The 72,089-nt window shown below is 40.5% G+C and overlaps 1 protein-coding gene across 1 annotated transcript; it reads right to left on the bottom strand.

The window, feature by feature from the left end:
• Positions 1 to 14,147: 14,147 nt before the first annotated feature.
• septin9b (septin 9b) lies at positions 14,148 to 62,843 on the bottom strand. Its single transcript, XM_063883389.1, is given in 12 exon segments — positions 14,148 to 16,135; positions 16,923 to 16,974; positions 19,492 to 19,588; positions 19,876 to 19,971; positions 22,081 to 22,198; positions 25,785 to 25,922; positions 26,140 to 26,221; positions 26,364 to 26,492; positions 29,096 to 29,281; positions 54,178 to 54,730; positions 54,732 to 54,865; positions 62,651 to 62,843. Coding segments are annotated over 12 exon segments (1,869 nt in total). The 5' UTR covers positions 62,718 to 62,843; the 3' UTR covers positions 14,148 to 15,918.
• Positions 62,844 to 72,089: the final 9,246 nt, after the last annotated feature.

The raw sequence follows: 72,089 nt of genomic DNA, 5'->3' as shown, positions 1-72,089 counted from the left end.
TACTGGCTGTTAGAAATTATTAGTCATTCAACTTATTTAGAGGAGACAGAGTTGGTACAATCCAGTTTTGTCCTGACTTTAGTTTGTCAATGTACAGGACACACAATTAGCACCACTAAGTCTACAAGTGAAATTGGGACGCATATGCATCCGTCATCAATGGTAGTCTAATGAGTTGCTTATAAAATCTGAAAATTCACTCGTTATTCAGCCGTGGGACAAAAAAGATGATTTTGCATCCTGTCAATGAATAATTAAAAGATGAATGAATGTTTTTTAGTTAATGTAGGTTATTGATGTAACAGCAAAACACATGGGTGAAAGTCTAGCCAATCCTATTTCATTTTCTATATGTTATCCACTGAATAAAATCCACAGTACATTTACATCTTCAAGTATTTACAACCTCAATTTAACGAGTTACATAAAGCGGTGTGGCCAAATGATGGGGAATATGTATTTTGCCAACTAGTCCAGAATTATCACTTCCCATTACGATGTGCAGCTTTTCTGTCCTGAAGGAGCTAATTTCCCTGGACGAAAAAAACATTTTCTCAGCGTCATTAATTAAGGAGAAAGAGGGGGCTGTGTGGCCGTATGGAGATGTGAGTGTGTCATTTGCATAGCTTGATGACACGGATGGAAATCACTATGATACATATAGGCTTTCAGCACATTCATGAATATTCATCTATTCAGTACACCACCAACACAGCACATCAAAAATAGATGTGCAGGGAGGAGAATGATCTTATCAGAAAATCCGTGGTTGACATACAGCATTGAGCTGCAGTCTTCCACCATGGAGAATCTGCTCAGCGAGTTGAGCGTCCTTGAGTTCAGAGCCTTGTTGTAAGCCCATTTACACAGACATTTGATAACACAGCTTTATAAAATCATGTCAGTCCTGTGTGAAAGATACCAGGAACCCCTGCTGTAGAAACAGAAAGCTCTGAAAGACTTGGTGCACAACAACATACCACTCTGCAGGGAAAAGGAAAATGTCACTGTGGCTCTCAGACAGTACCGGACTATATCCTGCAGCGAAGTCGAAGGTGAGCAAGGTAGCTCATCCTTGAACACTAATAGGTGTTTCTTTGTGGGGAACCAGTTTTACTTATACTGTAAAGTTGCCCTCTCAAAAGAGAGAATGAGAAGAAAAGGGGAGGGGAGCAGTGAGGGAGCAAGAGAGGGAAAGAGGGAGGGTGGGAAGCAGAGGGAGGGTAGCGACGCAAAAATGGCTGCAGGGTCTAGGGAGTTTATTTAAGACTCAAATTAAAACAGCTAACAAAATTAAACCTTTAATGACAAATTAATACCCCCATATTAGCAATTCACAAATAGACGGGGTAGCTTGGGAGACCTTATGCTTGTGTGTGTGTTTGTGTATGTGTGTGTGAATAGGGGGGGTAATGTGGTTCATTCAGCTTTTTTTTCATATGCCTCACATTAACCTGAATCAAAAACAACAGAGATAAACCCTTGAAGTCAGACAGGAGTCCCCCCGATACTTGTAATAAGTCGGCAGGTTTTGCTAATCACTGACGTAGCTTAGCAAAAGATTGTTTTAAACGCTCCCTCTCCACCCTCTTTGCCTCCTCCTTCTTTTGCTGGGTTTATTTCCATACTTAATTAACATTAATTGGTTTTACTAATTGGGGTTTACTGTAATACATTTGGTTGAGTTGTATGATCTTTAGGGAACGCAGCTAGTCACCATATGTACTTCATAATGATGACGTCATTCAGAACACGTTGCAACTAATTAATTGAACATTTATCCTATGGGTTGAATATACATTTTCTTTGGTCATCCCTCAACAGGTATTAACTGAAATGTTGTGTTTGTACGAATGCGATTATGAGACTGGCATGTGTGTCAGTGCCCTCTCGCCGTTGAGCACAGTTGTGTTGACTTCAGCCGCATCCAAACAACCTGCGAGTGCCTCAAAGCACAGCGCAGAAGGGTATGAGCTGGCCAGTCAGCCAAGAAAGAGTGCCGACACAGCAAACAACACTGTGACCAGGGACAGCCGGTAATGGGATAAGTGGCGGGTTGCAAATGTGTCAACTGGAGTGTGAACGCCATGTTAGGTATGCAAATGAAGAGGAGAACCGATTGGCTTGGCATGCATGGCCCATCTATTCCACAGCAGCCTGCCACAGTGATACGAGTCCCGTCAGAGATAGCCAGGGGTGGCTGCAGCAGTTTGTGCTATAAATGAAAGGTTTATGGGTTATTGATTCCAACCTAAGGAAATTAATTCTATATATCTCTAACTGTCAGCGCTGATAACAAAAATATCCTGCTCTCTGAATGAAAACATTACTGTTGGTCCAACCCAGGCCGATGTTTTGAGAATGTTGCTGCATTAATGGCAGTAGCATGCAAGATAATAACACACTGGTTGACAGCTGTGCAACATATTATAACATACTCAAATCCCTGTTTCCATCCTTTCCCTCTCCACCCCCTACTCAATTATGGGATGAGTGTATTTGTTCTGATCCCCTTCAAAAGTCACTTGTTTCAAAAATGTATAACAATCTTTTGACCAATGACAGCTCTTAATACCACTGAAGTCAAGGCTGCCTGGGAGGCTGAGCTGGGTGTGAACTTAGAGGATCACTGGTGGGACGCTCCTCTTAGCAAAATTCATACAAGCTCAACCTGTGCTCGTTTCAAGGTGCTGTACAGGATTCATTTCTCAAAAGGCACCACTGTCACAAATGTATCCCACTGTCATTGACATCTGAGACAAATGTCAAACCTCACCCTGCAACATATCCACTATGTTCTTTTCCTGCCCATTAGTATTTTCCTTTTAGCAGAATGTTTTTGAGGATATCTCAAAAATACTTTCACTCACTGTGAAAGTATTTTTGAGATATCCTCAAAAATACTTTCACTCACTGTGGAAGTCTGTCCCCATATTGCCATATTTGGATGCCCAGAAGATTACAATAGACACAACTCGAGGCAATTGGATATTCTGGCTTTTACTTCGCTACTGGCAAGACGACTTCTTGTTCTTCACTGGAAATCCAAAAAAGCTCCTTCCAAGTGGCTCAGGGATGTTGTGTTTTTTCTGAAACTGGAGAACATTAAATATTCTTTAAGAGGCGAAACGTCAACGTTTTACACTAAGTGGCGACCCTTGTTAACCTTCTTCCAATATCTCGCATTTTTGTCTACTGATTAATGGACACTCCCCCCCCCCCCCCATCCCCTCTTTCCTCTTTATTATATATTTATTTTTTGTCTTTATTACTTATGTTTTTGTTTAGTTCTGTTAGTCGGTACATCACTCTCATTTCCGATATCTGGTCTGTTCTATTTATGAAGGTGGTTTAAATGTTATACGCCTTCTTGTGGAGATCAACTATGTATGGCTTATCAATTGTTGCACAATAGTAGAGACTACCGGTAAGCTGATCACTAGTAGCTTTGTACTGATGTGACATTTGTAACTGTGGTTCCTATTAACGTACCAAATATCTTTTCTATGTGTCTTCAATAAAAATATTGAAGAAAAAAATATATATTATAACATACTAAGGCCTAAAGTCGTTCACATTTGACTATCTACTTTGTTAAACTGCAGCTACTGAACTAGTTTATAGACATCAAATGGTGTCAACCTTTGCCAAATCTATTAAGTATTTGGCAGTTTGTCATGTCGGCATGATTATGCAGAACACAGGTCTCAGACAATTGAATCACAGTTTCGGGAATATTCACACCTGTTCCCAGCTGTCCACTAATGATTACAGCCCTTAGAATAGACTCTAGACTTCGAATTGAATAAGATCCCAGTGGTTTTTAACAATACATCACAAGCTGAGGACTACTTGTTATTACTCAACTGTTCCACCTGTCAGTGCAGCCTCTTTGGAGTTAAAGACCATCGTCAGCAGATTTAAGAAAACACACTACACTAACTTCTATCCTGTTAACCAGACTTGATCATCATTTTGAAAAAATCAGAGATGTTGGCAGCGATCCAGAGATCTGTTTTCCCCTGTTTGGATTCAATCAGCTAATCCTGTTATAGTGCTACCATGTTAGCTTATCAGAAAGTGGGTTTCTACGTGAAATGTCTGTTGTTGTGTGAAGCTGCTGGTTGGAATCACAGAACACATAACTCAGTTATTGGGCCAGTTGAAACACACAGACACACAACCCCCACCCCCCTCAACCACACTCCTTCTTCCTCTTCCAGCACCCTTATCTATCTTTTTGATTTGGCACCCCTGCAGCCAGAGTTTGTTTTTCCTCTTTCTACATAAACAAATGAGAAAAGGCCGCGGGCGGTGTTAAATGTGGAGAGGAGGGACAGATTTCATGGTGAAAGCAAAAGGCAGAAACAAAAGCAGAAAGAAAGTGACCCACAGGGGCAAACAAACGCCATGCTGCATGCCTGGAGTTCCTTTGAAGAAAAGTCGTGAGTCCTTAAGGTGCAGAAAGGAGGAAAACCTGATTTCTGTTCCTCTGCATTTTTCTTTGTCCTTTCAGTCCTCCCCCTCCTCCCTCAACCCCCCCCCCCCTTTTTTTCTAATTTTCCTCAGGACGGAGGTGCCTTCCTGCCTGGCACATGACATTGATTTCCATCAGCGCTTGGAAATAACCTCGGAGCCGTTGCCAGGGCAACCTGCATCTACCTTTTTGCATTTTGCATATTGCCGCTGAGATTTTTTTTTTCAGTCTTTTTTCTCACTGCGTCGGCCGCGGCTCGCAGAGCGACGGGATGGCAAATGCTCTCAGGTAGAGAGGCGATGGCAGGGGACGGAGAGGGGAGGGGAGGGGGGGAGGAGGGAAGGGAGAGTGATGGAAGAGGAAGAGAGAGCAGCCATCGGGTGGGTGGTGAGTTGAGGGGGGGGGGAGCATCGCACAGAGAGATGGATGGCTATGCCAGGCAAGAGCAAGCCGGGCCATGGAAACTATGGCATGTGGTATGTGTGTGTGTTGTGTGTATATGTGTGTTGTGAGGGAGGATTATTGATGTCTCTCCATTGGGGGCCAGGGGGGAGGACAATAAAACACCAAAGCACTGACACCGATGGACTCCTGCCTCCTAATTAACTACATGACGGCGGGCACAGAGATTGAGAGAGGGAGAAAGATGCATGCAGAGAGATAGAAAATGTAAGAAGAGTGAGGAGATCCAGTTTTATTTAGTGGGTCACGAGCACAGCAAGATGCTCCTCTCTTACTGACATGAAGCCTCATCTGTACACACAAGTCCCTTCACTGACAGCATGTGAGTGTGTGTGTGTGTGTGTGTGTGTGTGTGTGTGTGTGTGTGTGTGTGTGTGTGGGTGTCACAAACGGTCTCCTTGCTTTGGTCATTTACAGTTCAGTGGTGTAGGGAGGGGGGGCATCCTTGTTATTGTGTGGGTCTCTGCAAATTTGTATGTGCACAGGAGCATGGGCCGTGTGAATGGCTGCGTGGGGTTGGCTATCAAATCCCCGGAGTGTGTCATGAGAAATGTTGATGCACCTAGAAGGAAAGAGGGAGAGGCAGTGCGACCTACGACTTTCCCTCACCAAGAGTTCTCTTCCCCTTCCCCGTATCAACACCCCAGTCCAAGTGCAGCCAGGGAGAAAATTAATTTCTTATTACCTGATTATATTATTAGGTTACGCTTGGAGTGTCACTTAAATATTCCACATCAGCATTTCGAGCAGGGTATAGAGGGGCGTATTGTAAAGCAGGGCTGTGGGTTGAGCAGGGCAGCACAGCAGTGTGAGCCTGAATCGGGGGCTGTAATCGTCTGAGACGTGCCTCCCCATCCTGAGGAATAAAGACTGGCGCTGGCAATATGCTGGCAGAAAGCAATTTGCTCGAGTGCTATTCCCTCTCCGGCGTCCACTGGACCCACACACACAGACACACACCAATGCCGTGCAATACCCTGCCATTCAATTTACAATGGGTTCAGAGGTTTCACTCAGGTAAAGCACTCACCTACATACACATGTTCTGTCTAGCTCTCACTCGCACATACACACAAGCAAGATAGTTTAAAAAAATATTTTCCACATAAGCACAGGCTCACTGCATTCATCCAGCCTGCCCTCAGATTTGCCTTTCATTCCCCCTCTGCTCCAACACACAAGGGGATTTAAGGGACGTGACCAATGCCTGAGCTCACCCTGCACAACCACCTGCCCATATCTCACAAACACACAAACTGAGAAATTTAGAGGCCATCAGATGATGAAAATGAAAAATTATATTCTGAGCACAGCAGGGGCATGAAAGGTATACAATGTAAAAAAAGAAAGAAAGAAAAGGAAGTAAGATGGACGACCCAGGTGTAAATAAATCTCACGTTATATATATATCCCTAGATCAAAATCTCCTGATAAGTCTTGGAAAGGTACAGTAAACTAAATTACAAAATTCATGAGGTCCAACTTGGCTCTCTTTCCTCATGTTATTATTTTTTCCCCTCCATACCTCGCAACAAATCAGTGGCTAAGACTCGAAAAGGGCAAATTTGCATACTGTCCATAAAGGAAGAAAATCTGATCATATAAATGTAAATAAGGTGAGATTAAGTTATATTTTCCTTGAGAAAACAGTGAATTGATAACATGAGTGAGCAGCGGGCAGAGGAGGCGAGGTGATGGCGTGGAGAGGGCTCTGAGGGGGCTTGTGAATCATATGCATTAATGTCAGGAACCTGCAGTGGAAAATTAGCTTTTCTGCACATTCTGAAACAGGGCTGAAATGTTACTGCTGTGGACCAACAGCAGGAGGCAGTGGTGCAGCATCAGCAGCACGGATACAAAAACATGTTTCTTGTGCTCACAATCTGTACCCACCTTTATTTTAGGAGGTTTTTTTTATTTGAATCTGTCTCTTTGATTAGGCACATTTTCTGGAACACTTTTACATCAGTTTCGACTGCACAGCAAAACTGCGTAATTTGCACTGCAAGTCACTCAAAACAAAGAGCTCATCTCTCAGAATTAACTAAATTCCTCAAGTGCATCGCAGCAACCAACATGTCTCTGCCTTGGTGAAACAGCTGAACTGTGTCAGTATAGCAGAAGGCACTAATACTGTCTTTCTGTACTTTCTCATTCAGACGTGCATGCAGTACCAAATAATAAAGTAACATCCTCTACAACTGACTGAAAAGATGTGTCATATAAACAACAGCTTCAACAGTGTATTCTCAGTGTTGCTCTTCAACTTTCTGGGATGTCCCCTTTCAACACTTAAGTAACCATGCGAATAGTTGAGTAAAATGAAGGTCTAAAACACATTAATGTATAAATGAAAAACTAAATACTCAGTCTGCAACATCTCACTGGTCTATTCAACATTCCTCTAAGGTAACAGCATCACATTTGGTATTTTCAGAGCATACATCAAGCCCTATAGACTCTAAAAGATGGATCAAACACTCGTGCTTATATTGGCATGGTTGTGCAGAAGTGAGCAACCTTATCTTGTCTTTGGTTTTGTCCGGCTCTCTTTGGGATGTAGGCTAGTTGGAGACATGTTCTTGTCCTGTTCTGTTTGAAATAGCGTGAGTATTGTACTTGTCCTTATGTACGTCTTTGAAAACAAATATTACATTTTGTATTTTGCCTCCAAATAACCCAAAAACCATTCTCATGTCTGTCCTCACAGGCAGTGTGTTGTTTCCTCTGAGGGTGAACTCGTTTCTAATCAAAAAGACTTATCAAAAATCCTTTGTTTGTCACTAAGAGATAACTGAAACCTAAGAAACTAATAAAAATATGAAATGCACATGCAGGAAATGGATTTAAAATCATGTTGCCATAGCAGCTGAGACTGTATCTTTGTCTGATGTTCTGTTATTGTTTTCCAGAAACTCATAAAACATAAAAAACACAACTTTTGCACTTTTTGGTTGATATCAGGACTGCAGAGGTATATAGATGAACATCCTTGTCGAGTTCAACATAAGCGTTTCACTGCCCTGCTGTAATAAACACAGGCCTCCAGTCTGAATGTAATTGTGACAAAGCAAAGTTCATGGCTGAGAAGATACAAGACAAGCATTCTATTAGCCCACTCTGGGAAACGCTGCTCCACCAACAGAGAAAATAAAGGGACAAGCTCTAAGGCTGTTTGCACACAGCAGGCCTAAATCTGATTATGTTCCTGGGCAGAATCTGATCTTTTCATTTCTGCCCAAACAAACAATCAGATTTTACCCATGTTTGGATGTAAACAGTGAATCCATCAGACATATGCCACAAACCATGAGAGAAACAAAAACAAAACATACAGTTTTGAGGCTTCTTTCCTCAGAGCTGTTCAACCCACTGAGGAAGAAAATGTGATTCACATTATCATGACCTCAAAGGGGGTTTCATCGCAGTGTGACTGTGTGGATGCCAACTCGGTCAATGGTGCATGAAACTGCCTCTTTTTATTGGCATGGCATTCAATCAGTTCCTCTTGGGTATATGTCCTTGGCTTTGCAGTGGGGGCCACCCATTACAGCACTCCCTGCACCTGCCCACATCTCGCTACCCAATCCCTTTTAATGCCTTTCCCCCCTTCGCTTCCATCCCTGCATAAATACAATCAGCCTTGTCAAGAAAGGCAGAACCACTTGCTGTTCCTCGATTGTTTCTGATTGATTATGCAGAGCAACCACTGCTCCATCCTCCCTTCCCTCCCCATGTCTTTGATTTCCACTGGGGTTGGCTCGATGCCAAGAAATCCTCCCCCATCCTTCCTATTCCCACCCTCTGACCTCATGGTGCCCACCCACCTATACATCACCCTGGACCACCTCTGGTCGGGTAACTGCTACCCTACACCAGAAGCAAGAAAGATGACAAGCTGGGAAAAATACCTTTTGCCATTTACAAATACATACTTATAGAATACAAATATAACATTTGTGTTTCTGCTCGACGAGCTGTCAAACTCTTAAAAGCCGGAACACAAGGTGAAAACTTCACTATCTATTGGGAAAACATTGTTTTTACTTTACCTGGCCCACAAGCGAGGAGCCTATAGCTATCGCCCATAGAGTAAAGGAAGGCCACATGAGAAACCATTTCTCAAATTATTTCTCAGAAGCATTTCTTCCCTGTTTTTTTCTCAGCAGTAGTGGGTTTCAGCTCAGCTGCCTTGGCATGCCAAAGCACCTTGAAGGCTGATGGGGGTCTATATTTCATTGTCAATTGCTCCTGTTATCATGCAACGCACATTCACTTGCGCTCTGCAGCAGTGTGAGCTTTAACTGATGTGCCAGTCAGTCAGCCCCATTAAACCCCAAAGCATTCCCTTGGCAGCCCTTTTGTCTTCGCTATTTGTTCCCCTCAGCAGCACTAAACAGAAGCTCCCACAACATTCGCTCCAGCTAAACAACCTTCCCCTCCCAAGAGACGTATGCCTTCTTTTCTACCACCTCCACTAGTGACTTTAATGAAATATGCAGCTGTCTTTTAATCAAAACAAGGCCAATTTGCATACGGACAGGAAGGGGCGTTGGACCCTCCCTCCACCATGGCCGCGCAAGAGCTGGCAGCGATCCAGGCAGACTCCTGATGTCAGAGTGGCAGGAAGGAGATGGCAAGGTGGCATAATAGGAGGAGAGACAGGAGATGCGTGAGGGGTGGGTGGGGGGCGGGGGGAGGGAACAGTGGAGTAGGAGGGGCGGGAACATGGCTAGAAACAAGCAAAATCCAAATTAAGCAAACGAACAGATGGATGTTAAACATTAGCATACATCAACAACAGGGGCACCATGCTTCGTGTCCAGGAGAGTGAGCTGGCTTGGTTCAAGGGTAAATCAGCCAGAGGATTAGAGAATACTAGTGGTCTGTATCAGTCTCTGCGTACACACATTTGAATTTGTGTAAATAAGTTGGCAAGGCGCTGATTATCCCAGAGGGAACAGGGTGAGACAAAACACAATCGTCAGCATGCACAGTTTTAATAAATGCAAAGCCATTAACGAACGGCGATTAATTACCAAATTACCTTGCGTCGATTATTTTGGAGGAGCTGTGCAGAAAGGCAGGGAGTGTGTGAGCTGGGAAACGGGAAGCATTCTTTTGTTTTGGGTTGTCCCGACGATTCTGGACTGAGGATAGGCAGATATTACAGTTCTCTCCTGTTCTGTGTGTGTCCAAGTACCTCTGAAGGAAACACAGGCTAATGAAAGTGTGCGTGTGTGTTTAGGACTGAGAGAATCAGAAAACTAGCCAGTGGTGCCACACCAGTACAGACAGGCGTTGGCTCGCTACATGATAGGCTTACCAGGCAGATGGTGAACTGGCTGGTTGGAAGTCTATCTTGTTGGCTTGCTGGATGTCTGGCTGGCCCGGTGGCTCATTGGCTGTCTGGCTGGAAGAACTCTGCCTGGTAACGACAGAGCCAGTGAAGGAACAAGGAAGGTTGTGTTTTTCTACACTGTTGTTTTTTTCTTTTTCCTCCGACTCTCTTTCCTCTTTCCATTCCTTTCCTAATATCTGGCTCTGATCCTTCCTTTTGCATTAGGGTGTAAATGTATGCACAAATATATAGCAGCCTACTGAAGCATATATTTAATACCTAATAAACCATAATAAGTCATTACAGAGCAAGATACTGTTATATCACAGGGGTGGAAAAGGCAGAATGGTGGACATGCACTACTCCTACAAATGCAAGGTGAATCATTGTTATTCCTGCCAGAAGACACTGGTATAGTGCCGCAATCATGCATATGGTGGTGGGTGAAGTGCTATAATATATTAGGCGATATGAGCCAGCTGAGACACATCATTTACCTGCTGTTAGATTTGGCATGCATTTCAATATTTCTATTGCAGCTCTGTGTTGGAGGGAAAGGCAAGTCACCTTTTCTTTCTGAGAAATAATCATTGCAGAGGTACAACTGAGCTATTTACATCTTGTTCATCCAATTGAAAGAGCTATAACCCCTGTGCATTATTACCAAACTACATTTTTTTTTTTTTAAACGCACACTCATTCCTTGTCAATCTCCAACTACCCTGCCAATTTTGTCATCCAGCAGACACATCATCACAGAGCCCTTCGCCCTGCCAGACACCTGCAGACAGAGCGCTCGCTGTGAGGGAAAGTGATGACACATTTCACCATGCAGTCAGATTTAAAAGCTTGACACATCTACCTTGCTTGAGCTGATATAACTTCAAATCATGCCATGTAGTTAGCTGCTGACGAATAGCTAAAATATACAGACGTCCTTAGTGTTTCACAGTGTGCGGCTACATGTTGCATGGTGTTGCATCTGTCAATACTGGAGAACTCTGCCAAACATGTTTAAAGCCTCCCAGTGCCATAACGCTTTACATTTGTTAAAAATAAAAGCTTTAAAGAGGACTAAAAAAAATCATCTGATTCAGAACTGCTGAGCACCCACATGCAAGTTCTTCGAGTCAGCGTTACTGCTACTTTCAGTTGTTCAGACAATTTAAAAAGAAGTCAGTCTGAGCTACCATCCAATGCATGCTGTGATAAGTTGCAGGTCTCAGGTGGGCTGGGGGAATGAATGGATGGCCGATTGACAGACTGGAGCATAGCCTACTGACAACAGGTTTCATAGAGAGTGCAGATTCTATTATTGAGCTCCATGTGGGTCCTGTATTTCAACAAACCATGGTTCTCACTTGATAATCCTTCTTACTGAATGCTTTGAGTATAAATGTACTCTACTCACACAAAAGCCATTTTGGGCAGTAACAGGGTCACTTGCATAAGAAAGTTAATTCAGCCAAACTCGCATGTCCTTAGTAATTCTCATCTGGGAAAAAAAACAAAAACAAATCCTGCCAATGTGATGATCTCATAAATCGGAAGATAAAGGTTTGCATAGTAGGCTTCATTTAGACAATAATAGCTAGGTACCCTTTATCATATACCACTCAGGAGGCTCAGCAGCTAAACATGTAAGCTAACTAGCCTTCGGGTACCTCAGGTAGGCAGCATGCTAATGGTTTGTGCAGTTAGCATCTACTTCCCAGCTCCTAATTATATAATTCCTTATGGATTGTGTCTGAAATGAATGCTTTCTGAAAATGAAAATCCAATGCTTAAACTGTTTGGTAATTACAACCCAAATTAATGTCATTAAGTCTCTACCTCTTTTGTTTTTCAAAAGTTTTACCAAATAGCAATTGGCATTATTATGCTTATTCTAAAGAAGACAAGTTATTGCCCCTGCAAGAGCTGAAATAAGTGCAGAACAGAGCTGTCACTTTACCAGTCAGTGCTCAGACAAGAAAAGCAAATGCGTGAATGAGAGTGGGTTTATAGAGACTTACTTGATTTAACATTTTGGAGCTCAGGTCCTTGTGCAACTTTATTAAACCACATTTGACCGGTTCTTGTTTTATAATCCGTTGACGACGACTTCACTCACGTATAGCCGGATGCTGTGTTCACAATGGAAGATTTTCAAAATAAAAGTTCTAATAGAAGTTTGCTTGTGGAGAAGCTGATGTATTAGACTGCATTTGTTTTAGTATATATACCTAATTACTTGTAAGTCGTCTGCATCTTTCACATTTATATCCCAAATGACAGCATGGGCAGGTTCATTGTAATTTAAAGCAACACAAAGAATATTGTTCAAAAGTCAATAAACAGTCTTTGCATCAACATATTTGTATAAGTCTTTCTGAAGTTATTATTTTCCCACAGTTATTAGTTTTCCAAAATCTGCAACTTCAATAGAAGCTCTGAAGGCTCAGTTTGGCTCAGACAGTCTCGCTCTGTGCCATAAGGCAATCAATCTGGTTTCTGAAACAAGTCTGTCCTGGTGTCATGTTGGTAAAAAGCTGTGTATACTTTGGGTGGAGATGGGAAAATATTGGTTACACTCATATTTTTTTGGCACACTTGTCTGTCTAATATTTTTCATTTATACATTTTCATTGTGAGAAGTCAACATTTTTAAGTGACACCATGCTGTATCACTGAGAGGGTACAGATGCCATTTCATGTGCAGCACCAAATTGGTTTAGTTCGTGTGCCAGCCAGTGAAGCCGTCATAGCACTGTCAAAGTTGTCATTATCACTCACCTTCATGCCTGAGGAAGTCTGCCTAGGAAGTAGAAGTATCCACAGTAGGTGAGTGTTCAATATTTTTATGGAACTTTCATTGTCTGTCACCTTCACATCTGTCATTTGTCACCCTAGCTGAGTAATCGTCAGCACAGCAGAGTTTCAAACGGATGAACTCAACACAGAGATAGTAAGAAAAGCCACAGCAGGAGATCCAATGTGTGAAAGGGTGACAATGACCTCCCACAAACAACACTGCTAACACATTACAATCAGCAGGATAGTTGAGAAACAGTGTGACAGGAAGTGTAAATGAGAATCCCCATTAAAGCAATGCAGTGGGAATGTGGTGTTATCCTACTATGAAGCTGCAAATTCCTGTTTTCTCTCAGTTTTTGTTGTGTAGTGTGTACTAGATGTTTTATTTTAATATTAAGGCAAACTATACTGAATTGAGCTCAGGAAAAGTGAGCCACCCTCCTCAGTAAATTAGCATATCTCATTACATGAAATAATTTCATCAAATACGTTTCCAGATAAGCATATTGTTGACACAGTCGGACAAAGTCTTGTAATTTAAAAGACTACATGAGCCAATCTGAAATATGGCATTTTCATCTACGGATTTCTCGGTCCACATGTTTGACAATGTTTAGCAACTTTAACCTTTAACGTTTTTTCTTTTTCTTTTTTAGGAAACTTGTCAAATATTTGCCCCTGATTCTTTTCACACAATGCCATTAGTGTTGTTGTTATATGAAAATGAAAAGCAATAATAATGTAGATATTTAAATACAGAATAGCTAAGAGGTATTCACCATAGATGTTCTTAATGTACTGAAGTAAGCGATATGATTAGTGGCTTATTTCTCAATCATCTTTTATGTACAGATTTGTTTGAGTTAACCAACTATTGATAAAAACATGATGCACCATCATTCAAATCTAACGCAAAACCTAAAACATGAATTGAAAAGAATATACAGTATTAATTGAACACTGTTATTTTCAAAATTTGAGAAAAATTGCATTAATAGTCAACAGCATAGAAGCAGTAGCTCGAAGCTGTCCTTCACTGAATTGTTTTGACAATCAAGACAATCAAATCTCAACAATAAAAATATCAATCTTTATTATTTGAGATAGCATATCAAAGATAAAACCTTAGTCTATTATACTGTAACAAATAACACAAAAACTATACAACAGTAAACAACGTGTCACATATTAACTTTCTTTAAAGACAATAATTCTTGGTTTTCAAAAGTATTTTCTCTTCTTTATGTTTGTATGCAAATTTTCGGGTTGTAAATTAGTCATAAAACACACTTTCGGCTTTTTTTGTAAGGAAAATAAAATGTATAAGATGTGTCTTATAAGATATCCTTTGAGTTTGTATTAATGCAAACATTTTTCAAAAATATTATAAAAACTAAATGTTGGGTTTTGTTTAAGGTTTTTTGGCACAATGTGTGTCTCTGAAAAAAAGCTTTTTATTGGCAGAACTGGTTTTGATTATTAATTATGAATGTACAAACATAAACAACTTTTGTACGTCAGCGCTAGTTATAGTGCAGCCTAGCCAACATGGTACAGCATATTGTATGAATGCAAGCTACTAACCACAAAAACTAAAGCTAAAAGATCACATCATTTATGAAGACCTGCAAAAACCTCTGGATACCAACATTGTTGAAAGTTGAACTGATTACACTTAACATACACATAAATACCTATTCATAAAACAACTTTATATACTGTATGTGCTTCTCTTTAGAACAAAAAACGTTTATTTGGTCAGGAAAGAATGGACAAAACGGCTGCATGGGACAACAGTTGCACAGATTCCTCCACACCTCCCATTGTATACAATAATATTAGAACATGAAAAACAGCAATACAAATACAATAGTAAATGAGCAATGTAAAATGCAAGATACGATTATTACACAACATTGGCATTATATAGAAAGAGACAGGGTGGTTTGGCAAAAAGGGGTTTTATAAAACATCATAACACAACGGAAAAATGACCAAAGGAAAAGGTTTTCTGAAAGCTGCCCCACACTGCCACGGCTTTTGTTTTATCTTAAAAAAGTATTATTTTGCAGTGCGGAGGTGTCAACAATATCTTTACTTTCTCTGTGGTAGTCTTAAACTAATCTAAATCTCCCTAACCCTATTATCGCTACAAAACTATACACCACAACACAAAGTGGACCAGGCCAGTGGCACAACAGTTACTACTAGTTTTGAAGATAACGTAGTTTGAATTATGCCATTTCATTTCATCTGAACAGCAATGCAAGGCTAAACCCCCTGTCAACCCAAGATCCTGCAAATGTATAATCTGTACAAAACTGATTTTTGGGTGTTTTTTTTCCATTATACTCTGTGACTTTTATCAAACTGGTATACATTGTATTTTTTATGATTTACTTTCATGGCGTATGCACTTCACTGCACAGTCAGGGTAATGTAGAGTTTGGTTTATCATTACCTGAAATCGTTAATGGTTTATTGCGAAAATCTTGAATTTAGATTCTATTATGCAGACAGTTATATTCGTTGCCAATAAAAACAGGTTCTGTACGGTATGTTTTGTTGCAGGGAAGAACATAATTTGCTCAGAATTGTAACAGTATGATGGGAAAACAATTAGGAAATGGCCCACAAAAAAAACCTGTGTGGATTTACTCTGACTCATGTGTCTTGGAAATTCCTCTTGTTAGTTTTGGGCCAAAGGGTCCTTCTAGAAAACACAAATGAGCTTCACAGCTTGAGTGTGTGCTTGTGTGCATGTGGGATTGCTCATGTAAACAGAATGAATGTGAGAGTGTATGTTTTGTGTCTGGCTCTGTCCTGATATCATATATTCACTTTACATCTCGTGGGACATGACTTCGTGCTTAGCAGCCACTCCGTTGGCCTGCGGAGCGCTGGGCATCACCTCGGGCTGACCGTTGGCCTTAGGCTGAGCAGCAGGATGGTCAGATGGTTGTGACTTGAAGTGAGCGTTGGATTCATTTAACCGGCGGACACGATATGTCTCATAGTGGATGCTGCCTGTGATGTCCTTGATGTTCTGCATGTGTGTCCTGCAAGACAAAATACCATATAACAACACCACTGAGTGTTGTCCAAAGCAAAGTATAGCAAATGTTTACATGCATAATAAGTGTTTTATTGGGATTTTTTTATGATGTTTCGGCCGAGTGGTTCCCAAAGTAGTTGTCACTGCACGGGACAAGGCTAAAGCAATATTTATTTTCATTTTATTGCGGTAAATGTTGACTACACTGGGCTTACTGGCTAAAGGTTTATTTTTGTTTTAAGGTAAAGCTATTTTAGAACGTTAAATGAATTTAACTTTGAAAATAAACAAAGACATTGCATTATTTAGCATGCTTCTTAATATTAATTTTCAATTAAATAAGGCAGCCATATCAATATAACAGGAGATCTTTTTCTGAGTCTGAGAAAGGCCTTAATTATTTAATGTGACATTGATCTCAATTTATATATTACATCAATTTATATTTTAAAATGTTGCATATTTAAAAAGCTTTGGAACCATCGTTTTAGCCTTAAGAGGTATAGATGAGATAAGACAAGCAACTCAAATGCTTTACATTTGATGGAGCAGCTTTGTAAAAATTGCCGTTGTAACACCATTTAGGGAAGCACTCAACCCATCTAAAAGGATTTCATTAGTATTGATTTCAGTGGAGAAGTGAAGCTTCATAGTGTCTCAGTGCTGTTTCCAATTCATTATAACAGATAAAGCGAGTTGCTTCTAAATTTAGCAGGAGGCTCGGTCCAAAACAGGTATTCTATATCAGTTCTTACACATCGTAAACATTCAAAAACTCTATGGACGCTCACCTGATGAGGAGGTCTCGCAGGTAAGCAAACTCACAGTGTCCAATATTCTCAACTGTAGAGAGGGAAAGTAAGAATCATTAGTGGAATTACATCATTTGAGAACTTACAAAATAATCTTGGTTCGTTATTCAGCATGAAGTTTAGGGCTTTACATCCAGAGTGAAAGATATGCCCAATGTATGAAACGACAAAACTATTACTTCTTCTGTGCCATATAACTTGCCATTCCTTAAAGCACCACCACATGGCAGTGTTGCTCACAATTCAGCTGAAGGACATCCTCTGACATGACATCGGCAGCAATTGTCTTAAGCCAAGATAACACACTCCTCCATTTTTAGAGTAAATTAATACATCTTGGCTCTCTTCATATTTGAGAACTTTAAGTGAGACATTCTAACAAACTCCCCGTGACAAGCTGCTAGTGCCTCCAGTAGGGCTAACACATGTTTGAATTATAGATTATGTCAAGGGTGTAAATGAAAAAAAGGAAGGTGCTATTTATGTAAAGCTTTGAAATCCATGGGCAGGAAATTAAATTCTCTTTGAAAGTAGGAGAGTGGAGTAACTGCCGGGCCTGTGAGGGCTGATTAGTGGCGTTGAAGGAAGGCGTTATTAACTTGCAACAAGCTGCACTTCTGATATCGCCACTCTATTTCCCTTTTACTCAGTTCAACATGTACATTTAATTCATAACTTACTCTACTTCGTTTTTTCCTTCCATGTCTAAGTGTTCCCTAACCCCTGGAAAATAAGCACTTTCTTCTCCGCTTGTGATAAATAGTCTTCTCTGTTTGAGGCCTAAATTATGAAGTCGGTGCCGACAAGTCCAGCAGCGCAGCAGCTTCATCTCTCCACCTTTTTCTTGTTCCCTGTCTCCCTTGCCTGGCTTTTCTAAATTGCAGCCATTGTTCTTTTAGCCAGACAAGGCGGCATTTGTCCCACAGTCCGTGTACTTTACCTCTCTCTGCCCTGCTGCCCTGTGGAGTTAATTTCATAAAGCCTGCTGAGAAAGTAGTAGTCACCTTCAAGTTCTTAAAACGAAAAGGGTTCATGGTACTACCTCGTAAATGTCATCTTCTCAGGCGGTACAACTGCCTGGTTTTAGCTTAAACTCAAAGCATTTGTGAGATTTAAGTAGGATCAAAGTAATTATTCAATACAAGTCAAATAACAAAGCCATACAGAGTTGCAACAGCAATCCTAAATAGACCTTTTCAAGATCACTTGCCAACATAGTCTTGTGATAGTGACTGCTGTTTAAATAAATGTTCAACAGTATTTGGAAAAGTAACACCTTTAACAAAACAACAATGTCAAAAAATACTGCATTGCAACTAAAAGTTCATAACTGTTGACAGCAAATACACTTAACATTTAAGAGAAAAACTGTAGCTCCTGGGACTGATAAATTATCTCTACATTATGAGATTGATTATATTATTGCATTCATGCGAAAGCATACAACTCACAAATAAACTTCTAAAACCTGACAAATGCAGGTAGCAGGTCACAGCTTTTGCAGGTGTCTCGAAATTGCGCTGAACTACCTTTACGTGTTTATTTTTAGTGAGATATTTATGTTTATTGATGCATGTATATCACCTCTAATAAAACTACAGTTCAGTATGAATTCTGTATGCTGAAATGCATCCTGGGAAGGAGACAACAGTTATATACAGTGTCAGTCCCTTGTCCAGACCCCCTTCAGCTGTCTTCTTGAACCTCAAATTATTTGTTCCCTCCCCACTCCAGGCAGATGTCCTCTCTTTCCCTTTCTATGTCTGACACACACACACACACACACACACACACACACACACACACACACACACACACACACACACACACACACACACACACACACACACACACACACACACACACACACACACACACACACACACACACACACACACACACACACACACACACACACACACACGGGTAAAATGAGGACATTGCTTGCTATGAACCTCCTTGGCAGTGTGAGCATGCATCGCAAGCCAACCAATTTTAACTCTATCACATTTGCTGTGCGCAAGTGTGTATGAGGCAGTGTGTCCATCCCAAAGGACACAGAACATCCTTGTAAATCTCTTCCTCCTGTCTCCTACATGTCCCTAGTTACAAACTCACATAGACGTATGTAAACAAACGCACTGGTAGTCAAACAACAGATGGTTAAACCAGCTGGCCAGATTTTAAAGCTGCAGTTCGTACATTTCAACATGTTCAAATAACACTAAAATTGAGAACCTGTTGTTTTTTGTGCAAAGCTGTTCCCCGTGTCGTTGATGCTATTGTGTGAATGGTATAAATGGGGCCTGGTGGCATGCATGTGATTATGTTATCTATCAGAATAATCAAGTTAAATGGCTTCAGCATTGTCAAATGAATAGATGTGACTCAGGTGTTAGTACGGTAAATTACATACTTTAGTGTTCTAATTTCTCCATTCAGATGAACATTATGATAGATTATTATTATAATACCCATCTGTAATGGCAGGAAAAATGACCGGCTGTGCAATTGCTTATGTCAGTATCGAAGGGGTCATGTGCATTACCTTCTATGGTGCCCCATTTTGTTTTCCTTCCCAGAATCCTTTTTCCGTTCACCTGGTACTCCTGGTCACTGCCCACGACAGCAAAAGGGATCATTTCCTGTTGAGTGCACACATGCAAACACACACACGCATAAATGCACACACTCAATGAAGCACTACCACTGATTTGTTTTCAGGTCATGCGTTTTGTTGTCCACCTTTGCTAGAACAACATTCTGTAATTGAGTAGATTTTTGTGACAATCGTGATTTTTTTTAGAGACAAAAATAACAAGGATTAACATTTGGCCAAGGCTTGAGTTTAAATCTGAGTTCACATGTTTGATAGCTATTTAAGGTGCTTGAGCTAAAGCAGGATACCTTCTTGTTAACTGACTGAACTTACCCTGATTTTGTCATTGATCATCCTGTCATCGGCATCCTCGTCAAACTCTTTCTGAGGGTAAACATCGATTCCATTGGCTCGCAGCTCTTCCCTAATCTGCACAGAGCAAAGCACAATGACACGGAGACATTTAATCAATTAAGCTTAATACACATTGTAACGACAACCACACTTATCTTAAATAGTATATCATTGTCCAACTAATTCAGTTGGATAATAGTTTTTTGTCCACTCAAAAGTAAAGTCAAAAGTAAAAGTAAAAGTCTTGGTAATCAAATCATTACATAAAGGTTTTGGGAGTGATAGCTAAAACAGACACTTTAAAAAAAAGAGAGTCTGATTGGAAGACAAAAACATTGGAATCAATCAGTCACCATCACATGCAAACTCTACATGGTGTTTGGATTGAATCCTGTCTACATACAGGTATTTAAGTCCAGGTCAGAGGCTTAAATGGAAGCTGCAAGAGGACTTAAATAAACACTTGAGTCTGAAATACTTGCTGGTGTTGACATTAAATGGTTCCTAATATACTTGACACCCACAGATTAACATGGAGGTTAACCATTCGAAGGTAAAAACAACTACATCCAGACGTATGAGTTATACAATGGTTTCCCCTGTAAGTGTATGTCTTTATAATGACTACAACTTGGGCACTGGCACAGGAAAAACAGACCGACTAGCTTCTTGAAGAAATGTCCTTTTAATGAATGACTGTTCACTCCCACAATTACTACTCTGACAATTTCCACTTGGTCTTTGATCCAACATTTCATTGTTTATCCTCGGCAGCTTTCTCAGGCTTTCATTATAGGATGCAAACCGAGACAAATTCTACGAAAAGCCACATCAACTGTCGGCTGGAGAAATGCAAAAAGACACTTACAGCTGGACACATGGAGGCTGAACATTTAATAGAAAACCCTCGTTGCTTTAAGCGTTTGCAAGTTGCTGCAGAGACCTGAAAAAACATTTGGCACGAGAGACTTTTAGTCAATAATCTTCAGGGTCATACAAAGCATGTGCAGCCAACCAAAACAATCCAGCCACTAGCCCTGCAGCTCCCATCCTATGCCAGGGCCTGGTCCAATCCCTGCTTTGTTCACGTTGGAATCAGGGAGGAAACGGTAGCCAACACACCCATCGTGCTTCTCTTAAATGAATAAAGGTTTTTAGGTAAGTCCGTTGTCTTAGACACAGGGATATTAGATAAGGGAAATTATGGAGAATTGCAGGTGGCTGTCTGCCTCCTGCGGATTGAGAATTATCCAACAGAAACATACTGAGGAGGGGATGTAGTGGAAAAACGTTTAAGACTCAAGCACTCAAGACTCGTAGCAGGTAAAGCCATGATGAGGAATAATATATTACTTGACAACTGCTGTAATATATTTCCAATGCTAAGTCAGTATGTATTTACCTTTTTTGACCATGAAGTTGTGTTATTGTTTGTGCAATTTAAAATTGTACAGCTACAGCTGTACAGTTTTCAAAATATGCAGTAGGTCTCGGATAGTCTAGTCTGGACCTAAAGCCTGCTAGCAAGGTTGAAAAAAGTATAAAGAGCTGTATCAATAAACAGGAAATCAACTTACCATGTAAAAAGTGATGAATATTCATTGGCTGCCTTATTGCTACTTTGTACAGTTATGGCGATGAAGAAAGGTCATGTTTTTCCTCTACCACACAGTGGAGAGCTCTTTTGAACTTGCTGACTTGTACAATCACCCAGTTATTTATGGGTAATGAAGGGCCAGCTTGCTCAGCCGGCAACTGGGCAGAGGTTTCCCATCTAAAATAAGGAGTTGTGAAACGCCGCTCAGTAAATAAATGCTTCAAATGAAGAGTTCTTAAATGTTCCCTTCTGTACTGAGCATTACTTTCGAAGTGTTACTGTTATAGAGATGATACGGTATTCCCCAGGATAAGTACAATGTTTGCCCAGATGGCTTTTGTTTGTGGTGCCTGGCAGCTCCTCATGTCCTACCAACCTGTGGTTGTGGATAAGCATACACATGTGTTTGTGAGGGGAATCAAACAACCTTTATTTAAAGCTTAAATACCTGCTACAGGTTATTGCAGGTGTGATGGGAGGATGAGAATAACCACAGTCACATGTGAAAACCAACATCACACACAAAATATTTTTAGACACTCATAAAGCCTGTCACTCTGTGGCCTGAACACACAGACTGCTCTCACCGTTTGTTTAAAGAAGTCCCTCTCTTCCAGGGTGAGTGTGTCAGCCTTGGCGATGACTGGGACGATGTTGACCACCTTACTGAGACGCCTCATGAACTCAACATCCAGAGGCCTCAGACTGAGGAAGATAGAGAAGACAGTACAAATTAATTGTGTGCATAAATGTCTTTAACTATGTGTGTTTGTTGTCCTGGGCTGTTACAAGACAGGGAAAACATGCTCATGCTACGGTATGAGTTTTTAGGTATTTTCTTTGCTTTAATCTGCATGTGTACAATGCAATACTCCTATCAATATTCTTCTATTATTGTATGTCCATTGGAAGCATCTCACAACATTGATCACTAGACCATCAATTATTATAATCTTTTCCCCCCATCGCAAAAAAGAAAATACATTTAAAAACGTTCAGCATATGAATTACTGAAAAATGTGTGTATTGAAACCAAGATACCAGCAGAGGGCATTCATGGTCTCTTACACGACATTAAGTCCAACCAAATATCTCATGTTAACACTCATTCTGCATTAACATATGCTGCCAACTTTTAATGTTCTCCTTCTGAGTGTTTTCTACTGGCTCAACATTGCCCCCAGTTGCTCTTCAAGACAGAGTCCACCCATGCTGTATGCTCTGCCCTCCAATTAGCCCCAGCCAAGCAAGGCCAACCTAGTTCAAAGGCCCGGGGGCAGCAGAAGGAAAAGCCCTGGCCTGCTTTTCACGGTGACTGACAGGCATGTCACCATGAACATGGAGGAAACACTGGGGAGCATGTGTGACATGGAGCGAGACAGCGGAAAAGGGGAATACAGAGCTGCACAAAGGTAAAGAGAGATGAAACAGTAAACGATGCATTCAACCAGACTTCACCACGTTTCTATGCAACTTTCCTGCAGAGGGGACTACTGGCATGTATCAAATGCAAGCACAGATTGTATAGCAAGACAGTAAAAAGGACATCAAATGACAGGGAGATATATATATATCTGTTTGAATATTGAACCTACATTTCTTAACCAGATATAAACAATCTGTCAATGTACAGATACAGGAACACACAAATTGGCATGTGAGCAGCCTCATATGCATGACTGAGCATACATGCACACTTTCATTTGTACACACGTATCTTTATACATGAACATAATGGCAAATACTGTATGTGCAAGAATGCATGCATGCCTGCACAGATGTCCTCTAAATGCCAGGTAGGATGGAAAATCCTTCTTTTTGTATTGTTAAAAAAATAAAATAGCAGTCATATTTAAATCAATTGAGAACGACAGGCTCCGCTGTTTAATGAGAAGTGGAGATAACAGTAACCACAGCATAGAGCTGCACCTTCCTTCCTTCTTTCTTTTATATACAGTAACAGATCAGGAACCAGCTCTGAGTTAAAGAGAGTCAAAGTGCAGCCTTCTTTTTCTCAGGAAGACATGTTAAACGAGGTAACAACGAGATTGCCCAGAGGGGGAACAGCATGGCTGACTGCCATTATCAGAAATGGCTTCTGATGCCACGAGTGTCAGCTTCATTGAGCACCGTTCATCTGTCTGAAACCACAGCAGCAGCTAAAAAGCCATTTGCTAACACGAAAAGTTAGATTAACGCTTCGATCAAAACAAACTGCTGTTTAAAACGCCTCAGACAAAAAAATGGTACAAATAAGCATATCTCCAAGGAGTCTTATGAGAGCTACCAGGGAATTTCTGTCATGATTTTCCTGACTATCATTCTTGGACTGCGGTCACATGGCAAAGGCGTCCAGAGGCTTTTGGCGCTGTGTCTATGTAATTGTTTACAGACCCTAATTTAAAACTTGAACTGTTATTTTGTGGAATCAAAAAGTGAAAATAAGCAAAAGTAGGATTTCAGAATCTGTAAGGGGACAAGAGAGCTTGTGCATCACACATACAACCATTATTATGCTGCTTATATAAGGTTCAGATACACTATACAGTATTGTGCATAGAAAATGTGTGCTAATATGTCCTGTTTGTATGTATTCATGTTTTCATATGTATGTATTCATTCACTCTCAAATAACATACTCTATGCATACATGCACATACATCCAATCTATATGCCCAGTCAACAACAGTAGCCCCAACAGATGTCTCCTTTGTTCGCGGCCTCAAACTGTCTGGTTGGATGTGAGGAAGACACCACTTCCTGACAGATGTTTCCATCTTTTTTTTTTTAATGAGTTACATTTCACAAATTCATTACCATATTACAGTAAAGTGTGCATGTTTGGGATGTTATGTTTGTACGGGTGGTACAAGTTTTTAAATGTAAGCTTAGAAACAACACTCCAAGAGAAGATCATAATGAAAATTTGGGGGATAAGCGGTTTGTTGAACTGCCTGAACTGAGCAGCTGTAAGTTGTGAATGGCACACAAATAAGTCCAGTGCATCAACAAATGTCTAGTTATACAAGTGTTAGCATGCCTACTGCCCACTTGAGTCCAAAGCACGCACTGTCTTTCATTAACAGAGATACACACAAACACACACATTCTCTGAAGCTGCAGCTGTGGCGATTTGAGCAGATGATGAGGGGGTCTGTCAAACAGCGGGACACACAGACACACACATGTCATCCCCCTCTCATACAGAGTGTTAAGTGGACAACTGTTGAGATACCAGAGGACCGAACCGTCACAGAGATATGCGCTCAGATGGGTGCGTGTTTACAGTTGGTGTGCATGGGTGTTTAGTGTGCTTTATCTGCTTGTTCACAATACAATACTCCTTTCAAGATTCCACTATGAATTATAAATTAAATGTGTGTGCACTGAGTCCTGCTGTGTGTCCTTTTTATACTTTAGTCCACATGAGAACATACTAATCGTCACAGTCAAATAAAACTAATTACAGAGTCACCTTGAAAAAAAAAGACCCTAATCATTGACAAAGCAGCAGGGGAAATGTGGTTAAGTGTGCAGTAAAGTGTGTCAACACAAACCATGTAGGTAAAGCAGTCAGCTGCCACCTGGTTCTTTTAAAGCCACGTGTGCTCTGCCAAGCCACTGTAAGGACACTTTAGACCATTTTTTATTTCTGATCCGTGAACCACTTCCAGTTCCCATGTGTCTGTTTAACAACATTTTCCAGCTAAATAAAGGAGGACATAGACCAGATCTCTGATGCAGCCCTTTCAAAATGTAAGTGATACTTTCACAGTGATTTACAAGTTAAGGAGGTTGGCAAATAGAGGAAAAAGCAGATATGTTAATGCCATCCAATTAAAATAATTATATTGGTAGATGCATTCATCAACAAGCCTATAATTAACATGCTCAGTGTAAAGGTTTTATGCTTCGACCACTACAATTTCTCCTACTCGAGAGATGCCCCTCTTTGGTAATTGTTTCCCTGTCTCTCTCCCTCTCTTAAGTATGAGATCTGTAGAGTCTAGTTTCATGGTGAAATCCGACTCTACGAGTGATATTCAGGGTCTCTGACGAGAGAATGAGTTCCGTGTGTCACGAAAGAGAGAGATGATTAAAAAAAAAAAGCTGCAGAAGGATGTGGTTAAAGAGTTGTGGACAGACAATGGGTTCAGGGCATGGGGGGGGGGGGGAGATTCCCAGGAGGCCTGATTAGTATCTGCAGCTGTGGGAGAAATTTGTGGGATGAGGAGCAAAAACTTGGGGCACTTAGTCACAGAGGGTAAGTGTCTTTAATATGTGATCTCACCAGTGGCCTGTGGGAGGTATGAAGTATATGCAGCAGTGCACCCTGGAGTCTGGGATCCTCTTCTTCCTGTTGATGTTGATCTCTTCCTGCAGGTAGGCTTCATACTGGTCATTGATGAACTTCATAATAGGCTGCCAGCTGAGAAGGGAAACGGGAACAATTAGCTTGTTCTGTACCAGCCCATGGAAGAAACATGCTGCTTACAGCGAATACATCTACGGCAGTAAATTAAGAATTATAGTGACCCACATACAGATAACTTATTGCCAGGAAAAGACTTTGAATTGCTAAGCAATGACGGAAATTATGTTACGAACAACAACTGAAGCCTTCAGATAAAGTAACCTGAGCTTACCAATTCTCATTGTTGATCTGATCCCCGAAGCCTGGAGTGTCAATTACCGTCAGCTTCATCCTCACTCCTTTCTCCTCAATATCTAGACAAAGAAAATAGTATTCAATTAATATTTGTTTTGGAGAGGCAAACAGAGAAAGAAACAGGTTGGTAGTACGATAGAGCAGCAGAAAACATGTATTCATAGTTCAGCTGTTTGCTTCTAAAAATGAAGATTGGCAAACCGTGACTGATGGACTTGATCTCGATGGTCTTGGGGATCCGCTCCTCCGGGTTGGGCTGCACTGATTTGCGGCTCACCTTGGATTTGAACAGTGTGTTCATCAGAGTGGACTTTCCCAGGCCACTTTGACCTGATCAGGAAAACACACACCAAGACAAAAACATCAGTAACAGAAACACCCCCTCCTTCAACCCCCAAACAAACGTTTTTTCACAAGCTTTTTTCCTCACTAAACCAGTGAGATTGAATATGCACATGACATCATCTCTAATGTCAATAGACCATGAGCATAGCTGGACAGCTGCGGGGTCAGACAGGCAAGCTGAGGAGGCCAAGAGGACAGATGTATTGTAGAGACCACACACATGCAAACTCGAAAATGACTACCATCCTGAAAAAAGGGCATTTTTAGTTATATTAAAAATATTTACAACTGTACTGTCAAACAAGTAAGATGGTCAACAGGGTAAACAATACCGAAATGTACTTCATGCATTCACAACATTTCTTGTTTGTTTAGTCCTTAAACATTTAGGCGCATATGTTTCATATTTGCTTACATGTTTTTAACAACTAACACAAAGAGGGATAGGGTCGCCTGAAATGGTCAAATCATATTGGTTATAAAATCTTTATTTAATACTTTTGTTTAACATTCAACAATGTTATTTTGAGTCATTTCTCTCCATATTTCTCTATCACCCTTTGTTCACAGCCCCTATGGGCATCCATTGTGGCATGTGGAGTGTTGCCAAGCTGCCAGGCCCCCTGTGACACCCAGGGCGACCTTTTCCACCACTCTCTCTCGCCCTTTCTCTCTGTCACACACTCTGCATTCACTCACACATTTTCTCTCTAACACACACACTGAGACACCCTGGTTGCCCTTTCTGTTGCGTGGTGGAAATCAAAAGGTCCGATGGCTGAGGGCAGAGTTTAGGGAAATAGATTTCATAGAGGGGACCACAATGGACACGAACAAGACCACAGCGGCTCCAACCTTTCATGTCCTCACTTGACGCCTAAGAGACAACTCTGCTCGGCCAAAGCAAACTTTTTTAGAACCACAAAAAAAGTTGTTATATTTCTGTTCTGTGTTCCTGGCATTGTTCATGAAGCTTGTTCACATGAGCAAGCAGGAACCTAACAAAGATTCATCAAAACTACAGTAAAAAAAAGTTGGTATCTTTACAGTCGCATTGTGCAAGAAATGAGCACCTCCACAATCCAACCCAACCTAGTGTCAGATTTATGGAAAAAAAGTAATACATGGAAGGGATTGAGACATATTTCCCAGGATTTCATGGATCAAATGCACAAGGCGGGTCAATACTGGCCTAACAGTAAGAGATACAACTCTGATGAGGAGTAAGGCAACAATCTGTCAACACTTTCCAGAGAAGAACTTGATATGTTGCTACTGACTGTAAACTAAAACTCCCTCTGGACTATCAAAGTCACTCAAAGCAGGTTAAACCGCACTATGGTTCTTTTCTATTGTAAAGTTGTATTGTTTACCACTTCGGTGGGCAAAGTGTGAGAGTATAATTTCACAACACACTATTAGTATATCATCTCACGGCACAAATGTTATTTATCATCGAGGTGACAGAGCACTACAAGTGCCTACATGTTGGTGCTATAGAGAGTAAGACAGAGCATTCACATAAATCAATTTTGATCATTTTAATACACAGAATCAGACCTTATGGAGATGTGCCGACATGTTTTCTCAGACTTGGTGGTGGATACAAAAGAAACAGGCATTGTGTAGCTGCTCACTAAAAAGTGTGAGCTTCAGCTTTTCAAAGTAATTGCTGTCATTGTGACACTTTCCCAGCATGACAGCCTCCTTTTGTCCACTCAAGTGTGTTTACATCATTGACACAAAGAAAAGAGCTTGTTGAGCAGGCACCATGCTGGCTTACTCTTTATTAAACAGCTGATCAACAACCACGCTTGACTGCATCCAAGGGCAAGAAGCTTTATGGTAAATGTAATAAAAAATAATAACAAAAAAGGTATTTTCCATTTTAGAAAAACTGCAAATGCTTATGCTTTGGTTTTGACATCCTGTTTTCTGCGTTGTTCTGCATTTTGTACTGCTGCTGCTGCCTTGAAAATGTTAACCTTCTGATCTTTTTGCTGAATTCATTACCAAGCCAATAACTGTAAAACATTTGGAAGCGATTACAGCCTCAAGTCTTCTCAGATACATCTGTGTCAGTTTAGATGTTGATGGGTGGTATCCACATCTAACATGAACATCAAGCTCAAGGTCAGCCTGCATGAGAACACTTAAGGTAATGTTTACATCATACCACAGATTTCAAGTGGTAATCATACAGTAAGGTGACCTTTCCATAAAAAAATGTTTAAAAAGTATGGGGAATTTTTTGGAATTAGCAAGACATGATTTCTATATTTAACATGCTACCCCCAATACCTATGTGAACTAAAACGTAATTGAGTGACGGTAAATTGCGTATTAGCTGCATATCAACATAATTTGAGGGAGACATGGTCAACGTAACAACCCCAAATAATACTATAAAGGCAAAAACCAGTGAATGGATGAACACATTTACTGAAAAGAACCAAAAATGTTAGCAAAATTTGGTGAAAGCAAAAAAAGTAAGTGAATTAATTGTGGCCATGCAGTTATTGTACCGGATGTTTTTTTTGGATGTTGTCCAATAAATGTGAAACTAAATGTGTAAACGTCAGCCTCACCAACAACCATGATGTTGAGCTCGAAGCCCTGCTTCATGGCCTTCCTCCTCATCTGCTCCAGGATGGCATCGATGCCCACGTAGCTGAAGTCGCTGCCATGGGTCTTCTCCCCCTTACCCTGTGGGTTTGGGTGGTGGGGCTTTGCGGACTCCGACATGTTGCTGTGGCTCAGACTGACCTCTGACCCTGAGGGAGGCAGATTATAGAAAAACAGACAGTCTTAATTTTGGTATCTTATATACAAGCATAACCCACATGTTTTAAGCAGTGAAATGTAAAAAGGGTTATAAAAATGTCTGCGTTGACTTTGCTCAGTACACAAATGCACTTGAAATGATATTGAGTGCAGAATACACCAAGTTCATCTGAGAAGTTCATTTCCTGTGTGAAACAAGATATACCCGACTTCATATTCAGAGAGATCCTGCCTTGTAACAGTACATTCAAAAGGTGATAATCTCTCATATACTCTGTTTGCCAAAAACCCAACTTTTTCAGCATGGAAACACATGTGCCCACATTTGTAAACATGAATGCACACATAAAATAGGTCAAACTTTCCTTTTACTGTTTCCCAGTCGTCTTTGGACTCAAATCTAAAACGTATTAGTAAATCCTTATGGGAAAAGGAACACATCTGCTTTTGTTAGCATCCACCTCCTGTCTGCAGCATATCCAACAAGAAGAATTAGGACTTTCCAGCACTAAATGACGTGGCAGTGGTAACCAAAGTGAAACAAAACATCTGTAAACTAGAGGTGAAGTTTAACCCTTCACCTAAAGGGAAAAGACAGACAAATGAACAGACCTTGTTCGGATAAAGCATTGCCAACTACAAATCAGGGCTTACCTCGCTTTAGGGAGGATCAATTGTTATGTGGAAGACAAAGGCTCTGTGCCAAGGCCCTGCTGCAGCACAGCTCGACTCTGCCCAATGTGCTAGAATGTGCTTGCAGCAGCAACGACTCACACTGTTCTTAGTGTAGGAGGAGACAACATTTCCTGTGCTGTGACAGAAACCTGTGGTATTGTCTGTGTGAGGTTTGCAGTCAGACAACACAAACCACAGACACATATACCTGAAGCTGAGTAGAGTCAGCCATCTTGGCTATAGGTACACTATACTGTGTTTTACTACTTTTTTGGGTTGATTTTCATTCTCAAAACACAGAGAAATAAGAGTTCAAGGCAAAAACATCTGTGCGCTTTTCGCAGAAATACACCAAAAGCTTTGTCTTTTGATTCTTTGATCAGACGTGACACAGCAATAGCCAGTCTGTAGCATGTTATTCAAAAAATACTGTATAAATGCAGCTACAGTATCTAAACTTCCTGCTCATAGTTGTGCCTTTCTGGGCCCTCAGATAAGACTGAAAGTGTGAGATCGAAGTAAAGCAGACAGTAGGATGTTGTGAGAGGCATATAATCTCGCTAAGAGTAACACTTTTACTGCAACTCTGTACTTCAGAATTTCTGTGACTTTGTCCTGGGAAAAGTGCTGCTAATAACCACTTTGCTACCCTTGTAGCACTGTGGTGCTTTTAATTTAAGGGCAAAACAGGGACCTGTCTCACAGGAAACAGAAACCCAAAAGTACACAGAGGGGGGTTGAAAGATTTAGTAAAACCTAGTGAATGATGTGGATTTACACCAAACATGATTTTTTAGATTTAATGCAATGTCCCCCTCAACAGGATTACACATCTTATAAGTCAGAAGTTATGGGAGTATTTATGAGTTGGTTGAAAATATTTATAAACGCACTACAAATGTCTTCACCTCAGTTAAGCTACAAATGTGGATCCTGATAAGGATACCACACCTTCAACAGTCTAGTATCAACTGTCTGTAAATGAACAAGATTTAGTTTGTGGACAACCAACATCAGGAAATGTCCCGTTATGGTAGGAATATGCAGCAGTACGATTTGATCCATGCTGTAACATGAATCTCCTGTTAGTACCTCATCAAGAATAGCTAAAGCTGACTTAGCGCTGCATTGCTGTCCTTAAGAAACCCAAGACAGAAATGCAGCGTCTCTGAAATGATACAATAATCCTGGGGTATTTAGATTGAGTTATCTACAGCCTGTGAGATGGGTTTCAAATGTTTGCATAGTGTCTTTTAGCCAAGCTTGCACTGAACTTCATTAAATTGAGCCCAGATTGCATCAGTAGCCTCTTGAATGACAGAATGCAGATTAGCTCTAATGACATATTCCAGGTCTGCAGCCAAACTGCCTCCTGGGCACAGTGACAATGCCAGCCCTGGGCCATCTGCCGGGCACATGGCTGCTCTCTAAGAATAGACAATCACACTGTAGAATAGGCAAGCACGAATTGCGTAGTAACAAGATCAGGAGGACGTCAGACACACATGGACACAGAAAAATGGAGGAACTAGACTTTAGTGCCATGAGAGATGAATGTTGAAAACCACCCTGCTGATTTAGTAGTCACTTTTCTTTTAGGTTTAGAGCAACTAAGCACTTTCATTTCCTCACTACAGTGCTTCCTAATGAATCCATTTTAAAGCTATGGATGAGATGGCCGTAAGCAATTCTATTATACTGACTTTTTACATCATTATGTGTGTGCCTTATGTATCAGAGTGACAGTTCTGCCATTTACATCCACAACAAAGTGTTTTTTCATGAGTCAGATCTGCATTCAAGCGTTAGGATGTTCCAAGTAGAAAGCGTCGATAACCTTTGCCAAGGCAAACTGCATTTCTAGATGAGTAACCTCATTACAGTACAGTATGACTCAGATCACGACTCAGTTGCCTTGGCTGTTGAATCTTAACTGTTCTCAAATGAGATGGACCTAACGGGTGCATCCCATTAGCACAATGTATAAGACATGTGAACATTTACCGGAAGAAAATTCCTTCCCAGAGCTGCGTTTCATTTACCTGAAGCCAGAAAAGCCAGTGAGTCAGTAGGATACACAGTTCAATAAAACTAATGATATCAGAACTGGGACTTGTGCAAACATTTAAACAGTTGCAATAAGGAACCTAAACTGACGGTATAATGAGAAAACTATTTGGCCTACTTCTTTTTATCAATACAAATTCTCCAAGAAAAACACTTTAATAAACTACAGATGTTATATGTTAATATTGCGCTTTTGCCTCGTGACATGGAAACGCGGTATTTAAGGATTACCTGATTTTAGAGCTTTGTTTAATGAATGAAGGCGAGTTCAGGCTTTTCTTTGCATGAGTTGATAGATCCCACCAAAGACAGGAGTCCTCTCTTTCATCTTCAAATAAGGGCCGTTAAACATGAATGGGCTATTTAAAGTTTCATCCTGACAGTGTATAACTGGTGTTTTCTTATTAGTCAGAAGTACCTTTATCTCGCCGATAGAATACATGGCTGTTTTTTATGTGCATTATGGTAGTTGTTTGGTTTCCTGTCTGTCACTAAGGCCCTTACAGCAGACAAAACCATATATTTTGCACTAAAACAAATATTGCATCTTAAAGGGATAATTTGAACACATGAATGTAAAGGAGTGCGGTTCAGCTGGTGAAAGCAGAAGGTGGATGTTTTTCTGTGGCTGTGAATGTGGATGTCAATAGTAGGATTAGTGTATTTTTGGTCATGACCAACACTGTTAACTTATAGTCAGGATATCTCTACTACTTCTTTTGAGAATTCTTCAAACCTGTTTCTCAGACAGCTCAAATCCTGTGACAATAAATAACCTAGTTGTTACCATTGCGTTGTGAAAATAAAAAACGCCAAATTCTTTGTTCACAAACTACTTTCAGGAAGCATTCTTGTCAGGCCTCAGCATTCACAGAAAAGTAACACATCATGGTAATAATTCAAGAAGTATGCAACATCTAAATATTTAGTAGACTGATATCAATAACCACTATTGAACAAATCAAACGCACTTCCATAAACTGACCAGTACTGTAAATCTCCTGAAAAACCAAACTCCCCTTCGATCTGATACAATTTTATTTTTTTTGTAACAGAGAATCCCCATCCCACTCACGCATAACTCAACGCTCCCCTCTCAAGCCTTTCATTAAAATCTCATCAGGCACGTCACATCCAATTCTACTTTTAATATTCACTGAGTGGAACTTCAACGTGCCAATGCCAGGAACAAAACCTCCATTGTTTCCTTGAGAAACCAAAGAAATGCAGTTTCCCTCCATCCACAAGCGCCACCAATCTTCCACCCTTCTTGAAATTATGAGAAAGTATGTTTTTGTTCATTTTACTCAAGCCCAGGCCCTGACAATATCAGTGTAGCAGATATAAAGCAGAGAGAAAGATAAAATGGGGTGAAGGACACAAAAATAAATCAATAAAATGATTTATGGCATGCACAACATGTAATTAGTGCAGATGAGCCAAACTGTTTAAATGAGTGTGGTTGATGACTGACGCTCTACATGAGGAACTCGTCTACAGGAAGATTTTATAGTTGACCATAATTTGTTTTCAGTTATAAATTCAAACCGTTAAACTCACCAATTGTACTTAATGTGCATGCTTTACCCATGCTGATGTATTCCTCCTATACTTCTTTGATGAATTGCTTGGAAAATCTCGTAGTCCAGGATACAGATGAAATGAGACCTCAACAATAACTGACTTCTATCGTGTGTGTAATTGAAATTTGAAGAAGGGAAACACCCCAAAAAATCTAAATCAGCTATTAGTTTATCAAATTGAACCTGATTGTGTGAGATAATATACCCTCTTCACATTTTGTCTAAGTTGTATTCCCGTAAGTCTCCCCTGAAAGGTATTTTTCCATCAAGTGGTTCATTATTAAGGTTGCTTAATGCACAACAATACTACTCTTTGATAAAAAGGTTTTTCTGGACACACAATGCTTTACACTTACATAAATATTGTACTTAAAAGTACATTTTTGTTGCAGTGCTTACCAAACAATGTTTACTTTAGGTTTCTCACTGCCTTCAGTTTAAGCATATGTTCAAAAGCTGGCCAGGAATTCCTTAGGGTGCTGTGCTTCGGGAAAAAAAGGTATCAAGTCTGTTATTTGAATAACTGTCTGCTACTCAAAAGCTCAGTTTGTTAAATGTATTAAAGCATGGCTCCCATGAGGTGAATCCCCCGAACATCTGACCCGATGCAGTTCTGTTGAATGTCATTCCTCTCATAAGTGTGTCTATGCAAGTTTTTGCTCCCCTTTTTCAAACCGGAGATGAAGTTCCCGGTTACCCTTTGATGGCTCTCTCTGAAGAGGAAGACATCGTTAGTTTTTTTACATGCTGAAGTCTGCATGAAATTGATTGAGGTCCCAGAAAGAGGAATGACTAACAGGATTAACATTCACCCAATTTAAGGTTGTATTATAACCATTTTATGGGAGTAGTTTTATGAATACTTTCAGTTGAAGAATTAGTCTCAAATCACAAATAAATAATGTCTCATATTGGGACACAAGGACAAGAAACACACTCATCTCAATTTCAATGTGGATCACTACCTTTTTTAAATTTCTACTTCTACTTTATTTAGCTGATAATGAGTATTAACCGTTATAGGAGGAATTTACCTCAATGTGTGACACAAATACACACAATCTGTTACGCAGAACCTATTGATGGTTTAAAGGCAGAGCATGTGTAAGTGCAGTTCAGGTGTGACCTGATTTACCCTGCTTAACTACAAACACTGGTACCCAGTTGACCCATATTGGGTTGGTTTCTGCTAATAGGTTGACTGCCAATTAGCAGCATTTGTTACTCTAGCTGTATTAAGAGGCAGAAAACACCCCTTGGTATGAAGGTCACAAGCTAAACGTTCAAACTGATCAACATACGATACTACAATATGAAAGTAGTTACAGTCATGATTCACTGCGTTGGCTTAAGATCTACTTTTTCTTACAAATTCCTTTTCCAAGAGGTGTAAATATTATGTTGTCTGTACCCTGTTAGGGTGTGATACTGGGCCAGCTACAATTCCAAAGTGCCAAAGTGTTAAATCTCTATAATTGTATTCAGCCGTTTTTTGCTCCTTGTGGTTTTAAAAAAGAGCACAAGCCTCTAGCTTAAATCTACACCCAGTTCTGACTGAGGGAGATAACATGATGGTGTGTTTACAGAAGGTAGTGACAGTGTGAGGTCGACAGAATGGAGCCTGGACGATAGAGGAGGGTTTTCACTGAGCTGTCATCTGCATCCATCCATCCAATCTGTCCAACTCAATGTCCCACCCGTACTTTGATAGGAAAGGAATGAAAATGTGGAGGGTCAAACATTCTGTTTCTCAATCATTACAATTCCCTAGGGTGAAAGACGATGAGGTTCAGGGAGATTAATGAGGGCTACAGCCGACTGAAACAGACATCGGCACTTCAGAAGAGGTCGGAAGAATGCTACCGACCCACATCATCTTTCAGTCTAGTCACTTGTGCCGGCCCACTGAGAATGCGACCCCTGGCCTAACGTGGAGCAAAGCAGATGGCATTTGCTTGGTGTTGAAATACAACTCTCTACACCAAAATCTATGCTGGTGTAGATAATTACCTCCCAAAAACAGAAGTGTCAGTGCGGTAAACTGCATGATCTTGATCTGAGATAAATGCTCCAATAACAGTGAAAGGTTGAAAAACATAACATGGATGAGTATGGTTTAAATTGAGGGCTGTAAGCAAAGACTTTGAACAATGAGAAATTAAAGCCTAACACAGCAGGGTGGTCATTGTGGTGCCGAGTACAATTGTAACAGCCTGCAGTTCTGGGCAGCTCTCAGGCAAACTGACCACAGGCATAACCCAAAACCTAAACATTTCTGAGAAACATAGATGTGGAACTAAGTAGAACAACAGCATCTAAAGACCCATCAGCAGCTAAAAAAGTTGAACAGTACAGGGTAAAGTACACTCCCACAGAGCAGTATATCACACAACCGCCAACTACGATGTGGGTAAGGGGCGGGCTGGTTTGAATATTTCAGCGGTGGTATATGCTATGTATCGCTTATTGAGAGGAAATGAAAAGCATCCTGCTGGTAGAGATGACTCTGCACATGAAGTTGGTTCCTTTTTCTCCTATTCGCTCCAATACGTTTTCCATTGAATGTACTGGCTATTAGTTGTCTGTATTAGTTTATTAGTTAACATTTTAACCAAGTGTATGAATAAAAGAGAAACAGAGGATACAAGAATAAGCTGCATAAACCGTAAGTGAACTGCAGCGGGTCTACACGTCTTAAGTTCTTTGATAAGCCAAAGGGAAATGTGTACAATTAAATCTAAAAACAAACAAACAATAGGTTTCTGTCTATAAAATGACAAGTTTTACTTGTTCTTTTCTGAAATAAGAGCTGCAAATTGATTGGAATGTGAATAACCATTTGGTGTTTGTACAAGTCAGGGACACAATTCTTTAAATTGCCATCACCATCCTAGTATCAGGGCACTGTGATGGATGACCCATAATGCCTTGCCTGAGGCATAAAATTGTCACAGCGTTGTAGTTGATAACTACACAGACTACCCTCCACTTCCCCAGATATTGCCCACAACCCAACACTTCTAACAGGATATGACATGTCTGACTTCTTCCCTTGTCTGACATACATCTTGCACAGAAAACATCCTCCTACTGTGGGAAGCAAAATTATACAGTGCCAGAAGTGCTTGTACCAATGCGTTTTCTTTTTACACACCGTTTTACAAAAAGACACCATCATTTTCTACTTCAATGTGCTGGTGAACCCTAAAAAAGATTAACATACATAATACTTACATTCTTTAGTCGCTGATGGAACAGGAAAAGAAGACCACATGAGATTAAATACACATGGCTACAATTAGCTAGAGGACCATGAAGACAAACTAATGTGGGAAAGAATATTTTCAGACAAACAGTCTGGTTGTTTAATGAAAATTAGTTCACGCCTCTCTTCCTCTCATCTCTGGTGCCTTCAGGGCAAATTCTTTAGTGAAAAACATGGGACAAAAGTGTGCTGAACGACAGGTTGCTTCTACAGAGGGTTGGGTTTCCCTTTAAAGAATAAGGTTTGAAATCTTGCAGCACAAACTCTATCTAGCATGAAATGGCCTAAGTATTACATGAAAGCAAGAAAGCATTTCTGTGTTAATTCATTTCATGCCGCTCGTACCAAACAATCCTAATGAAGTGTTGTTTATCTGTGCTGGGTGAATTACATATTATCTGGAAGCTAATCTGATTAGCACCATGCAAACGATGGCTGAGTGGCTTTAACAGGCGCCTTTCGTGAAGCATATGCAATAATGCTTTATGTAAATCAGATATCAGGTAGCATTATGAATTAGCTGGTATCAAATGTATTGTGTGCTGAAATCCAGCACAATGATTCAGCTGGCTGACTACTGTGAGAAATAAATCTACATTCATTTCTTAATTCAATGATGCTCTTTTGGATGCCGTTACGTTGACATTATTGAAACACCCAAATGTGTTATATTCGTGCAGTTTAATCTCAATGTGCAAGGTCATTTTGTCAAATGTGGCTAGCACATGCAAAGCAAGGACATCAATAACATCTCTGATAACTTTAGCTAACACTTCACTGGGTTTATGGGTGCAGCTTTCAACAAAGCAACTATTCAGACTCCCCACTGTAAACTGGTTAAAAGTAGACCATGTGATGCACTAAAAACATGGGAGATAGATAGCTGATACTTCACATGTCTTTTTTCAACCTCCAGGGCACAAAATGAAAGCTAAGTGACTAACCACAAGCTGTTTTTCTTCCCACCAGAAGCAACTGACAAGAGTTAGAGGAAGAGAGGAGTTCTTACAAGTCCCTGTGGAAGAGAAAAACTCAACCTCAAAATATGACCTGTTCAACTCTTCAACTCTCCTTGAACTTGGAAAAAAAAACTCTCAGAAGAGCAGACAAGGGATTGTCAAAATTAAAACACGTCAAAACAGCTTTGCTCCATCACTGCCTGGCAAATTCACTGCACTGGATCAAAGTGAGACCAAAATCCTGGCCTAATGTGACGCTGAAGGAGAAAACATGACTAGAGAGAGAGCCCTGGAGACCTTGAAGAGTAATGGTGGGCTATTCTGATTGGTCAACAGGCTGTCCCATTATAGCAGATCTATTATTCCTGCATGCTCAAGAGCTGAAGACACAGTGGGGGAAGAGAGAACTTAAGGGAGAGGGTAGGAGGTGAGTGTGTGAGGAGAAGGGGGGGATAAGGGTAGAGCTGACCCCCCAACTCTCCCCGATGGCTGAACAATGGGAATGGGATTGAGGGGGAAAAAAAGAAAGAATGAGAAAGTCCGAGGCCTGCACGATAAATATGGGCTTTCTAACAGATCTAATGCCAAAATCACGATTCACTACACACACACACACCTGCCTAACTAACTTTGATACCAACAGCCTCAGAGCAACAATCATTTCTCCACACTTCTGTCTTCTTTACTCTTATTCCCCCTATTTCTTCCAAAATCCTTCAGACTTGTACTTTTCAGGCAAAAAAAATCACACCGCAAACATTTTAAAAAATCAACTCACCCAACCCTTTCCTCTCCTTCTCTTCTCACTCTTCCTCTCCTACACTCTCTCACTCACAGCTCCAGCTGGGGAGGCTCCTGCTGCTCCTCCAGGCCACGCCCACAACCAGTCAGATGACCGCCCTCCCATGTGGCTGGGAAGGCATTCAGCAGCCACACCCCTCATTCAGAGAAAGTGAATGGAGAACATTGTGGATCAAGCTAGTTCTATAGAACCACGTGTGATAAAGTAAACTCTCCAGAGTTAAAATCAGTGTGTGTTTTGTGTTTGCATTTTAATTTAAATGAGAAACAGTGGGAAAATGTTAAAATACAGGAACATGTATTTTCTTAGAGAGAGAGAGAGAGAGACAGTGTGTGTGTGTGTGTGTGTGTGTGTGTGTGTGTGTGTGTGTGTGTGTGTGTGTGTGTGTGTGTGTGTGTGTGTGTGTGTGTGTGTGTGTGTGCGCGCGCGCGCGCGCGCACAGGACAAGAGGTAATTTCCTTCTTACGTCCCTGTGCTTGTATGTGTCCATCTGCTCTCTCCCTCCCACTGCTTTGTCCACAGAGGAGTAGAGTATTGGATTATGTGTGTGTGTGTGTGTGTGTGTGTGTGTGTGTGTGTGTGTGTGTGTGTGTGTGTGTGTGTGTGTGTGTGTGTGTGTGTGTGTGTGTGTGTGTGTGTGTGTGTGTGTGTGTGTGTGTGTGTGTGTGTGTGAGACTGTGTTTGTATTAAAAGTATTTGGTCATCCCCCTACTTCATCCTCCAGGGTGCTCTCACTCTGACAAACAGACTCAAAACATCCTCCTTAAAACTGTGGTTAACTTATGACTAAAGTCATGACTAAAACAGAACATCTCCAACTTTAGAAAACAAAAGACCAAACATATTTAAAAGGCAGAAAACAGTTTCTGTTAACAAGCCAAACAGATACATCCCATCACTAGTTTTAAATGCTCTCTGTTGTGCTTTCTCTATTTTACTTTGTTGGTGATCTGCTACCATTCAGCTCACAGGAATATCAAAAACTCACAACAATTTGAGAGGATCAACTTGCAATGAAGTAAATATTGGCTCCAGAGTAGATGTAAAGTAGATCCAAATGTTTTCTGGAAATACGGATTGTTTCTGTGTCACAGTGATCCCACAACAGAGAGATTTTTATTTATCATTGCCAACCCGCTGACTGCAACACACTAACGCAGTCCACATGTTAGAAAATGTTGTCTAAAAATAGTTTCCTGATTAAGGAAAGGCTCTGGTTAACATTGATCTGATCTTGACTGACTGGCAGGAGAGAGAAATGAATCAGATGCTTTTTTTGCTATGGCTCACCGTTTCCATCAGCATAAAGACAGAAGGCCTCAGAGAGACTTTCATAACAATCAGCAGAAAAACACTTCCTTCCTGTCAAAGCTGTAACTGAATCCCACACTTGGCTGTGGTTTTGTTTGGATTGTCACAAAAACATGAATGCATTTGTCTAAGTGTTTATTTCAGGTGATCATTTGGAACATATTATTTCCATATAAGTCCTACACATGTTCAAGTGAGAACGTGTTGTTCTATTAAACAATCCTGAAGCTGACTTGACTCAGTCCTGCTCGAGATTAACTATATGTCAGTCTCTAATAAATACTTTAATTTCTCTTGTAGACAGTATATGGCAAATGCAATCAACAATACTTTGGATTCGTATTTTAAACATTTTGATGGGCCTTGGTTCAGTTTTTATGTCTTTTCCAGTTTTCAATATGTAATCAGCTAGTGGAGCTATTGATGGATTGACTACTTTTTTTGCATCGTATCATACATCTTCCATCTTCAGTCAAACAGGACATTAATCACACGTTATACTGTCCTAGAAGCCGGAAGATAAGTCTTTTTAGGGTTCTGGGTAAAAAAAATCGGACACATTCCCGATGTATATCTCTGTTTAGTAAAGTAAACATTTTCTACTGTAGCTCTCACTAAATAATAAACAATGTTGTCAGTGAAATGCATGACCCACCAGTGACTGAATTTACCATTTCCTCCTGTGGGAACCAAACATTAAAAGAGAGGTTTGCTCTGTGTCCCAAAGTTATTTTATTAGTTTTCCTGAAAGCCTCAAAAGCGTCTTTGAGTAAAATATTCATTGCAAATGAATTCAATTAGAATCCAAGCTTGGTGGTTAACTGTGTAAGGCAGCGGACACGCACTCTGTGTGTTTGTGCATGCTTTTCATCAAGACTCATTTCAAAATAAGTATCAAGTATACTGTCAAGCTCCCTGTTTACATTATTTACTCAAAAACTGAAGTTAAGTACAATTTAAATTGACTTTTTATGCTTCTTTATACTTCCAACAAATCAATTTAGGAAAAAAAAAATGTATTTGTTTTACCCCTCTTCATAACTTTGGTTACTTTACATATTCAATAATAATTGTAATCCAGTGAATCTACATATTATTCTGAGATTAGATATTCTGTACTTTACTAGTAAAGCCAATGACTTCATTCTGCTTTGCAAATTCATGCTAGAAGATTGATGTTGTGTTTCATCCTTCTTTCTTTTGAAGCACAGTGGCCGCTTTCCATGACAACACTCATCAAATCATGTGTAACTGAACACTAATATGCGGTGATGACTGGCATGCAGTGAGGCCCGTTGACTAGCTCTGTGATTGGCCAGGAGGTCAGGGCTGATTGCTGAAGGCCACTAAATCAGGGCAGAGCACACATGTAGCTGATTAAAATAGTCACCTCCATGACTCAGCTGACCGAGTGACTCAGTGACACATCCTCCCCGAGAGGAGGGGGGGGTCGTAGGAAGGGCAGAAAATAAGAAGCAGAGAGGAAGTAACAGAAAGAGGAGGCAAAAAATAGAGATAGACGGGGTGGGTGGGGGCTGGTTGGAAAAGGGACAGGGGAAAGAAGAAGAACATCTGGCTTGGCCTGGATGTCTACAGGAAAGATAGCTGGGTCTGTTGGAGACTTCCTGTTGTGTTTTATGCTGTGGTTGCTCTGGTGTGCAAATGGAGACAGCATGTGTGTGATGAGTGACGGTTTATCTCAACACCCTAAAGTGGCCTCCAAAACTCAACCTTCCCCCTCTCACTGCATCTGTACACGTACATTAACAGTACAGATTCATTAATCTGTGTATGCAGTATATCTCAAGCTACTTCACATGTTGACATTAAAATACTTCACTAAGTTTATTCCTTCAAATACCCCAGCGTGACAGACCACATTATACCTCAAGGTTACAATAACTCAGGCCTGTGTTTGCTTTTTCATCAGCGCTTTACCATACTAACAGAGTTAAATCTCTGTGCTGTTTGCATAACGCTGACCGCTAAGAGAACTGGACGGATTTTGTGGTCCAATCTTTGTTTACAGGGAAGTGTTTGGCTATAGTCTCTTTTGTGTCTTTTAAGCCAACAAAGCTTTTCCAGCTGGCCTGCCTAATACAGAGAGCTGGCTTCAAGGACTTTGAAAAGACAAAGAGAACATCCGTATTGCTTTAACTTCAATCAAAGTATTTTTCTTCAACTGAATGAAGAAAGGATTTTGAGAGGAAGTGTAAAATAGGGTCCAGTAAGCAGATTTGGGTTAACTAAACAATACGGTTCGCAATAATATACAAATAAAGAAAGGGGTAAAATGTTAAAACAGCATCTTGGGAGGATTTTTCTTCGGATGCATTTCCTACAATCCCCATCTGAAGAGGATACAGCATGCCTTGACTTGATCAGCCTTAATAGAAACCAGTTGTCCCTCTTTCCAGCACAAAGTCTAAAACAGTTGTGCTCCCCCACAGACACAAAAGACCAGCAAACAGATACTTACAAGGAGTTTCCATCTCATGTTGGTTGTATATCTCACTGCAAGGAGAAGTCATCTCTTCAGTCAGCCCCTTTCTTTCTTTTTCCCTTTCTTGTTTTGAGTATTTAACCAGAAAACATTTTAAAAACTCTCAAAAGACAAAAAACTCTCAGAATATTTCCCAGGCTGTGGCAGATGCTGTGAAGTTCTTCACTATTGTGTGCATGAACAAGAACTCATGTTACAAACTACGCTTCCCGATATACACACACCAACATGTACTCTCTATTTCTGTTGATGTTCCAGAAGCTTTCCCTGATGAACAACAAACACAAACTCCAAGGGATTGGCCTTCTGGGGAAACCCTGGCCCCTGGCTGCAGCAGCATCTGCGGGAGCGAGGGACAGGGATGACTCAACTCTAAAAACGAAGAGAAGCCTGGAGGAGCTCTGTGATTAAACTCTTTGTGCGGCTGCGGCACGTCCTCCAGAAACATTTAGCTGCGTTATGATGCTAATTATCTATAATAGAAACCTTCCATGTGCAGAGAGAGAAAAGCAAGCTTGTAGAGATCACAAGACATTATTTGTTGCATTGGTTTAACATTCAGAATGTGATTGCCAGGACAGGAAATCAAGTACAACTTTAACTAAATATTGAATTTCAGTTTGCCAGTGCATAAAAAAAAGTCACTTATCCGAGGGAAATTCCCCCAATCTTAAATTGTGGCTTTGTTTTCTCCATCTGTGACCGCTTTCACTGAATGATGTTGATGTTTGCAGTCTGCTGTGCAGCATCACAAAGCACTTCACGCCATCAAAGCTTGAGGTAAAAGTTTGCCCAAAGCTCCTTCAGGCTTCAGTGCCAGGGCTTTTTCTCAACAGATGACAGCTTTCTTCAAATAAACTAATGGCCTGTAAACCACAAAGCTTGAGATATATTCTCTAAATCCCTAAATTAACACCACACACATTAGTTATGACATACGATCCAGTCTGTTTTTGAGTGCCTTAAAAGTCTGCCTGTACACTTCCCATTACCAATCAGTCAGTTGAGCAGAACGCCTTCACAAGGTTTACACATCTAATCTAAAACATGAATCTGTGGGGTGAAAAAGGTGAGGGGACTTGAGCGCAAAAGAGGCAATAAGGATTATATCCAGGAAAGGTATGTCTGACTTCCCTTCTTCCTAAACCTATGTGTATCTTTGCACAGTGCTGCCTGTGATCTGAGAGCTTCCCGGCTGAAATAGAGATGAGAGCTTGCACAGTTGGATTTCACAGAGCTGACAGCCTGGAAACTGGAGTAGATGTCACTGAAACTACTCTTCACTCTTCAGCAGCACTTCATCACAGCCCAGTGGACCATGGTGTTTTAATAATAACTTGGTCCCACCGGAGTAAAGTTGTGATTTTAACTGTATTTATGTCACTTCAAAATGTTTTAAGACTCACGCATCTGTGGTCTCAGGTTTTTTTTGTTGTTGTATTAATGGGGAATAGACTGACTAAATGCATGTGAATTAAGTTACCCGGAGCTTTGTATGTCAGCCTTGCACATTTAGTAATCTTTTGTAGTTCTATTTTATAGAGAAAATCTCCTACACTCAGTCGCAGACCAGCCTCTTTTCATGGGTTATACAACAAGAGAAACTCCACCAACTTTACACAGGAAAGTCTGTGTACATGTGTTGGGTAAAATAGTTGTAAATAGTTTTCTGTGGCTCCAGTGCGAATTGCATGAAATCAGAGTGATTGCTTTAATGATATCACCTGAGTCAGCATCGTTTGCACTGTCCGTATCTTCGATCTGCATTGTGGGAAATGTAGGCACACTTCTATTTGTGTGGCGTTCTCTTTAAAGCCAGCAAGTTCTGCAAACCAAAAGAAATTGCTTTTATAGCGAATCTCAGACATGCTAAGATAATCCATCTTCATTAGCTTTTGGGTGCATGAAGCCTGAAAAATAATCAAAACAATTGAGAGAATATTTGTGAAAGTCCACAAACCAGTGAGAGTTAGCTTTAACATGAAGTTAATGGTAAAAAAGCTGCTAGATCAGGGGTATTCAAGAAAACTATGAGAAGGTCCAGTTCAAATACATTTCCTCAAGCAGAGGTCCGGAACATCATATGTCTATTTGCAGTATGACGATATCGGAATAAATTGTGTTTAAAAAAATAATAATACAAGTTAAAATCATTTCAAAGAAGTTTATTAGCACTGAAACACAGGATAACCTTGTGAGGCTGCAGTTTAAATAAAAATTAACTAAATTATGTATTCAAAAATAAAGAAAGTGCGTAAGAAAAAATAGCAGCTTCAGTTTCCTTTTGATAGAACAATCTCAATATTTCTCCTGAACAAAACATTCTCAAAACATGTTAACTATTTTATGTATTCAAAAATAAAGAAAGTGCTTAAGAAAAAATAGCAGCTTCAGTTTCCTTTTGATTGAACAATCTCAATATTTCTCCTCAACAAAACATTCTCAAAACACCTTAACTATTTCTCTTACAGATTTCTCTCACATCTGTCTTCCCCCCTATCATTTCCCCTGCTCAGTGTGAGAATTGAGCTTTGGCTTGCCCTGCCAACATTTTAAATCTGGGCTTGAAGGAGGTCAAGGCCATTCTCATGCACATGTGCAGATGCTCATTGGTGAGCGTGGAACGATATTTTGTTTTTATTATGTTCATTGTAGAGAACGCTGCCTCACAGCTATATGTGGAGCCGAACGTGGTCAAGATAAACAGGGCCACTTTTTTCAGATCTGGGAAAGCTGTCTCAGAAACCATCTGGAGCCAGAAGGTGGTACATTCGGTTCTTGCAAACTGCTCTTTCAGGGCCACGTCTGCCTGGAGGTCAATCATTTGCATCTGGAGAGGCCCAGAGTTTGCCCACTTGAAGTGATGTGCGACATCATTTGAGAATGCTCTGACATCAGTGATGAGAAATGGATTCTGTATGAAGAGGGTGAGCTCCTCTCCAATACTGAAGCTATCAAAGCGTTTGCTGAAGTTTTCAATCAACTTGTCAACAAAGTCAACAAAAGAGGAGACATCTCTATGGCCCTGCACCTGTTCTTTCACTTTTGGTGTGTGTAGTCTCCTTGCAGATCTTCTTTGAACAGCTGAAGTTTTCGTTGAAATGAGCGGACAGCTGTCATCAGATCACAAATGGAATTGTTCTTTCCCTGCAGCTGCAAATTAAGCCCATTCAGGTGTGACATGATATCAGCCAAAAAAGCTATGATATCCACGTTTTTCTCATCATTTAGAAAGACAGAAAAGTTTGCTGCTTTCTGACTTTCCAGTTGTTCCAAGAAAGCTGTTACTTCACGTCTAATTGACCAAAATTGCTCTAGCACCCTGCCTTTGCTGAGCCATCTCACATTGTTGTGGAGCAAAAGATCATCAGAGTTTGCATTAACCTCTTTGAGAAATTCCCTGAGCATGCGATGCTGACAAGAAGAAGATGCCCTGAGAAAGTTTATGATTTTCATCATTGTCTTCATCACCTCAGCATACTCATCTGACAGGGAGGAGCAAAGGACAGCCTTATGAATAATGCAGTGGTAAGAGATGAGGTCAGCGTTGTCTTGTTTCAACCTTGCCACAGCTCCCTTTTCTCTCCCTATCATGGCAGGGGCTCCATCAGTAGTTATTGATATGACTTGTTTTGGCTCTATTCCTCGCTTTGATAGCATTTCCTTAATGGCCAGGTAGATGTCTTCTCCTTTGGTAGTGGTCTGCAGGGGAGTCAGTCCTAAGAGGTCTTCACAGAACTCATTTTTCTCCCTGTTTAAGAATCTTATGTTAACTAACAGCTGAGCATTGTCAGACACATCAGTAGATTCATCCACAGCCAAGCCTACACACGGTGCCTTAGAAATAGCATCTTCCAGCTGGGACAGTGTATCTTGAGCTAGTATCTCACTTCTCCTTGTGGCTGTGTAGGCTGACAGGGGTATTTTCTCTATTTTGTCACAGAGGTCATCTTTTTCTTTACCATCAAGTAACGCCTCTGTTATTTCAGTCATGCACTCTTTGACAACACTTGCATCTGTAAAGGGCTTTTTGTGTTTTCCTAAAACCCAAGCAACACGGAAGGAACATTCATTTGCACGCTGTTGTGCGCTGAAAGCACGGCTTAATACCCTGGTGGACTGATCATATTGGGCAGTGAGACTTCGAATTTTCTGCGCCCGGAGTTCGTCTGATTGGTCAAATGCTTTGTGCCTAGTCTCATAGTGACGCTTGACATTGGCACTTTTAATAACTGCCACGGTTTCGGAGCATATGAGGCACACTGGTTTCGTGTTCGCAGGCGGAAGAATGAACATGTATGCATCAGTCCATTCCGTGTTGAACGCTCTATTTTCGGCGTCTACTTTTCTCTTTTTTGAAAGCGCCATAGTGTTTGCACCTCTTCTGACTATAACTCACGCCCTGTATTCCTGTATCATCTCCCTGCGTTTCTCGCTTCAATCGCTTTTCGCTTGCCTTTCACCTTCTCTTCCTTATCACACTGCGTGTATGTCTGTGCCTGGCTGACTGGCTACAAACCTCGGCTTCGGTTTGCTCATACAACTCGCGCTGAGTTCAAGCTGGCGATTTGATTGGCTAGTTGAACCATGTGGTTAGTATGACTCGCACGCAATTGGTTTGTAGCTTCCAATCCTTGCTCAGTGTAGTGCTGGTAAAATCACTGTTGTGTCAGATAGGGGGAAAAGTAACGCTCCGGTTTAAAATGAATTCTCCCGTCAAAATTAAAAATATTTTAACAATTTATTCCGGGTCCGGATGGGATTGCATTTGGGTCCGTATCCGGACCGCGGTCCGTTGGTTGCGGACCACTGTGCTAGATCATCGCCGAGTAGGACACACTCTGAAGTCTTTATGCAGCTGGTGTAACATAAGGGGCAAGAATGCACCCTCTTATTTTTCATTTTCCACACAAGCTCACTTCAGACCAACTCACACTCTTGCAGAATGATCCCTCTGCTCCTTGTCTACTTTCATCTAGTCATTTCAGCAGATGGCAGGACTGTGGCACAAATGGCCATCTGCCTGTCACACACACAGAGTTATTGTTATTCTAGCATGTCCTCTATCCCCCAACAAGAGGGCAAAACTTCATTATGAGTAAAAACATGAACCTTTCTTCCTCATTGGAACAACTTTTCGGCCTTTTTAATTTCCTTTATTCCTCTATTTTTCCAACTATGCTTGCATGTTTTTTTAGACTCCACTTTAAGACCAACATTACAGCATGACTCTTGCTTTATTTTTTCATTTCCACTGCCAAGATAAGGGACATCCTTTTCCCAGTGGAGTCGTATCTGGATAAACAAGAGGGAGGATTCACCAGGAGGATAAAGATAACATTAACTGAGTATCTGTCATCTTGGTCTGCTTCATCAACGTCTGATGGCCCACATCCTACTATTTGTCTTTTATCTTAAGGTGATGAAAAGGGTTGATTAAGGGGCTTTAAGTGATTATGCGAGCATATACAACGTTAAGCCTTGGAAGACAAAGTGGGATCATTCTGCCAAAAGCCATGTGCGATGAGAGGGAGAGGTTAGTGCTTAACAATGTGTGTGCTTTTCTTGTACATGTAAACATGATACGTGTGAATGTGTTGGATTCACAGCATGCAGAGCAGAGTCAATGAAAAAAGGGGCGTTTACTACAGTTGTTGGATTTGGCTAGATGACTAAAGAGGACAAAGGTCTTTCTGCAGTGGTGGGAAACTTCTTTAACCCTTGACTTCCCCCAGATGCTCAATGTAAACTTCAACTTCCGAAAGCCTTATCTGGGGGAGAGGGGAAGTGTGTGTGTGTGTGTGTGTGTGTGTGTGTGTGTGTGTGTGTGTGTGTGTGTGTGTGTGTGTGTGTGTGTGTGTGTGTGTGTGTGTCATTTATGTATCTGAGTCTGTAGAGCCAATCCTTTCCCATTTCTCTCAGCTCAATCCTCCAATAGAAAAACGGAATATCTTTTACGTCACGTTTTTTTCTTGCGCTCCATGTAAAAGCTTCAAGAGAATTTTGTCAATACGTGTCTATCTTTGTGAAGTATCAGAGAGTTTAAAACCTGAACAGAAAAAGGCTGACATGTGTTGGATGAGTTTCTGCAACACTACCTCAGTGTGGTTTTAAACTTATGACTCTGAAGTACTTTAGGAAAGCTTTATCGAGCTCAATGCTGTAAGAGAAAGGATATAAATACTTAATTGCTTTAGAGTTTCCTTTGTAAATAAAACTGCCTTTAAAAAAGATATAACACAGATAAATATTACCTGCGAACCAGGTTCACTGTCTACACAGATTTCACCTGTCACACACTGCCTCCTGGTGGCTTGTTAAGGAAGCACATCAACAGTGAAAGTCACTTTTAAGATAATGAGAAGTGACACTTATCACCCTGGGTCTTTTCTGAACTGATATGACAGACGATACAGTTTGGAGGCGCACTGAGTTCAAAACAGCAAAACTGATCCCTGTTTAGAAGCTTAGTCGAAGACTAGTCAGAGACAATCTGTGCCTCAGTGACCATCTCAAGGAACAAAACAAATATATAAAATAACATATCCAGCTCAAAATTTCATTAAACTAATCAGCTCTTTTTGGAACAGGAAGAATGAAATCTTTCAACTTCCCTTTTTTAAATGATTGTCATGTTTCCAACCTATGCAATGTAGGCCTACTGATCTCACCACTTGTACAATGTACAAATACGCATAAATAAGTTCAGATTCTGAAATACATGCACTTTGCACATTTGAGGAGAGAAGACAAGGGGCCTATTAGTTTGCAGATATATAAATGTAACATTCAATTTATCAAATTGTCATTGACCAAGCAAATTCCTACATGATCAGTGCTATTTTGCTTGATGTAAACTATGATTAACATTTAAAAAGAGGAAAGACATGTCATGCATAGCAAAACTTGGTGATATGCTTGAAAATTCATTATTTTACTATTATGTACATGCACGGTATGTTCATTAAACCAATCGCTTAACATGGGGAAAAAGAGCTTTATATGATGAGATTTAATCGTAAACCACTGCAGATTTTCAGAATTATGCAACAAAATATGTCAACATGAAACCACATATGCAGCATGTTATTTTCAGTCACCAACAGTTCCCTATTACAAAAACATAGGCAAAAATCTCTTTATTTTTCTCTTCCTCTCTGTCCACTTTTTTCTTGGTAATTATCCGACAGGTCACATGGTCTGGGATCAGAACAGGGCAATTACACTGGGAGAAGATTGACCTCGGATATGCTTTCGCCTCAGGGTGCCTGTACGTCTGTGTGTGCTAGTGTAGGTGTGTCGTTGAGAGACAACAAAAGTTAGACAACATTTGAGATGAAGGAAGTGTGTGTGTGTGTGTGTGTGTGTGTGTGTGTGTGTGTGTGTGTGTGTGTGTGTGTGTGTGTGTGTGTGTGTGTGTGTGTGTGTGTGTGTGTGTGTGGGTGTGTGTGTGTGGGTGCCCTTTCCTGACCTATGGACAGGCTGAGACAAATCGCCCACAGCCCTCTGCTGTCCCCTCCTCATTTTCAGAAGGGCAATTCAAATACAAGACAAATGGTTTCACTTGCTCTTTATTCCATAATTACACCTCTACAATACAGCACACCTAAATTAGGGAAACAAATTCCAGTTCAGCCTACATAACTTAGCTAGGTTGAAATAAAGTCTTTCGTTCTTTACCATCACAACAAGAAGAGAGGACTCAATGCCACATGAAAAGACACTGAGAGTAGAACTATTTTTACTGTGGCTTTGTTTTCCTTTCATCTCCCTTTAGTGCTGTAACAGTAATTCAGTTTAGATATCTTTCGCAACTTTAAATATCCCAATAAATAACTAAAGGAGTCGTTAAATGAGGTATCTGTTCAGACCCCAATGATAACCTATCAATCTATTCCCGGTGATAACTATACTATCTATAGTAATCGACTGACAGCAAGCATTTGTCAGAAGTGCCCCATTATTGTGTCTAAATCCATTCCCAATAGGAATTGCCAAATATTTTTGAGGAACCATTAATCATTTTAGTACTTTTTTAATCGAAAAATGTCAATCATTCACTGGTTGGAGCTTGATTGGTTGAATGAAACAACAATTTTGAATATTCCACCTTGACCTGATAGAAATGAACAACATTTAGAAAAACAGGAATAATTAAGAGAATAATTATCAGATTAATCAAAAATAAAGGCTGTCCTATAATAATTGTTGTCCTAAAGTGAGTATAGGTTTCATATGAAGACCAAACCAAAGTCTGCAGGTTCAACAAAGTTACTCAAATGTCAAAGCACGTCTGAAACTTGATAAGAAATGTTTCATTTTGGACCACAGGTGGCCTACACTCAGATGTTAGATAGAGTTCTCTGTGCTGTGTTTGATAGATTGATGAACAGCAGGCCCTGCTGTCGAGATAAGCGTCCCTGTCTGGCTGAACGCAGCTGAGCAGACCAGATCCTAATCACAGTGACTCTAGTGTCTGTGGCCTGGAGTTAACCTGATGGCTACGGTTCTCTTTGTCATTTTCCTTTGAAACATCCACCATCACTCATCACAGCAATTTGATGTCATGACATAGATTCTGTATGAATTCCGTCCTGCACTTGAAGCACTTATATTAAATATATATTAGGATTCACATTATACCAATTTGTTATCATTGTATACACATTTCTCTGCAGGTACATGAATAGACAACTTATAATAATACATTTATCTGAATCCTTGGTATCTCAACCCAAATCAAAATACTTTGGCAAATACCGTCTATACAACTTTGCTATAACATACTATTTACAATAAAGTAGCCACCATGTTAGCAGAACAACCATTAGATTAAAGGGTTTAATAAACTGTAGGACTGTGACGTAAGATTATTTAAAATTAGGCTGGCAAATAATTTCATAATTTAATAGATTTTTCTTTTGGTTTACAGAAATAAAAAAGCTAAGAATTCCCAACACATCCAAAGATACATCTTCAAAATGTGTTGTTTTGTCAACAGTACACTTTTTTACAGTAAAAAATCCAAATATCTAGCTGCCAAAACAAGAAAGTAGCCAATCAATAATCACAGGGAGCAGGATCGAGCACATACATGTCTTTGTGTATGTTTTTGAGCATGAGCTTCCCTGACTTTGTAAAGACACAGCCAATGACATATTTGGTCCTCAGTGATCTTCCAACAACTGCAGTACACTCTCATTATGTGTGTTATGTGTCCACAACTCCTTTCATGCTGACCTTTTGCATAACACAAAGTGTGTCTTCCTCTCTGATGCTTTGATCAAAGCACACAGGGATATTTGCCGGGAAGCTGACTGGCTTAGATCACATGACCCCTGAGCGAGGAAGTGCACTGCAGTGAGGTCACGCAGCGGGGGAAACAATCACACTGACAGAACACGGAAGGAAGCAGGATAAAATACTCGGTGTGCTTTTGCGTGTGTGTTTGTGTGAGCCAAATGATGTGTGATGTCATTTCCTCGTGGACTGAATGGGCAGGAAATCAGCTTATCTAATAAAGTCCCAAAGACACAGTTGATAGCCAAAAGCATTATTTTTAAAACTATGCCTAATAAACTTGTGGAGTTGCCAAAAGCTCTTCTAGGTGGACAATTTTTCAAAACAGCTCTAAAAACCATGTGAAAGCACTTACAACTGGACCAAATACAACATGGGCAAATAAACCATGTGTATTCCTGCCTTTGATATTACTTTGGCCAAAGGGTTTATAGTTAATATAACATGTACATTTGATAATATATTTAATATTTGAAATACATACGTGACAGCAGTGCTATTATAAGTGTGCAATGTTTTTGTTTAAGCTGTCTTGATAATGTCTAAAGTAAAGCAGGGTGGGCCTCAGTCAGAGCCACCGGAGCCCTCCAGGCAGGTCACCCTCCATTTAGACCCCTATTAGTGCCTCTCTCTGTGGACAAATAAATGGAGACCACCCCCATAATCTACAAGAGAAGCATGTCAAACGTTCAGCACAGAAACAAACTAAAATGTAGTAATAATAGAGACATTATGAAAACACTCAAACACAGACACGGTAAATATGCTGTTGGAAATCTGCATACAAATCCCTTTATACAGTCAAAATAAACAAGAAAGCGCCATCATTATATTTAATCAAGAGCTAATTGTAAAGTGATGGTGAGGTACCAAGTGATTTGGGTTAACTGATTAATCCAATTAGCTCCCGTCTGCTTTCCAGCTCTTTATGACTTTATGTATGTCGGCTCATTGTGCAGCTTTCCTGTCTACAACTGTTTTCAGTTCCGCTCGTAACACTCTCAAGGACGCAGCAAGCACGGGTTCAGTGAAAAAGCTCTTAAGATCAACTTTACACTACCTGCTCAGGCCCGGGCAGCAGACTGACCCTGACCCTGATCCTAGACACATTTAATGACTAGTATGTCAACATAACGGAGGAATTAGCATCTAAATCGAACGGATATTTCCCTTAAGTAGAAACATTAGAAAACGAATGATATAGTTGCTCCTTATCTGTTAATATATGCAATTGTTTGCTAACAAGTTTATCAAATCAGCTTGGTGGTGATATGTCAATGTTTGGGGTGTGTTACCAATTTATGTCTGTTTTGGAAGGTTTAAATTTGATACAATGTCCTTAAATGTTATGTGAAATATCAGTATAGAGTGAACATTATATCATATGCATCCTTTTCTGTTGCATATTTTTACTGCAGCACTACTAACCATACTTCCTGACTACCATGTGCCTGTGCTACTGTTGCCAAGACTAGGATTTCATCACAATATAAAACCAAGTCGGCCCCAATACTGCATTAGCAGACATAGATTACCACAAATACAGACACACAGTCTGCTGTTTCTCCTGACAGACAGGGCAAAACGGTCACATGCAGACATCAGACTAATGAAAAAGCTGCTCCGGTTACTGACTTTTTTTCTCAGAGAGAGATTTGATACTGCCGTTAGTCTGCTATGTCAGTGTGTGTGGAGAAGGAGCAGTAGGTTATGAGGTCAGAAGAAAAACCCAAATGAATCCAAGGTCCAAGTGAAATGTAATCTGGAAAATTAGACTGTTTTATCCAGTGGGGTTTGAATGTAAAATAACTTACAGCCAAGAGGGAAAAGTTTCCCTTTCCTTCACACATAATTAGGTATAATTGGTTTTATTTGACTTTAAGATAACCCATTTCAATTACTTTTATCTCTTTTCCACTGATGACAGTGTCTCTCCAAACTGGTATGTCTTTGCTAAAGCAATCACACAGGATAGTGAGCTAAATCTGCACCAAAGCACTGCTACGCTAAAACTGGCAGTCCCTGATTAACCTCTTAAACAACTGGCCAACAACATCATTAGATTCTATATGAGAAACCAAAAGAAATTATGTGATAAAAGACAAAGAAGCTCAACACATGAAAACCATGTTAGCAGTCTGTCAGATAGAACTTAAACAAACACCAGCTAATTCATTATCAAGAAGAAGGAAATGGAAATATATAACTATTTTGATTTGAAGGTTGTGCAGTCTTAACCTATGATTAACCCTACTTGGTGGACATAAGTGCTTGTAACATCCCTCTTAACATCACTTCTGCATCAGTGAAGTAAGGTGAGAATATAAAAACACTGAAGCTCCACATACACAAGAATTAAGTTAATCTTTAAATCCTACAATTTGTTGCTCTAAAAAAGATGCTATGATTAAACAAACTTACTGTCAGTGTTTGGAGATTTTCGTCCATGACTAGGCGAGGAGCAGCGGAAAGTGGTGACGATGGTGTTGTGGTGAGGGTTGGGGTGGTGAGGGTGGTGCACTGGTTGGTGGTGGCCGTTGTTTTCTGGAGGCGCTCTGGTGATGCTGATTTCAGGTTTACGGAAATCTCCGGGATTAGGAGGCTCAAACTTGCGAGCGTGATTCTGCTCAGGGGCCCTGCTGATGCCATTGTTGTTATTGTTGCCTTCATTGCGGCGTATCACTGGGGAATCTGTAGGATGCTTAGCAAAAGTGACCTCCCTCTTCTGGCTCATCTCAGGGGTCTTGGTGTGGCCCAGGACTTCAGGGCGTTTCAGGGCGCTGCTGGTTGCAAAGCGTGTGGAAGAAGGGCTGGTGATGTTATCCAAATGCTTGCTGGAGGAAGAGGAGATGTCAATGGAGAGTTCGGAGCGGCGAGACACCGGCTCAGGGGTCTTGGAGCCTCCTCCACCCATGATGGACCGGGGTTGGGTAAAGTTGAGGTTGTTGTTGTTGGTAGCCGGGGCAGGGGGCGGGCGTGCCCAGGTCACGGTAGTAGATGCTGGTGGGAGACATGGCGTTACGGTGAGGGGAGCTGGTTGTTCGACGGGAGCCAGGGGACAAGTGAGAGGAGGTGTCGACATCCTCCACCTCAAAGGACCTCTTCAGAGCTGAATGTGATGGACAAACACAACACACATTAACTTATAGGGTCACTGACTGCCGACACTATTAGTTGATTTACTTTTGAGTTGAAAGAAAATCAGTGTACATCAAGTATGCAGTTAAGCCATTTATCATGCAAGTCATTTTGAAAACAGAAACTCCAACATTTCTCTTAGGCTTGATTTTCTGGTGGAAGAAGTTTCTGCTTTTCTCTGTTTGTTTTTTGTTTTTTTGGGGGGGGGGATTTAATATTCTTTGGTTTCATTTGGACTTATAAATCGAAAAAGTAATAGCTAATAAAAAGTACGTTTAACCTCTCTGTGACTAAACATAGCTGAGATTTAACAAAGTAATACACCATAACTAGGTTAAAGGCTGTTGAATAAAAGGTTGTGTTGTAAAAAATGTCAATATCAATAACTGAAATCCACCAGCGACTACAACAGGATAAATATATTGAAAGCACTATGACTGTGAACCAAACTAAACTCATCATTCTTCTATACTGTCCAACATTTATGGTTCAATATTGCTTTTTTATTGGTGTGGGAACGATCCCACAAAATATTCAACACAAAGGTCATGCCAATTAACTGAGCCGTAAAAAATAAATAAATCTGAAACACTTTATGAACAGTATCCAAGCAGTAAAGCGCCTGAGGTTTGAGGGTGGGGTAGTTGTAGAAACAGTTTTGGGTGGCAACACAAAGGAAACAGTATGCCAAAGCCAGTAAGCCATACTCATCTAATTTCATTGCATCCCCATCACAGGCAGCAGATTTTTAACTATACTGTATGACATGTTTAATTTGATTCTTGTGTCGTTTAGTCATGACTTGGAGGCTTTGTGTGCGGTGGGTGCACAACAAAATAAAATTTGAGGGTTTTACACGGAGCCATTTGAAGTGTTTCACGACATGTTATAATGCACACAATCAGCCAAGCATTGCTGCCTTCCAAGCATTGAGGCAAAAAGTCCCAAGACTCCCCGTTAATGAGCAACATGAGCACAGAGATATAGAGATATAGAGGCACATCCTTCCTCTTGGTTAGTTGTGACGTGAGAAAATAGCTGTCCAAGACGAAGACACTGCGGGATAGGATCACCCCCTAGAAGTATGCACTGGCTCAAAGTCAACTTTAATTTGACTCCCATCATGGAGTTGTTGTGCCAAGCTAATGGCCAGGAGCTGGTATCATAATGACACACTAGTAAGACCAGGCCGCTCACGCACACCCTAAAGAACATCTCCCATTTCCTGCAATCCAAAACGCAGTGCCGATTATTTGATCTGCTTGTGGCGGGTCTGCATGTGCACGTGTCTTTATGTAACTATATGTAGTTTTGTTCAAAGTGCTTGTAAAAAAACAAGAAAGTGTGTGTTACAGGAATGTATACGTGTTTATTTTTAAGCGACTACACCCACAGGGAGGGGACGGTGCCCCAGCCCCACAGCGCTCTGTGTAAAGCCTAAACTCTGTCAGGGGATGCAAGGCTTAACAAAATCACATCAAAGTCGTCTCCACACACATATCAGCCAGCAGCGCTAATCTAATTTACGGCTATAAGCTGCGTCATTCCAGCATGGTGGACATTTGATACAATTTACCTCTGACAAAAAGTCAGGCCAGAGCCAAAGTATTATTCTGTTTTCATTTTAGTCGGAGACACCAAGGACGTTCTTGTTAACCATGGGAATAAACGGATCTTCACTCACGTCTTGGAGTTTAAGGTGATTTGTGTAACAAATCTCCTCCACTATTCCCTGTGCACCCTTTATCTAGACCTTAAAGTGTGAGTATCTTTCATATGTGGCAGTAAAGGAGACTGTTATTAAGGCTGTAAGGCTAGCTTTACATGTGCTTATTTCCTGTGCTAAAGTTCTGATGAGACCATAGAGTTCGTTAACCATTCAGGCAACATAATACAGATTTTAAAATCCATCCTCTGAAAGATAGAACCAGTAAAGAATTATATACAACAAAATTGCAATTTGTATGTTGGTCTCCAAACCAATATTGCCACTGGACTGTGTCCTTCTTACTGCAGCTTTCTTCACTTGTGTTTTATGATTGCTGAGAGGGAGTCCAAGGCTGTAGCTACTTTCAACTCTGGCCAGAGAATAAGCTGGTCTGCCAAAATTGGTCTACAGTTTTCATAAGAAGCTGACTGGTTGTGATGCACCCTTTAAGACTGTATTGTGTAACGAGCGAGGCACCCAAACTAGGCTCCTCAAAGAGCTCCAACACTTTCCGGAGAGCATGCAGACTCTAACAACTCTTGACACTTGCTGTAGACTTTGGTTATATTTTAGAAGGGCTAAAGCTAAACAAGGGAGGGGGATATCAGGATACATACTATTCCCAAGTTTTATCCAAATAAGAGAGCAGAACTGAGACATTGTTTGGCCGGTGACCTGTACGGTGATCTTAGATTAGTATTTCTGTTCTTGGGTGCTTTGTGATTATATGCCCACAAGCAGGAGACCAAAGCAGAGGTCTTGAGTGCTTTCCTCTCGGGCCGTTTGTTTGTATTTAGAGACTGTGCAGTGAAGTGAACATGATTTAAGAGCAGAGATGAATTTAAATCCCTGTGTGCTTTAATGTTGTCTGGGAATATAGAAAATGGTAAAAACGCATTTAGGGCATCTCTCACTTAGATGATCACTCAACTTCCAAGTTTTTAAGGATTGCATCTTCCCACAGACTCCTGGGTCTTTCTTGTTCAGCTGAAACAAAAGGGGAAATATATAGTTTTACTTTCATCCAGGATATACTCTGCATGAATATAGTGAGTATAGGATCGCAGAGCTATAGGAAGGTAAAGTAACGAGTGCGGGACTGACAGATGGATGAAGAAGTATTGTTCCCAGTGAAACAGCATTCCCAGACTATGAGCTGGAAAAACGAGGTCGAGTCCACCTCAGAGGAACCTCATTAACAGGAGCCAGGATTCTCGTCTCCCAGCGTCCCACCACTACCTATCACCGCCCAGTGTCCGGTATCTCATGCTGTCTCATGTGGGAAGATAATGCAGCACAGACAATATCATAAAGGATTATTTGGCGTAACAAAAACATAGATGGTGGCAGCTGTATTCTCAGTCCGGTTCAGGGTCATTTGTCCTAACACAGCCCAGGTGTTCGGCTGACTGCCTCTCTATCATCTGTGTCATCACCTTTTTCTCAAGGACGTCCCAAAAAATGAACACAAACATTCAGTATCATCTCAGGCCAGATGCACTAATAGGAGATAGTCAAGAGTCAGAGGGAGTAAAACAAACAAAGAGAGAGGAGGGAGAAGAGCAAAAGGAGACATGATATAGAGAGGCGAAGGGGTTGCATAGAGGTTGGTGAGAAAGTTTAAACGGGTCATGACAAAGTTTTCACTTATTGTATTCTCTACCACTGGTATGAGTTGACAGCAGCCAACAAGATTAGCTATAGTAACATTCCACGTCATGTTACAATTGAAACGATGTCCTTTTACAGTGTACCCTAAAGGATTTCTTACTGAAAATCTTGCTATCACTACATAATCTCAGTAGTATAACATATAATTTAGGTTTGACTCTGAGCGTATCAAGTCTTTGAGGATGGAAAGCATCAGTAATGTGAACCGTGGAAAGTGAGGCTCAGAACATTTATGTCAAATTAAGACCTTATTATACTACACTTTGATTGCAAAATGTGTAATCCCACATGATTTCTAGAAGGCCCAGTATAGTGAGTAATTAATTCTGATGTGTAATGTTAAGCTGCTAGTAATTTCTCTCCACACTTCCGATGGATGTATCACAATAAAAGCGTCACAGGAAATTGACTTGCCACTGAACTGCTGGAAGCTTTTAATGTAAACCAGATGCACAAAGTGTCGACTTTGCATTAACAGCAGCATGTCAGAACATATAATTGTTTATAACTTTAATATATAAAAACAGAGAAAGTAAAAAAGATCAAGGCGTCTCTCTCAAATGAATTAACCTGGCTACACTTTGCACCTTTCACAAATAATTAAACTGTTAAGAAAACCTTGTACAGTTTTAATAGGTTGAATAAGAACTCTGTACATAAATACAGTAATTCAGTAAAGTAAAAACAACAAACCTGCTGAACCAGTATTTTAAATAATGAAATAGACTGTACCGTACCCAGCCTTGAACTGCTCATTGGTCTCGTAATTCAAGCCCCAGGCAATAAGTCAAGTGATCAAGACCGTAACTGTGTCAACTAACTCTGTCAAACACGAGTTATATAAAACCAGTGTATGCAGTGTGGAATTAATCTGACATCAGTAGCAGCAGAATACAAGTCCATGTGATAAAATCTGTAAAAACATTTGACAAGACAAGGCCAAACAACCAACGATACAATTTCACACTACGTTTTCTTTGCTTGGTCAGACAAAATCTTAATGCTACGCTGTCAAACGCATATTTCCTTTTGCTATCCACTGATGGTGTTTGGTTTAGTAATGCTGAGCAGCAGCAGTATCGCGCACCGTGTCAGATTTACTGTGTGGTTCTTTGCTGGTCTGGCCAACACCCTGTGTCCGGCACATAGGAATTCTGGGAGAGTTAGAGGTGTCTTGTAAAGAGGGAAGACGTGTGATAGAAGAGGTAATTTAGTGCATGCTTGGGTCAAAATCTTCAATTTTGTTCAGAATGTTAAAGTGCCAGCTGTTTAAAAGGAGGATATGAATCGTAATCAGAACCAAGAGGCAATTTCACCCCTGGTTGAAGATTGGTGCACACGCACGCTGACAAAGACAGTCAGGCAGCTGTTGGATAGCTGGCCCGTTGCTTAGCTTCAGGCTCTCTAAGCCTCAACCTTTGACAGGTAAAGCTTTGTTCTCTTCCTTTGATCAAGCACTGGTTAACTATCCACTCCATGAACAGATTGATTTACATCAGTGACCGGCAAAGGAATAAACAAAGTCGCTGCATTCCATTTTAACACCTGTGAACTCAGTGTCTGGAGTTCAACAAAGCTCTGATAAACAGCAAGTGTGGAGGAAAGATTGTGTTTGGCACCCCAGACTGATGCAGAAAGTATTAATCATTTGATTAATTAGAGCTCAGTGACCTCACAGCAGATATAACATATATTCAGGCCGAGCTTATTTGAGTGGCCTCAACCTACGTCCAAATCACAAACATACTTATTTTGACCCAAACCATATATTTTCTTCAACCTAACCAAGTAGCAATACTTCCTGAAGTACATTAACCACTTGTTGAAGTCTATCTGACATTGAATACCCTGCGAGAAGGAAACACCCAGTGTGTTAAAAAGCGACTACAAGGTCTGTATGTGACCAGTTGGGACTGAGAACTTGCAGTAACTGAAAACTTACATAGCATTAGGCAAATGCTCTGTAGAAAAACAACTTGCAATTGGTAAAAGTAATACTGAAACATGGCTTTACATGATTTTTCTGCAAACCTGGTTTAATTGACATTTGAGAACAAACAGTTCCATAGAGAACAGTAAAGAAAGTGTTGTTTTTTACGAATATTATCCAATCAAACCAACTCTATGACACACAAATTGTACCACCCACATGCAAGCTCTCCATTTCAATATTAATTTCCTCTCTGTAGCCACGTGCCACACTGGAGCAACAAAATGCCACCTCTGGGCAGATAAACAGTACTAAATATCTTCGATTGGGCTCAAAACTCAGTTTAGATTGGCAGACAAAAAAAGAGCTCATGAACGACTCTACAAAGTCTCTGTGGATATACAAGTAAGGGTTCATTCTGGGCTTATTTTCTGGTGACTCATACGTTTAAATTCAGCAGAGACCCTTTCTATCTTTTATAAAATCCTAATATTGTTTCAGTGTGTAGTTGTTATGGTGATTTCTATCATCCTTTTACCATAATAGTCTCACACACACAAGTTGATCCAAGAGGCATTATTACATCTTTAATGTGCTCTGCAATTACGTCGCCTTTCCCTCTCTGTGCCTTTTCCCCCTTCAGTGTGAGATACAGTGCAGTGCAATGTACTGGAAAACACAATGATCTGGGATCAAATAAGGATTTACTCAGTCAAGTGTTTGCCATGAATCTCTCTCTATAGCCGTTTCTGTCCTGCATGGACACACTAGAATGGTTCATGATGACCAGTATAATGTACTGGTGGGGGTACATTATGGTGGTCACTATTAGGTAGTGGTTACAGCAGGTGCTTTCTGTAGTACTGAATGCTATTTTTGGTAATACATTACAAAAGCACATACAGCAAAGAGATGAACCTGGAATTGTCCTAGCTCTCACCTCATTTGGCTTTATTGCCTTTAACTTCTATTCGAATAAACCAATAACAAGAACTCCATCCACCTGTAATATCCGATTAACACCAAAAAAGGTCTGCCAGCATATGGAAGGCTTGGCCCCCACAAAGTTATTATTACTGTATTCAATGTTATAATCGGGATGAAAAGAAGAATAATGTTCCGAGTTGAAAATAAACCAGTAAATGTTGTGGTTTGCTTAAGATGAAGTAGTTACTGTGGCGTGTTCTGCGACCAAGACTGAAGGCAGAAATGAGTACAGTTGTTCCCCACGGCTACACTCAAAGGCAGGGCTAAAAGTGGACCATCATAGGGATAGGCAAGGCGCTGCAATCGTTCAAATTAGGATAACCAAAAAATGTCAATAGTTCACAGTATCAGTAAAAACATTATGTTGGAATAGTAAGTCAAGTGTACCATTCCACAGATGTTTTTTCTAATGACTTTAACAAGGTCAAACCAGATTATCTCAGTACCCACATCAACGCAGGGTTCCTCTGTTCGGTGCAGTCACTGAGCAGAATTGACTCTAAAGCCAGTTTAGGAAAAACTACACCTATTAAAACTGTAACATAAACACTTAAGTCTGATCACTGCTGTCTGATTATCACAATCAAATGAGAGGGTACAGTATCCAACATGTACTATCGACTTTACACCCCGTTTTTATCATTATGTTTTTTTCAGTTTTGTAGCATTTTAAAAACCCAGACAGATTTTCCAAACTTGAATCCGATGTCAGAGAATTTAGCCATGTAGATGAATCAACAGAAATTGAAAGCGATTATTAAATGTATCAATGTAAATCAAGTTATTTGAAAATAGTTGTGCTACCTGAACTGATAAAACACTACTAGAAATATGTTGTTTAGACTCTGGAGTAATTCCAGTAATCAGGGTACCAATGAGGATTGATACTGCACTCAGCATCAGTCCATTACATCACACAGTGAGCATCAGGCAAAGGACCAGCTGGAGGGATGCAATCTGACCGGAGGAGGAACAGGAAAGAAGTGGGGAAGGAAGACAGACAGAATGGAAGAGGAAGAGGTGGACAAAGAACTATTTCCAGCTCCACACTGTTTTAGCAAACAAAGGAAAGACAATGTTGTGAATGGAGTATGAGGAGGTTAGACAGATGTTGGCTCTTAGTGCTGAGGTTTCCACTGTCTCCCTCTCAGTGCTTTCAGCTGAAGGCTTTCCGGTGTTGGATGTGTGGTGTCAGTGCTTTGTTTATTTTTATTATTGACGTAACTTGGGTATAATCAATAACAGACCATAGGCTACAGGCACATGGCTAGCAAATGCTCACCACCCTGTTTTTACACACAGTAACAAGCAGATGCAAACACATGCAGTATTACTATGCAACAAATACACAAAGATGTTGAATACTATTCATAAACATCCTAATTCTGACAGATGTTGCTGCTTACCATAAACTGTCATTAGATTAAAAGTGAAAAGAAAGTAGAAGAGAAATGACAAACCTTCAAAATCTGAAATAATTCCCTCCAAGTGTGGATTGACTCCAGAATCTGACATGTTTTCAATCATGAAAATTCTCTTTTTACTTCCCAACTTTCAGGTGGTTTGCTGCTAATTCTGAACAAATTCCAAAATATGATAAAAAAAAAAAAATCCAAGTCCAGAACTTTCTCAAAAAGAGCAACTTATTTTCTCTGACTTCCCACCAACTTCTCTATATCGCTGAATTGTGACTTCAGAGTGCAAAAAGGCAAGCCTCTTCCCTTCTCCTCCCCTCCCTGCAGCTAAAAACAAACTCCCCCTTCTTACTCATGTCCTGTGTATGTGTATTTCCCCTGCCCCCCACACCAACACACATGCACGCGCAAGTGGTTCTCAGGTCTGATTTCCTGATTCTTGAACAGTGGACAACATGTCACACAGTCAATTTAACAAAGGTATCCTGCAATTAGACAAGACTGGTGTTACAGCTCTGGCTTCTCATAAGGGAGGCCAGTTTTACTCTGTCACAGCTACAAAAGGGACTACAGTTTAAAGTAAGAGTTTGAGGCTTAAGCTCTGAGTAAACAAGCACTAAAAAGTGTCTGACTTGTTAATTAAAGTGCAGTCACTGCAGTAGGAGCTGCTTTTCCTGTGACAGAAAACATAACAGACTTTGTGGAAAAAGTTGACATTAGGGATATATGACAGCGCCTCAGGGCAATCAGAGGGGGATTCGTGCAGCAACCCGCGTTCTGTGACACCAAATTAGCAGGAAGAAGATGGGAATTTCAGCTTGATGGACACAGCCGACCAGGTTATCTGGCACCGCTGCACTTCTTTTGTGGGCCATGCCGACGACAAGCAAGCTTTTGATGATTGGGGTAGGGTTGCACTTCTTGTCCCTGAAGCTGCTGTGGACTGTTCTTTGGGGGGTGGGTGTTAATAAATGTGATGAAATATCAAGTCGGCTTTGCCTTCATTTAACTGCATCCACTGTGGGACTTCTTTGGGTATTCCCTATCAATGAATCTTCCACAGAAACAAAGAGCTGATGCTATCATGGTGATTACTGATTAGTCATGAGTGAACTGCTATTCACAACTTCCTGTTTGGAGCCAGACGTGTTTGCATATAAGATTTGTGATACATTTTCTTTGATACTAGGAGAGTTTTGAAAATGTCCACAATAATGGTGTCAGGTCATAGCAGTAAATGTAGAAGCTGGATTTAAACTACAACTCAAAAGAAACCTAAAGCTACGGCAAGGGCAAAAGGAAGCTGGCATTTCCACTTTCAGATAGTGAAAAACGAGCTCACATCAAATGTCCACCTATGACATCAAATGTTTCACCCTTTGTGAACGCAACAAGGTACAGCACACTGCCTGGCACTTTAATAGCCTATAATTATTCAGGAAAATCCTTTTTGAATGAAAAGCCCCATTATAAAAGGTGCACTAATAAGATGCCAAGCCCACCCAGTGGCCCTTAACCCTAACACCTGAGAGGTCGATGCTAACACAGAATAACATTGTGTTTATGGTGCAGTCTGGGTATTTCATACAACTGCTGCAAAGGTGTCTTAGGATACAGAACAGAGTATGACACACAGTGGTGTGTACAATTGGCAATTACTCCATCCTTAATCCATCAATCATAGAACTTTACTGGGTAGGTGGATTGTCCTCTGAGACGCGTGTTGCCATATGAAGTGCCATTAAGCTTTAGGTCAATGTTGTAAGTGCCCATTATATGCATCATACATCCTGACAGCTGTGTGGGCATGTATAGTCAATGTGTTTGTGCAAGCATGCATGTTTATGGATATTGTGCACCTCAACGAGCATGTGAAAATGCATCTTTATGTGCATGTGAATTAGGGTAACATATTGTATGCATGCATGGTAGAACTATACAGTAGAAATTATATACAAGTACTGTACTATATGCAACAAAGTGTGTGGCCCCTCAGAGCCTATGCAGGCCCAAGAGGGCTGCACTGTAAACCATATGCCACAAGCCTCTGTAGTATTCAATTAAACCAAAACACACGGTGTGAGAAACTCAAACCTCCCCCAGCCAGTGTGTATTTATCTAAACATGGATACACACTCTGGGCAGGCTGCAAGGCAAATCTGAGCGACAGAATCCGGGATGCTCCAAAATAACATCTGGAGAAGCGTGTGTTTGTGTGCGCTGTGAGTAACATTATGCGAACATGTGCCTATGCATGCATGTGCACATGTGGTTACTTGACTGCGACTGTGAACGCGGGTGTGTTTGTGTCTCGGTGCCCCTGAAATAGAATTGTAAACACAGAGGCATTTGCACATAATAGGAGAATAAGAGTGGTGCTAGTTTGTACCTTGTTAATAGCAACAATTATAGGTGTTAGGGTGTTTCATCTATTCATAAATACAAAGTGTTGTTTCCCAAGTCGTTTTATGTTTTCATTAGCAGATCTTGCAATTCATGCTGAATAAATCTTTGTGGCACTCCACCAAGGTGGTTGTTTTCCATATGTGTGTGTGTGTGTGTGTGTTTGTGGATAAGTGAATCATGGTCCAAAGGACAATACAATGTTGTAGTAAATACACAAATTACTTTGCAAATAGGACATGGCTCTGACAGAGGAGTTCTCTTTTTAGCTTGTAATGATTCACCTTCTTTACAGATTTTTTAAATTTTGTATCTGCACTTGCTATTTCTTTAATACAGTTGAGGTCTTTCAAATAAGCAACAATGTTTGTCAGTAAATGTGCAGTATAGCCACAAATAAGCAGTTTTGGTGTACTAGGACATTAGCATGTATCTCATTTTCTAGACTTTGTTGCTTAGTCAGTCTAACCACAAACATTTATTGGCAGGAAGTTGCAAACCCAAAGTTTCTATTTGAGTCTTACTTATGGTTGTCCAAATAAGCTCATGTATGTGTGTTTAGCATTTATTTAAATGACACCTTTTATAGATGATCAGTCTGTCCTAAAAGAAGGCAAAATTACAATTCCAAATGTCAGTGGAATAAACTCACTTAGCGGTAGCAGAGACTTAATAGCACACCACTACTGCAGGAAAATTGTGCAATTAAACAGGGTAGTGGAACTGTTGCACAAATCCAAATAGAGTATCAGAAGGAAAATACAAGCAATAAATAGTTTCATTAACAGTGAGACTGATTCAATTCAAGCTGGATTATTTGGAAAACTTTTATCCTTGACTCTTTCAAGGTATACGTTTTAAATTGACCTAAGAGCTGTGTGGAGGATTCATGATGGCAGCAATATTGATACTGTGGTTTAAAAACTGGCTGTGGATTGTCATACTGAGCCTAAATATCTTTTGTATCAGGGGTCTTCAGAGTCTGTCATATCTTGGTACAGACAATCACCTCTGTATCACATGAAATCTGTAGAGAACTTGCACACCTACAGAGGTGATGTCACTGAAGATGTACACACATTTGGCTTCCTGTCTGTTTCAAGGGCGAGGGGGATGGGATAAATGAATCTCTTCATACATCTTTGTTTATCTGTATCACAATTATATGAATGCTATTGATGTTTTCTTAATTCATTTTTAAGCATTTGTGACATACATTTTAGGAAAGGTCAATTACCAGTCGAATATACCAAATATCTTTATAAAACTAAATATTTTGAATTTCTTAATACAATTACATTATTTTTAGACATGTCCGTTAGATATGGTGTGTTACATGCATGCTTTTAACATCAAATCAAACATTAAAATATGTACAAAACAAGATATATTTATCAAAAGTTTCTAAGATAATAAAACTTTAATTATGGACAGAAATGTATCTTGTGGCATGAGACCAACACTCATCGTTTCATTTTGACAACAACTGACTCCCTCTTTTAAACTTGCTGTTCACAAAAACATCTGCCTGTAAACAATCGCCTGAATGAGCTTTCACTGAGAATCTGTTTCTGTTACATCACCCCTGTCTTGACCATGTGTTTCCGTCACGTTGAATAATTTCACCTGTCAGAACTCAGACTGAAGGTGGGGCTTCCCACTCAGTTTCCTGAACTCCCTGTTCTTTGTTTTCTTGTTCTCTTTCACTTATCATTACTAAATAATAATCTGAGAAACAATATGAGGTGAGATAGTGTGAGGACGACTGAGGGGCGTTCACTCATTGAGGATATCCTGTAAGCTTATTTTATGGAACATGGTGAACTGGGTGATTTCCTTGAGTTCCTTTAACTCCAGGTTGTGTTTGGTGCTAGAAGTGGGTGGGAATTTGTGCATGTGCGTTTCAGGGAGAGGGTATACAGGGTTCTTGGTGGATTATTCTGCATTTAAAAACAAATTCACAAACAAAGTGAGGGAAAGACTCCAAGAGGAAGAAAGAAATACATTAAAAGGGCCATTTAGAAGGAACATTGACCATAATGCACCTTTTCTTTAGGAGTATAGGTTGTTCAATTTAATGTTTTCTGGCCAGAAAGATCAAGAGGAAAACGCTGGTCTTTATAACATTATCAGGACAGATGTAAAAACTAAAATGGTATGGGCCTGAGTCTTGAACACTATGTTAACAAATCCAGATCTGTTTTAATCTTTTTATTTCTCTAAGGGTAATCTTCAACTCCACCTACTGAATCTCTGCGTTCAATGTTGTCAGTTTGATGCTAAACAGGCCAAAAAAATACTGTCATCTCAACAGACAAGAGACGCACTTTTTTTCTGTTTAACTGGCAGAACATAAAGCAACAACACACAACATTTTCTTTTTCCAGACCTAATTCTGTTTTTCTTTCCCTTCCTTTTATTTTCCCGGCAGTAAAACACCAACTAGCAATTGTCAAATGTGGTGACCATACATGACAGTCCTGGCAGATAACATGTCATACTGAACGTATTAATTTAATCCTAAACAGGCTTGGAAAAGGAAAGCATAGCAAAGGGTCAAGATGGAGTCTTTGCAGATGCACCCATAGATTTGAGGTTGAAAATGCCGTAAATGCAGAACAGCCGAAGCTCATATTGTTATAAAAAATAAAATGTAAATATGTCAGATGTTGGTGGGGTAGGGACAGGGGCTGCTGTCAAGGCAACACATCCATACAGAACAACACAACACAGGTTGCAAACCAGGAAGTAGCTCAGCCCTTGCAGGACTTCCTCAACTGAGAGGAGTGGTGGGGTGCCTGACACAATGCTCCAGCACCTCACCTCTCCACCATACGTTCCCCGCCCCCAAGGGAGTCAGTCTTTTACTAAATTCCTCCGACTCCCATAAAAACAATCCCTCCATCTGCTAAATATGAATCATCCACATGGAACATTTTACAGAACCTCACAGAGAAACAGTGGCTGAGGAAGACAAAATGACACAGCAACAGTGCCACCAAGTGGTAATTGAAATGGTTGCGCAATGTGTCTGTATGCATCACACGGCTCACTGAACTCAGCCACCTTATTAACGGTCGAATTAAAGACTAATTTGCAGAGTGTCGCTCAGCTTGATGTCCAGCCTTAATCTCTGAAAGATGCCAGATTAATCTTGTCCGCTCAGTACAGACTAAACACATATAGGCCAGAGCAGAAGTTCAACTGAATCTTCATTAGCTCTGAACAATTCAAATCAATAAAGAATGACTGATTAAAGGAAACAAGAAGGAGCTCTGTTGACTTAAAGCTATGCCAGAAGCTGCTGTAGGACAGAGCTATAACACCGCAGATGGTAGAGAGAATAGAGACTCCGATGCAAGCTAAACATTCCCCAAAAGAGTCTGCTGTCTGTCAAAAACAAACACATATTAGCTGACATATGAGCTCTGCTTCCACTCCCCGCAACTTAAAATAAATCTGTCAGTCAGAATTAATCTGACAACTGGACTCTTCAGCTCAAAATCCAATCATTTGATGATGGCATGAAGATTTAACTCCATCTATTGTCGGGTCGTAGTGTGTATGTGGGTCAGCTATAAGTCAGAATCCAAACCCTAGGCTGCCAATTACAGTACAGCAGCCACTTTGCTTTGGAAGATTACATTTCCTGAATCTGGGAAGTCTTATTTGACAGCCCATCACATGAGGTTTGCTCTCTGTTACTCTGCATATAACTATTCAGAAATAGTAAGTGCACTTTACAGCTAGGTCAGCTGTGGCTGCTCATTCAACGAGATTGAGAGAAGAAATGTCTAGAAGGTCAGTTCATAACTCAGGCAACATATATGAGGAATATATCAGAGGGGTGAGGTTGACATGTAGACACACAGACAGACAACCTCAACTGGCCAAGTAAAACAAACACAAGCAGGGTGGCTTCTAGCTGACTGCTGCCACTGCTAAAAAAAATCTGCTTCCTCCGCAGTCTAACAAAGAAAAGAGTCAAGGAAAGTCTCTCCTGAAGAAAGCCTTCTCAGCAGTAAAGTATTGAATAAGTTTGAAAAAGCACCGACTTACCGGCTATTCTGTCTCGCTCCATAACTCAGCGCCTACCTCAAATGGCCACATGTAACCTCTCCTTTTTCTCTCCTCTCTTCCTTCCCTTCCCCTTTTTTATTCACGAAGACTTCCCCTTTCTCCTCACTTAGTCACCCTGTCCCCTTCTTCCAACCCTCCCTCTCTCCTCCCTCCTTTTCCTCCCTCCGTCTCCCTTGCTCTTACTTCCTCCAAAGTTTTTAATGTCTTCAGTCTGTCAGGATAACAAGTGAACGGAGCAGACGTGTGCAGCCATGTGCTCGTCATATGGAGCCGCTTTCTTCCTCCCTCTCATAGCTCTCTTTCTCTCCTACACACACATGATGCAGGCTTTTATCCCAGATTCACACAAACTGACACTTTTTGCTTCTTTTCTCACTTCTTCAATGTTTTTCTATTATTCCCTAGATACTCCAGTGTCAAGAGTCTCCCCCAACGAAATCACAGCACACATATAGGCACACTCCCCCAACACTGAAGCGCTATTTTGTCTTTGAAATAGATCCTTAGACATTTGACCCAAGGTCCTAATCTGAAAATAAACTCAGTCAACATATTACAGAGAAAATCTCCGGCAGTCCACAAAGACATCCTGCACCAACAACACACACTCCTGTCCTCATCATCACTCTAATACGACTGTAGGAACCAAGTAATTGTCCAAACAACTGATGAAGAGTGAGGAAAGAAACTTCCGTCCATGATTGTGCTTCTCAATAAGTTTATAATATCCAACAGATGTAAGCCAACAAGGTTGTTGAGCTTCAGCAGATCAGCTGATTGCTCTCATCTTCAGCTCTGTAGGAAATGACTAGAAGTCGGATTTTTCCTGAATCAGGTCGCTCACCCTGGAAACTCCACATTATTCGAGAGAATTTACGTCAGCAAGAAACACACCCCATGCTTGACTTTGACAGCTAACTTGCAGTTTGACTAGGTCAGGGGGCACTTAGCTGTCGTCTTGTGAAAACATCATGAAATACACACACAATCTAACACACAGCCATCTTTGTTTTTTGTGTCAGATAGAGAAGGCATAGCTGAGAATCACGTTTCCTCTTCCTCTTTCTTACAAGGAACATCCCTCTTCAAAACATATATCTGCAACATTTACACAACACTAGCTATAGCAACAATCCACATGCAAATAAATACAGACACAGAAACATGCACAGGCTCAAAAAATCAGGCCCAAAAAATAAATCTTTCTTGGGTGAGGCAATGATATGACCTGGTGATTCTTCAGGCATGCAGTGATGACTTTTGTTTTCGTTTTGAGTTGAACCTTCACATGGGTATACATTTTATAATTCACATATAGAATATAAACAAATAGTGAAAGAGTGGAGCATCCAAAGTAATACAGGCTTATTTACCAAAGCAAAACAAACACACACACAGAGCTCTAACTCCCCTTCCGTCCTGGGGCCCTTTCCGACATCCGTAATGGAGAAGTGAAGAGAAGCAGAGCAGGGGAGGCAGATTAGGGATATTCAAGTGTAACTGCAATGTGAGTAGATTAATCCTCAGTGACGCCCTCTGACTAATTCTTAATCAGTGTGATTAAGCTATCTATTCCAATTCTATTTATTTGATCTAATTTATTTTATTATTCGATTAGTTGCCTTCTTTATTTGTGCAAGAACTCAAACCATATGCACACAGCGACGATAAAATCTAAATCCTGATAAACGCGCTAAATCATAAAACCAGATCAGTTCTAAGTGAGCCTTTTGATGCTGAATCCATATGTGAAGCTGGATGTTTGTGCTGTGACAAAAGTGTGGTTATATAAATAGACATGTCTCTTTAGGCCGCTGGCTCTTTTTGCTGTCTTGAGCTCGTTTTGTGCTGCTGTTATTCATAGGATCGGGGTCAGAAAAATACATGAAACACAACAACATATTCTTATGCATTTGTTGACTTTCTTATGCATCACACACAAACACATGTTCAGCACACAAACACGTGTACGCCATGTGTTCATGCAAACATGTAGCACTGCTGTTGTTGCAGAATTTATTCAAAAGTTGTTACCGAAAAGGTTATTTAACTTTTCTTTGGATGGAGTCAAATGGCAACCCCAGATTGGCCAGAGCAGCACAGACCTGCAGCCCCAGGTCTGTGCTGCTCTGGCCTTAGAATAAAAAATAGTGGCCTTGGCTTCTAAAAACCTGAATATAAGCTATGGTATTATGGTTATGCTAAGATTTATTCATACTATGCTTTTCCAACCGTTTGTATAATATCTAAAGAATACGTTTTTCCTTATTCTTGTTCTGCAACACATGTCAAGATAAACTCACAGAATGAAAACAGTCTTATTTAAATAACCTTTAACACAGGAAACATCATTGTAAGGTATAGGCAACAACAATGGTTAGGCTAAGGAACATTTTGTGGGTATGGATTAAAACAGCTACAGTAGCGGCATACTTACATGGTAAGTAAATCAATTGTTGGGTGGAAATTTCTAGAAACTATTGCAAAGCACCACTATTTTGCAACCACATATTATTCCAATGAGTAAACCTTACTTACTTGTGTTTCCTGGTGCAAAAAGACACGATTCACTGCTGCTTCCAGTAAATGAAGATGTTTGAGCATGTAAAGGACATAATTCAGACAAACTGATGCAAGAGTAAACAGACTGAGAGGGCCTCCCTCACTCATACCTTTCACCACCTGCCCTCTTCATCATCTCAACCTGCTGGCGAGCCGGACACTCCTACCACACACACACACACAACAATAAAAATGAATGCATACGAACACAACATTCACTTAAAACCAGGCACACAAACTTAAAAGGGTATCCAAGCAGATTCCTCTCGCATGACAGTACACCCTATACACACACAAAAACAAACGCACACACACAGCCTCTCATTTTCTTTTAGTTACATACTCATATACCGAACGTGTAGCCTACATTTGCACCCAACGTTGCAGATGGTCATGAGGCAAAGACGGACACGTGTGCTTCACTCACGTGACACACACA

The sequence above is a fragment of the Eleginops maclovinus genome, chromosome 5, assembly GCF_036324505.1.
Source record: "Eleginops maclovinus isolate JMC-PN-2008 ecotype Puerto Natales chromosome 5, JC_Emac_rtc_rv5, whole genome shotgun sequence".
NCBI lineage: Eukaryota > Metazoa > Chordata > Actinopteri > Perciformes > Eleginopidae > Eleginops > Eleginops maclovinus.
This window is presented reverse-complemented; position numbering and strand designations above follow the sequence as displayed.